The 69,875-nt window shown below is 36.1% G+C and overlaps 3 protein-coding genes and 1 long non-coding RNA gene across 4 annotated transcripts; 2 read left to right on the top strand and 2 right to left on the bottom strand.

Annotated features, from left to right (window-relative positions):
* Window positions 1-9,387: 9,387 nt before the first annotated feature.
* On the bottom strand, window positions 9,388-13,157 carry LOC123643966. Its single transcript, XR_006736967.1, has 3 exons — window positions 13,134-13,157; window positions 11,709-11,766; window positions 9,388-9,633 (listed from the first exon to the last, which is right to left on the bottom strand). It is a non-coding gene; the product is annotated as an uncharacterized LOC123643966 (long non-coding RNA).
* A 258-nt stretch (window positions 13,158-13,415) lies between these two features.
* Window positions 13,416-26,197, top strand: C8H2orf69 (chromosome 8 C2orf69 homolog). Its single transcript, XM_045559949.1, has 2 exons — window positions 13,416-13,908; window positions 23,056-26,197. Exons 1-2 carry the CDS (start codon window positions 13,576-13,578, stop codon window positions 23,878-23,880), a joined length of 1,158 nt encoding a protein of 385 aa, XP_045415905.1. The 5' UTR covers window positions 13,416-13,575; the 3' UTR covers window positions 23,881-26,197.
* Window positions 26,198-28,299: 2,102 nt separating this feature from the next.
* TYW5 (tRNA-yW synthesizing protein 5) lies at window positions 28,300-49,747 on the bottom strand. Its single transcript, XM_045559948.1, has 8 exons — window positions 49,639-49,747; window positions 42,822-42,976; window positions 38,708-38,777; window positions 36,140-36,184; window positions 35,183-35,320; window positions 33,420-33,507; window positions 32,910-33,026; window positions 28,300-30,844 (listed from the first exon to the last, which is right to left on the bottom strand). Exons 1-8 carry the CDS (start codon window positions 49,714-49,716, stop codon window positions 30,588-30,590), a joined length of 948 nt encoding a protein of 315 aa, XP_045415904.1. The 5' UTR covers window positions 49,717-49,747; the 3' UTR covers window positions 28,300-30,587.
* A 77-nt stretch (window positions 49,748-49,824) lies between these two features.
* MAIP1 (matrix AAA peptidase interacting protein 1) lies at window positions 49,825-59,083 on the top strand. Its single transcript, XM_045559947.1, has 5 exons — window positions 49,825-50,486; window positions 54,246-54,317; window positions 54,760-54,886; window positions 56,830-56,977; window positions 58,834-59,083. The coding sequence occupies exons 1-5, from the start codon at window positions 50,031-50,033 to the stop codon at window positions 58,910-58,912; spliced, it is 882 nt and encodes a 293-aa protein (XP_045415903.1). The 5' UTR covers window positions 49,825-50,030; the 3' UTR covers window positions 58,913-59,083.
* Window positions 59,084-69,875: the final 10,792 nt, after the last annotated feature.

The raw sequence follows: 69,875 nt of genomic DNA, 5'->3' as shown, positions 1-69,875 counted from the left end.
TTCAAATTTCACATTTTCCAAATTTTTACTGTAAATATTTTCAAATTTAATTATCAGACTTGGGAAACTAGGATTCTGTACTTCCCACCCAGGTTGTAGCTCATCTCTTAACAAATTATTGGAGTTAATTTAATTTTATACTCTACTACTATCTCCAATCTGATTTAGAGCACTATTTAAATTTTGCTTTTTATCTGCCTCTCCACTCACAATTATAATCATTATATTATTAATACATCTTTCATTGGGAAAGGTCAGAAATTACCAGGTTCCAGAGTGTTAGCACTGGGGATGTGGTAAGACATTAGAGGACATGCAGGGAGGCTAGACAAGAAGCACAGGAGCTACTAGCTAGCAAAACATTTCTATTCCCCAAGAAGGCAACAGAGTTACTGGATCTAAGGGACTGGTCAAGGATTGGGAGTGATGGTTATTTCACTAATAAGCAATACGAGCCAATAACTTAAATCTATATGTCTGACGGGGCTCCACAATATCTATGGCTTTTGTACAATTCTGAGAAGAGATTAGGGAATCCCAATGACTGAAAACGAATTACCCTCTAGCTTCATTAACTTGAGGCTCAGAATTGAATTTAAATTGGCTTTTTAAAAAAACATGACTTTTTTTGCAGACCTGAGTTGTGGAAAACATTCACACTGGTCTCACTTGGTGCCTTATTCGCCAATTCTCTTACTATCCTTTGGTGAATATTCCCTCTCTCACCCCACTTCCCATCCCAAGCAACTATTAAAAATTTCTGTGATTCTCAAGGTCCCTACCCTCACATTCTCGATTGATAGTCCTGTTTCCTTCTTCACAGAAAACTTAATTTCCTGTCCATCTGTTCCCCAAATTTATCTATGCCTATATGTATTCTTCCCTAACTAGTACTGTACATGCCTTCTGTTTTGAGTTTCAGATCAATACATTCAATTGAAGTTAAACTCCACAAGAAACAGAGATAAGAATATAGTAATGGGAGGACAACCTGCTTTAAACAGAAAAGTTAGGGAAGACTTCTTTAGAGAGGTACAAATAGCCGAAAAAAATAAAGAGCTAGCCAAAAAATGACCAGAAGAAAGAGTGGATTAGGAAGAGAAAGGCAAAAGCCCTTAAGTTGCAAAGAGTTGGATTTTTCTAGGAAATCAAAGACCAGTACGGGTGAAACACCATGGCCAAAAGGGAAAATGGAAAGAAGTGACATTGGAAATACAGATAACACATAGGTTATGTAATACTTTAGGCCATGGTGAGAACTGTAGATTTTAAGTACACATCACACCAAAATTTATGGGTTAAGGTAGCCAGAATTTGGGGGGGATGCTGGAGTAGTTGACTGACATGAAGAAGACTGGAGATAGTGGGGACAGGTTTAACGAAAAACAATGATACACATTTTGGACATACTGAGTGTCCATGAGATACCCAAGTGGATAATGTCAGGTAAAATAAAGTTAAATTTTACATTAGGGAGAGGGTTCAAAGTTAATACATAAATTAATGCTTGTAGGATACAACTTTACCTAAATAATGGAATATATAAGGAAAGTTCTAAGCTGGGGATATAAACTTGGGAATCATCAATCTATAAATGGGAATTAAAGTACTGGAGATTGATGAGATTACTTAGTAATAAAATGTACAAAGAGGAGTGAACCTAGAACTGAACAGTAATTAATCTTGTGAAAAAGAACTGTGAAAAGGCCCCAAACTCTCCAAACAAGATGGACTCGGTGACTAAAAGAGATGCTTTAAATCTAAAAGCAGAACCAGGACGCCATGGGAGGTGAAAGAGTGGTCACATACTCCATGTTCTCAGAAAAAAATACAACCCTTGACAAACATCCTGCTTGCACAGCCCCAGGCCAGATTAGTTCCTGTAACCAGGGACTGAAAATTCCCCAACCAACCAACCAACCAACTGAAATCTTCAATTTAAAGGGACTTGTGGTTTCAGACTTGAAAATCACCCAATCAGGACCCTGCAACCTTGGCCAATCAGAGCTTAGCTATGTCAGCCAATCAGAACTAAACAAGTTTGACTCCTTCATTTGCATAAACAGACCTGGGTGGGAACTTTCTCTACAAAAGCCAAAACCTCCCTTTGTTCCCCAGAGTGCAACTTTCAACTACAAAGGTTGTAGCTCCCCAATCTGTGGATTGTTTCTTGAAAATAAAAACTCACCTTTTGGCCTCTGCAGATCTCATGGTCTTATCTTAAAAACTTCAACATTTAGAGAAAAAGTAGAGAAGATTAAGTAAATAGACTGAGAAGAAATAGCCAGTGAGGCAGTTGAAAAGCTAAGAGACCATGATGTCATGGAAGACAACTGAGGAGAGTATCCAAGGACAAAGTGTTTAAGTATTTCAGAAGTCGTTGAGAAGCTAGGCTAAACGAAAATAGAGAAGTATCTTTTACTTCCAGCAGCATGAACATCACTGGTTACCTTAATAAGAGGAAAGCCAACAGAGTGGTAAGTATAGAAACCAGTTGGGACTGAATTGAAGAATCAAAAGGAAATGAGAAATAAAGCTAACTTTCTCAGTTTTTTCAAAATTTTTTTGTTTTTTTACTGTGAAAGGACTCAGAAAAATGGTGGTAGCTAAAGGATGACATGTAGTTGAAGGCTTTATAAAATATTCTTTTTAGATGTGGATGGGAGAGAGTGTTGATACAGGACAGGGAATGGGGTAACAGTTCCTTAAAGTAACTGTCCTTGAGGAAAGTAGAGGTAGGATCCAGAACACAAATGGTGGGAGAAGGAACATCTTCACTGGTAGGGAAGGGAAGAAAAGATAGCACACAGTTATGTTTATAAATTGGTGGTAGAAAGATGGGGGTGTTCCTGTCTGATGAACTATATTTCCTCAAAGGAGATATTGTTATCAGTTGGGGGTAGGGAGAAAGGTATGAAATAATTGACTCAAAGTGGGAAACTACCCTTACTTGGTAAATAAAATAATATTTCCTGGTAGTGTTGATTGTCTCAATTTAGGTTTATAATTATGAATTTAATGTGAAACCTTCTCTCCTACAGTGATACTCATGTGCACAAAAATATATGTATATATAGTAATTTCAATTGTGGTATTGTTTGTATTATCAAATGACAGAAAACCAAAATGTTCAGCAATAAGGAAGTGGATACATTTTGGGGGTACCATTACACAATGGAATGCTATGTAACTATTAAAAGAAATAAGTAAACTTGTATGTGATGGTAGGGAAAGAATTTTAAGATATATAATTGAATAAAATGAACAAGATGCAGAATAATGCATATGATATTGCTCACATTTATATGAATGATATTAGAAGCAAGTAAAAGGAGACACAGAACTTTGAAGTCTTTGGGAGAACCAAATAAACCAACGTCTTCTTTCCTTCTAGTATTCTGAACAATTGAGAAAGGAGACAGACAAATAAGGTAGAAGCAGCTAAATTATCACCTTTTAAAGCTGATATATTAATGAATGTACTTTATATGTCTAGGCAAATGAGTTTCCTAATACTGAACCTCAGAATCAGCATATTCACCCATCCACAGTACAGCACTGGGCCAAGGCAGGCCTCTTCCCATCTTAGAACGAGGGCAGAGCCTGCCTTTAGAGGGATACAAGGAAATGTGTGCTCTTTGCAGGCAGGCTTATTACCAAGGGAAAAACGGAAGAGTTAAGCTAAGCATGCCCAGTATATCTTCCCAAATTTTCCACACAGACAAGTTTTTCTACCTCTCCAAGCAGAATAAATAAAGAAGCAAACTAGGTATTGTAAAAGGAGTGATCATAATAATCACCCATAAAATTTAAGCCAGACAATGAGGAAGGCAGAAGGAAGCAGGGGTTGATTGATTACAATGTGTAGAGTCAAGGTCCTGGGAGTCTCCGTGAAATCAACAAATAGTGGCTGTAGGAGTTCTACAGAAAAGCTAAAAGGAAATATTAGTAAAAAAGTCGGATATTTCAGCCACGGTTTCAGAGAGAGTGCAAACTTTGATTCTGATAATGGTTATTTCCGTTTTCCATCTAGGAGTGTGCCTAGAGTGGAATGGAAGCAAAGGTGTTAGAGGTGAGAAGATCAAAGAACTGAGAAAGCAGGTGTAGAATGGGTTACTTGCATGGATAAAATTCTACGGCTGACAGAGCAGAAGGAGGTGAAGACAAAACTGTGATCCAAAAGCTAAAGTCTTCAGTGGATGACGGGAGGGAGGATATTAAATATTAGCAATTAGAGGGAAGTGGGGGAAGGAGTTTTGAGGAAAGATTTACTCTATAGGAAGAGGAGAGTGAAATGGTTTGAAAGCAACAAGGAGACACAAAGATGTCTATTCTACCTCTTAGCCCTGAGGTACTTTGTGTGTTAAGAGAAAAAACAGCTTCCACATGGGAGGGCTGCAAGAGGTGCAAGCACATCAGAGCTCAGGCAGATTTCAGTTCATACACGGAACCATTCAGAAAAGAGGCTGAAGTCATAGGGCAGTTTGTTGATTACAGAGTTAAACATTCTGGGGGGCATTTTGGAGGTCACAGTGAAAAGACTTGGAAGCTAAGGAAGAGGTTAAGCAGGGCATCATTCTTGTACCCTAGTTTCAACTCACATAAAGTACAGTGAATTCCCTGGGTTCTGCAACATGAAGGCCCTGGAGGTAATAATTGGAGTAATATGAGAATGAGCATTTGGGGGAAGCTTGACCCAAATAGAGAAAAACAGAGGTAAAAAGAGATTTGAGACATGATGGAACAATTCCTTATAGTCTCTTAAAGGAGGGTGGCACTTTGTTTCTAACATTAAGGTATCAATGTCTTAGTTTGTTAACAATGCAGCTTTGGGGCAAGCATTCACACTGGCTTTCCCAAGAGTTACTAAATCCTGATTCTTAGTTTCTAAATATTTCTCTGGTTAATCCTCTCTTCCTTCTTCCCACTGTTACTGCCGTAGTTCAAGATCTCATTTTCTTTTCCCCGGGGTTTTGCAGAAATCAGCGTCATTACTTGCCATGCCCCCACCTACTAAGCCCTTTATTTTTCCACCGTGTCGGTTTACTTGGCATTTTCTACCCATGCCATGCTTTCTCACTGCTACATGCCTTTGTACTTACTGTCTTCTCCTGTGTTCTTTCTCTCCTTGTTTGCCGAGTAACAACCCATCTTATTGCTATTTTGAGACCCATTCTGAGTACCATTCTTTAAAGACTTTTCTGACTACTCTCACTACTTTGATCCTCACAAACATTACAATTTTTCATCTGTGACTCTGCTACCAAGTGACTTATATTTGCTTCTGCAATTATGCTGTAAATTCCTTGGGCCAAGAGTTATTTCTTATACATGTTTCAATCCATAGTGCTTCATACCTAATAAGTTCTTACTAAAAGTTTGTCGAATGAATAATGTAATGCAAGTGACATATCCATCTACGTGTTATTCACCAAAGGGTATCTCTCAATATTTTTCTTCTTTCTTTTCTCATTAACATCAATGGAAGATAGTCTCTCAAGTCTCTCTCATGTTCAATCATAAACAAAGCCCTTACAGGTTTTTTTTTAACCATCCAAGGGACTTAGTTCTTCTGTTTCCTGATTTATCTCCTTACTAATTTCTTCTTTTCAATGGGCTTTTTTCCCTCTGCTGTCAAGTATATTCAGGTTTTAGTTATTCATCCACAATACCACCATCTTGACTCTGCTGCTCCTTGTAGATACCTCATTGTTTGAGCCAGATCTTCCCACCAAGGTAAGTTGCAAGAGCATCTGTTTATTCTTCTTGTCCAGCAAGTAACTATCAGATTGCACACACAAACACATGCACAAAAACAAAAAATAAAAATCTTAAAGAAGAAATCAAATATTTTCCCAATATTCCATAATTTTGTAAGGTCACCATATAAAGGCTAAGCTAAATTTTAGAAATTACTATTTGTTTGGGCCCATTTAACATTTTAGACAAAGTCCAGAGGATAGAGGGAGTTACTAAGTTTTGAATGATAGATCCTTGAGAAACTAATGAGAGGTGTATAGACCCTCATCCTAGAAAAAAGCACATTATCATTTTTTGCTTAGTTTCAGAGGCTCACAGATCCTGTGAAGCTCAAGCATGGACCCAGATTCAAAACCCCCTCATATGAAAATTTAGGAGTTACTAGAGATTGGTTTAAAGGTTTCCTTTTTGATAATATTTATTTTCTAATTTTCCTAAAATGAAAATAAATGATTTGTATTAAAATATGTAAATTTGTTATATTAAAAACAACCCCATGCTATATGGTATGCATAAAGCATCTTATAAAATAAATTCATTATTTAGTAGACTTGTCAAAGACTTACAGACTTTGGATTAGAAATGACTATAATACAAGATACTCAGTTTTCCCATCTGTGAAATGGAACAATTAATATTAATCAGTCTATGTTGTGTAGATTAATACTTGCAAAATTCTAATAATTGTGATTTTTCTATGTTCCCTCTAGGTAACCTCTGTCATTTAAGTTGTAGTTTTCTTCCCTAGTCTTGAAGCAGTTATAATGCCACAGCTGTTTCTTCAGCTATGCTGTTTTCTGTGAACAAACACCTGCTTAGAATGTACCTAAGGAGTTATTTCTTTGTTTTTTGATAATTAAAGCACTGCTATGGTGATGGCTGACATCTGGATTCACTTTTAAAGACTTTGTTGTGTTTTTCTGGCTCCTGGGAGACTCATGAAGTATAATGCATTAGATGGAAATATGGTGATGTGCTTCATTTTGCAATAGCAATTTTACTCTTGCTTTGTTATTTCCCCACTGCAAATGAGTGAGAGCTGCTACTCTGCTGCTGTTGCTGCTAAGAGATTAGGGGAGCTGAGCTGAGCTCTAGAAATTTAATATGCCATATAATGCCTGATTTATTTTGATTCTGGCTTTGACTCGAATTGATAAACTCACTTGGGACTGCTATGTAGAATCAATCACCAGGGATTAAAAATTTTTTATAAACTGGTTTTGAAATAATTTCTTTTGGGGGACATAAAAGTTTAAGGTCTCTTAACTATTTCTAATAGTAATAGAGAAAGAGAAACTTGGTAAAAATATTCCAATAATATATATAATTTCCTTAAAAGCTACATTCTTCAATCTCTAGTCAGTAATAGCTCACTAAACTTTTCTAGGGTTTGCTTTCCAGCATTATGTACTTTTGTTTCAGGTGATTATAAATTATATCAGTTCTCTACCTTGATATTCTTAACCTTCTACAGGTAACAATACTTCAAATACAAATATGTGTTATTAGTCAGGGCTCACAGTTGTAAGTAACAGAAGCTGATTCTGGCTGAGTGAGCAGAAAAGAAGTTTGTTTAAAGGAGATGGGGGAACTCAGAGAATCAATGGGAGTCTGGAGGAACAGGCAAACTAAGCTTCCAGGAACAATGCTTAAAACTACCCATAGAACTGGCCCAGGGAAGAAGTCACTGCCACAGTTACAGAAGAAGTAACTACTGCCCCACCAACACTAAATGTAACTGCTGCCACTCCCACTGCCCAGCAAGGCCACTGCTGCACTAGAAATCTAACCTTTCAAGCACTGCCACTCCTAATGTCAGATGCCTTTATCAGCAAATTGATTTCCAAGCAGAATCTTTCCTTCCTCAAGCTACTAACTTCCAAATCAAAGTCTTCTGCAGGTGTGCTGAATGTGAAACCTGGGTCACATGTCTGCACATTAGCTTTGAGAGTTTGGAAACATTTTCAGAGCTGACCTTGAGGAAGCAACACTTATATTAAGATTGAAAATTCCCTAAACATAGCAAATATGTTCAAAACATCCTGGGCTACCAGAAAATATGGAAATGTTTACTATAGGAGAAAATTAATTTTGGAAAAGATTATATGCTAAGTACCAGGTGGTTTAAAGTACATTATTTAATCCTCATAAAAATAGATATTTAACTTTATTTTATTTTTTTATTTAAAAATTTTTTTGTAGAGACAAGGTCTTGCTATGTTGCTCAGGCTGGTCTCAAACTCCTGGCCTCAAGTGATCCTCCTGCCTTGGCCTCCCAAAGTGCTGGGATTACAGGCATGAGCTACTGTACCCAGCCTAACTTCATTTTAATGAAAGGAAAACTGAGGCTCAGAGAGGATATTACTAGTTTTGGGTCATTTTGTTGGTAAAATGGACAGCACAGATTTATGTTCAAGCTTTTTTCCTCCCAAATTCCTTTAAACAACATAACTCTAATTTGCATTTCCCAACTTCTAATGCATAAGCAGTGATATACAAAGTAGTGGGGCAGAGGGGAGAGTGGAAGCATCAGCTCTGGGAGCGGGCAACAAGATATACATTATCTGCAAGAAAATTTAAAAACAATAATAAAGCAGACTACAAATAGTTCTGCCTTTTTTATGATTATTATCATGTCACATCAATTCTAAACAATGTCAGCAATAAAATATTCTTAAGGTAAACTGTTCCTCACTCCTTGGTATACCAGTATATACAGGAAGCCTTCAATTTAATTTTCAAAATATTTTTCTTAAGAGAAGACTGTTCAGAACTTGTAATAGAAGTGCCGTAACAGTCTTATGTTCCTAGAACAGAACATAAAGAAGTCATTTAACACATGATGTACCTAAGTGCCTATTTTTTAACATTGTTTCTAAGAAAAAATAAATACTAATTTTCATTTTGGAAGCACATCTGTCCCAATTCTGGTAGTGTGAGCAGGGGTTCTTTTATTTTCTAACAGTATCAGAGCCTCTGGTGATAAGGCAGAACCTCCTTGGAGAGTTCCTTTGGCATAGAGGCTCTCTTGGCAAGGTGGCTACTGCTGATGAGGAAGAAGACGGATTCTGGTAATGTATACAGTGCAACAGGAAAAGGCACCTCTTTAAGTTGGCATGGGACAGTAACTTTTTAGGTGAATCCCCAGGTGTAGAGAATTTGAGATCTTGAAGAATTAACTTTAAACCATCACCAAATTATATGTTGAATTCATTCATAAATCAGGGGTTAAAAAATAGAGAACCAGCTGGATACTTTTTTTTTGAGACTGGAAAACTGCAGATGTTAAATTTAACCTTCAGAGTTTCCATGTTTCCCTGTAGGTTATATACAGAATGTTATTGTCATTCTTAAATATATATATTTTTCTAAATGTAAATCTGTGATTTGGCAAGATTAACTGACTTGTATTATACATATAGCAGAGTCTAGTGTGAAAAATTCTATTTCATATACACAAAAAGCTATTAAAAGGAAGGCGGAAATGTAAAAGTAGTATATTGTACAAAAAAAATGGCTGATTACTAGTTAATACATTAATAAAAACCAATAACCATTTGTATTAGGGTTTTCCAGAGAACCAATAGTGTACATATATATACACAGAGAGAGAGAGAGAGAGAGAGAGCGCGCGAGCGCACATGCGTGCGCGATATGAAGATGAAGATGAAGAGATATTTATTACAAGGAATTGGCTCACACAATTACAAAGGCTGAGAAGTCTGAAGATCTGCTGTTGGCAAACTGAAGACCCAGGAGAGCTGATGGTACAGTTCCAGTCTAAGTCTGAAGATCTGAAAACCGTTAAAGCCAACATTTAAATTCCAGTCCAAGTCCAAGTCCAAGTCCAAGTCCAAAGGCAGGATGTCCCAGCTGAAAGACAAGGGCAGAGAGAGTGAATTCTCCTTTACTCAGTTTTTTGTTCTATTCAGGCCTTCAATGGACTGGATGAGGTCCATCCACATAAGGAAGAGCAATATGGGCCGGGTGCGGTGGCTCACGCCTGTAATCCAATCCAGGAGGCCGAGGCGGGCGGATTGTTTGAGCTCAGGAATTCGAGAGCAGCCTGAGCAAGAGCAAGACCCTGTCTCTACTAAAAATAGAAACAAATTATATGGACAGCTAAAATATATATAGAAAAATTAGCCGGGCATGGTGGCACATGCCTGTGGTCCCAGCTACTTGGGAGGCTGAGGCAGAAGGATTGCTTGAGCCCAGGAGTCTGAGGTTGCTGTGAGCTAGGCTGATGCCATGGCACTCTAGCCCAGGCAACAGAGTGAGACTCTGTCTCAAAAAATATATATATTAAAAAAAATATATATATATATGTATATATTAAAGAAGAGCAATATATTTTACTTAGTCTACCTAAGTGTTTATTTCATCCAGAAACACCCTCACAGACACACCCAGAGTAATGTTTAACCAAATACATGGGCATCCTGTGGCCCAGTAAATTTGACACATAAAATTAACCATCATGCCTTTAAAAAGGCCTATATTTCAACATGTCATATGAATATAATGGAATAAATCTAAAATTTACAGGAAATATGGAAGAGTATGGAAAAAGTTAAATGATACTGTAGAGAAGAATAGATACATCCAGAATGTGGGACATTTAACAAAACAACTGACCTTGAAGAATATAATGTAAGATGTGATGTCTAGGATTGCTTTAAAATTCTAAAGAAAGAAAAAAGAAAAAATAAGAATAAAAAGAGAAAGGAATAGATGAAGCAAGTGAGACAGATGTGGCAAAAGCTTGAAAAGTGTTGAACCTAGCTGATGGAGAGAAGAAAAGAAGATATACTATTCTCTCTACCTTTGTTTTTGAAATTCTTCATAATGAAAAATTTAAAAAATAAACAGGACTTGTGTACCAAATATGCTCTTCCTATTGTTTCCCCTTACTAATAGTAATGACTTTAATAATCACACAAATCACAAATTTGCATACCATTTTTTATTCCTCTTTGTTATACCCAATAAGTCACCAAGTCTTATAGATTCTATCTCCTAAATATCTCTAAAATACGTCCTCTCTTCTTGGACTATTCAAACGCTAATACTATTTAACCTAAACAACTATAACATCTTGCTAGGCAGTCTTACTTCCTGTAGCCAAAAACTACCACCTTTCAAATCTTCCAAATGGCTTTATTCTCTAATTTTGTTTTATCAGCAATTTTTGGGGCAAAATTATATGCTAGAATTGGATACCTCATATAAAGCAAATTTAATTAGTTGTCAATATTTATAAATTGGTAGATTACACATAAAAATCTATGTATCTGACTTCTGAAAATTTTGAAGGTTTGGCAAAATGTTGCCTTCATTTTACAACTGGCTGGTAGTGAACAGTGGCTGCCTTCTTCAAATATGACATGGCCTTCTAGTTTGCCACATTCTTTACCGCTCCCTATATTATTTATGGCCAATTTTACTATTTACTATATAGATCTGGCCTCTGTAGATATTGCAGTTTGTGCCTTTTAATGCTGTCTTTTCCAATGTAAATTTACCTATATCAGATTCCTTCCAATTTTGCAACGTTTTCTATCTAATATATTGAGTAAGCATAACAAAAGCCCAGGATCCCCTGAGAACTGTCAAGAGTCCAGAGATGAGCTGTAGCCTTTTGGACACTATAAACATAATAATAAAATCCCTGTAGGGATCCCCATCAGTTAGAAAGGAGGGGAGAACTAACACAACTGGTTATAGTAACTTTGTATATATAAGACCTCCTTCTGAGATGGTAAACCCAACTCTGAGAGAGAATAAAAGAGAGAAAATGCTGAGCCATCTATGGTCATGGTTGTTAGAAAAGCAGGGATTTACAAAATTGTCTCCTGGAAGAAGATAGAGGGGATGGAAATAGAAAATAAATATTACAGTAATATCAAAGGGACCTGTGAGAAGGAATGGGAGTGTCAATAACTTACCATAAATGACTGTTACTTTCTCTGGAAGTGTCTTCTGTAGGATTGTACAGATCCTTGACTGTAGGAAAAAACTTGTGCTTACTTTAGTCTGTTTTTTACTCTGACTTTTATTAGCACCACGCTCTAACCAAGTGAGCTAACCGGCCACGTTACTCCACCTTTTAAATCTGTACTTACTTATATTTCTCAAAGACCTCCATTATTCTAAAAATACCGAGATGATTTTGTAGTGTTTAATATTTGCTACAATTAATTTTCTTTCTAAAACACAAGAACCCCCCATCCCCTTCAATAGAGATAGATATCATTAAAAGGTTAACTTAAAAACAAGACCACAAAAATAAAAGGCTGCATTTGCAATACATGTACTTGTTTGAACTTTTAGATTACATTTCTGCAATCCTCTACCTAGCAAGGGAAAGTAACATGTGTGCAATTTGCAAAATAGAGTGAAAGCTGGTTGCCTAAATGTGGTTATATACTCATTGTTGTATAATTAACCTCTACTTCTTTTTAACCAGTTATTTTTAGAAAGCAGATCTACTTAGTAATTATTATTGAATACTTTTTTATTGGTTACAGCATTGTGATGTCAGATGGAATCTAGTAATTTAGATCAGAGTAGTTAAGGATAAGGTTAAGCATATTATACCTCTATGAAATCACTATGTATACATAAGAAAATCATATTTTATCATTTGCATTTTTGTGTTCCTACTGCAAGCTATTTGTTAATATTTGTGTATATGGAGCAAAGAAAACAGTATACGTGCTTAAGTACACATATATATAGACTCAGAACAATCATATATAAAATACTTAGAATCCTGGCCTATAGTAAGCCCTCAATTAATGTTAGCTGTAATTTTTATAATTCTCATTAATATTCCCTCCCAAAAGGTTCTTTATAGTGTCTCGACTCAGAAGCACTTGAATTCAGACTATACTGAATTCCCCGTCCCCCACCCCATCTTTAGTATACATTTCACCAAATCTTATTCTTACACAACTGGCCACAACATAGTTGTTGGACACCCATGACTCTCCTACACAGTTCAAATTGGTTTTCGAAAACCCCCAAATAGCAAATCTCATTGGTTGCAAAACACTAACAAATGCTTAATGCCTCACCCTCATTTTTCCTGTCTTTGTCCATGTGCCCTGCTCCTCGCTACTAGCAGAGATGATTAGCCTTCCGCGCTCATCACAGATTTCCCATGAACCTAGAAATCTTCGTTCACCTAATAATAATTCTACTCAGGAAACTCAAGGTCTGAGAAGAGAGCGATTTTCTTCATCCAGGGTATACATAAGACTTCCCACGGGTTCCCCTACAGGACAGAATTACTCTACTTATGTCTTTGGAGCTGTCTCCCTTTTAAGCCTCGAAAGATTAGGTACACCTCACCTGAAAGGTGAACGTACCGAAACCGGGAGCATGGTACACCCAAAACTATATCTACAGGATGATTGGACAGCGCCGTTTGGGCCGTCCCTGCTGCTGCGCATGCGCCACAACTGCCGCCCACGTCTGCCTGGAATACCCGGTTCTCTACCTTCGTCTTCGCTCTTCTCCGCCTCTTCTCCGGACTTCCGTTCGAACTTCCCGGTTGCGGCAGATCCCACCAATGAGAAACGTTCTCCTCCAAGCCACGCCCCCACACGCCCTTCGGGAATCCGAGCCTGACTTCGCTCACACCCTTCTCGTCCTTTCCTTACGCACGCTGCGCGCGGACGTCAGCCTCTGACGTCGTCGCCCCCGCGCCGGCTCCCTACCGGGTAGCTCCCGCCGACCGTTGGGCGGCCTACTGGAGCCCCTCGCTCAGGACTCCCTCCAACCCCGGAACCGCTCTCGCGGCGGCGACCCATGTGGGGGTTCAGGCTCCTGCGGTCGCCGCCGCTGCTGCTCCTGCTGCCGCAGCTCGGAATCGGAGACCCCTCTTTCTGCTCTCAGGCCAGAACCATGAACCCGGGCGGCAGCGGCGGTGCGCGGTGCTCCCCCTCGGCCGACGGGCGCCGTCAGCAGTGCCTGCAGCTGTCCGCTGTGCCGGGAGCCGATCCGCAGCGCAGCAACGAGTTGCTCCTGTTGGCGGCGGCGGAGGAGGGACTGGAGCGGCGGGACCTCCCTGAGGACCAGGCGAAGGAGGAGCCGCAACCGCCGCCCCAGCATCACGTCCTTTATTTCCCTGGGGATGTGCAGGTAACTCAGGGCCTGCCTGGGCATCTTTTCCCTCCTCTTGCTTGTGTATATACGCGCACACCAGATTTTTTCCTCATGGCTGCTGCCGGGTTCCTTGCCTCACCTGAACACACCCCCACTTGCACTCATGGGGGTGGCTCTTCGTTACTCCACGAAATCTAAAACCATAAGTCCACACCCCTAGCCCCTTCCCTCCTGGAGCCTCAGGGGGAAGGTGTCCTAGGAGGGCTGGGATCTCGAAAGAGTCGGCTGTCAGTCCAGCTTCGAGGAGGTGGAATTTGAGACATAGGGAATGAGACACATTATGCGTTTTCATTCTATAACTTGATTTCTCAGAGGACCGTGTGTGTGTGTGTGTGTGTGTTGGTCAGGGATTAAATTAGCTTAGCACGTAGTGTTTAGAAAACAAGCAAACAAAAAATTACAAAGGTATGACTCAGTAACTCTTAAAAAGGGGGCTGATGGAAGAAAAGGGACAGTAATTGCTAAGCATGTTGGTATTTTGATGCTCACCTAAATGTTGTTCTTTTGCTTTTGTGTGATCTTTATTATTAACTTTATAGCTGTGGGCAAATATCCGGTTATGTTGTACAGGAACCTGGGTCTAATCTAAAACTGCATTGTCTAATACGGTAGCCATTAGCTATATGTAGCTATCTAAATTAATTAAATAAAATTAAAAATCTAGTTTCTCAGTCATATTAGCTGCATTTCAAGTGCTCAGTAGCTACAAATGGCTTGTGTGTACTGTATTAGCGCAGAGATAGAGCGTTATCATAGAGAACATATCCATCATCATAGAAAGTTCTTTTAGATAGCACTAGTGTAGACAGAAAAAGCTAGAACATATCTAGATGTGTTTCTTATACCAACAATATTAGTTTATTGTTTTTGAAATTGATGCTTTAAAATGATATACATAGAAACTTTGTGTTCTGTCAAATAATGATAAAATTCACTGTCAAATCGCAACTTGGTAAGAGGAAAAAAAATTGACTGTTTAGTTGATTGCTAATAAAAGCTATGAAAAAAAACTAGTAATTTAAGAGGAAAAAATTTACTCAGTTGGTGCCCTTGTGCTCAGATTGGGAAAATAGCATGTGGCATTTCTGAAAATGACCTCCAGAGATCTGTGGACAACTACATGCATTCCTATAATTATGATGGTGATAGTAATGACAATTAACACTTACTGAGCACCTACTAAGTATTTTTAAAGTATGTCAATACAAGTCTTTAGATGAGGTCTAAAAAGTCCTATATATTGTTTGAATATTATTAATACCTCCTTTTGTTTCTATATCATCCATTTCTCTGTTAGCCTTTTGGACAGTGGTATACTGTTGATTTACGTAGAAATGCTCTAAAAACCTTAAGTCTTTTAGAGAAGAAAATGCATCAAAAGGCTTTTGAGGCCAGATTACCTGGGTTTGAACTCTAATTCTGAACTTCTTAGTTTTAAAATCTCTGGACAATTGTTAAGTCTTTCTGTATTGCAGCTCCCTCAACTATAAAATGGGAATAACGGTTTATAGGGTGTCAATGGAGATTTCGTATGTGAATACTCAATGAGTTTTGGTCTCTTCTAATCTTTCTGATAATTTTTTAAATTATTGGAGGACCATACCTCTGCTCTTGGACTTTTCCTCTGCCTACCGTCAGTCCCTTAGTAATGATCTCCTTCAAGTTCTCATGACTTTACATACTACGTAAACCTTGATAACTCTTGGCAATTGTTTGTCTAGCCTAGACATAGTCCCTGAACATTAGACTTGCCAATTGCATGCATGATTATTTCTTTTTGGATATTTAGTAGATATCTTAAACCTAAAATATTTGGATCTTTATTCCTGTGCAAACTTCCTCATCTCAGTTGATGGAAACTACGTTTTCAGTTGTTTAAGCGAGAAGTCTTGAAGTCATCCATTAGACTTCTCTTTCATACCTCATATCTAATTCATCATCAAATCCAGTGGCTTCACCTTCTCATTGTATCTAAAGTGATAATAATTGTTTAAAAGTGTAATTCAAATCATGCTACACCTCTGCGCAAAACTCTTCAGTGACTTCCCATGTCACTCAAAGTAAGAGCCAGAGTCCTCTTAATATCCTGCAAGGCTTTTCACTTATCTCTACCTTTACACACCCTGTTACCTATCTGACTTTGCCTCCTTTTTCTCTTTTACTCTGCTCCAGCCTCATTGACCTTGGTATTTCTCAAGGTGCACTTCACCTCAAAAGCTTTGCACACACTGCTTGGAACAGCCTTCCTGTACATATGTATAGGTTCATTACCTCACCTCTTCCAGGTCTGCTCAAGAGTCAGGTTCTCACTGAGGCCTTTTCTGACCATTTTATTTAATAATCATAGTATACACAGGCTCCCTGTCAACTTTTTTTCTTTATTTCTATTTTATTTACTGTATTAGTTATTTTTCATTTGGGGTTTTGTCTGCCTTCTACCACTAAAATGTAAGCTCATGTCTGTTTGTTCACTGATATATCATGATGCTTGGTGACTGGCATGTAATAGGTGTTCAGTAAATAATTTGTTGCATGAAGGAACATATGTAAGTTGCTTTGAACAATGCATCAAGTGCCTGATACGTGTTGGCTATTGTGTAAACTGCTGTTAGGCTGATTTCCTCATCTATAATTTTGCTCTTGATTCTTTTGAGCCTAATATTTATCCTTAATGAAATTTTCCTGGTTAGACACAGCCCATCTTTTTAGTGTGTTTCTCCTTTAGAATGCTTATTTAGGTTTGTATCATATATAGACAAATAAACATTCTTTTTATAGGTTTATTTTTAATTTGAATAAATATTGAACAGAATAGAGCTAAACAGAATTTTGTAAGATACCTTTAGAGGCTCTGCCTCATCTTGACATTGATTCATTATTTGGTGTTCATTGGATCTGGCTGTCCATATAATTTTAAATTCTCCTAATTACTGTTACCTTCTTTTTTTTTGAGGCAGTCTCTCACTCTGTCGCCCTGGGTAGAGTGCAGTGGCAACTCAACCCAGTGGCAGAGTTATCATAGCTCACTGCAACCTCAAACTCCTGGGCTCAAGTGATCCTCTTGCCTCAGCCTCCCAAGCACTTGGGAGCCATGATGCCTGGCTAATTTTTCTATTTTAAGTAGAGACAGGGTCTTGCTCTTGCTCAGGCTGGACTCCTGAGCTCAAGTGACACTCCTGCCTCCACCTCCCAGAGTGCTGGGATTACAGGCATGAGCCACCCTGCCCGGCCCCCACCATTACCTTCTTGATCTTCCTTTTGCAGTCATCTTTTGCTGAATGTTCCTTTTTATTCTGTACTTGTCCTTTATCATTTGAATTACAGGAAAGCTGAGGCCACAGTAATTTATATTTCTTTAGATATTTCTTTATGTTTTTCTTGTCCATCAGTAATGATTTTGAAGGGAGATCAGAATTTTCTTAAAAGTAGGTGCTTTCCAATTTTGAGTTATCTTTGTAAAGTCTCAGGATATAGAATTATATTTATCTCTTTCAGTGTAATAGCACAATTTGATGAATTTTGACAAGTGTTGCAATTATGTAACCACCACTATAATCATGTTATAGGAGCATCTATGTCATCCTAAAAAGTACCCCCTGTCTCCCCTTGTGATCAATTCTCTTTTCCCAGCCCCAGGGAACCCCTTAAGTGTTTTCTTTCATTATAGTTTTACATTTTCTAGAATTTCATTAATTTGAAGTCCTGTATTATGTAGGCTTTTGTGTCTAATTTCACGTAACATAATGCTTTTGAAATTCATCTTTATTGTTGCCTGTGTCAGTAGTTTGTGCCTTTTATTTGCTGAGTAGTATTCTATGTATGGATATATAATTTGTTTATCCATTCAACAGTTCATACACATTTGAGTCATTTTTAATTTTAACTTTTAAAGATTTTGCTTTCCTAAAGGGTAGGATACATAGATGACCTGCCCTAAGTGGTATATCCTGATCAGGTACCTTGGGGCTTCCTGTGCTCTCATCAGGCAGCCCTCTTAGGTTGGATTTTTTTCTGATCATTTTAGCTTGCTTACTTGAGATGTGTACTTTATGCTCAGCAAAGATGTCCCCATGCATCATTTTTGATAGAAATGTTTTAATCCATTTTGTGCTGCGATAACAGAATGCCTGAGAGTGGGTAATTTTTAATGAACAGAGATTTATTTAGCCCATGATTCTTCTAAAGGCTGGGATGTTTACATCAAGGAGCCCACATGAGGGCCTTCTTGCTGTGTCATCCCATGGCAGAAGGTGAAAGGGAGAGAAAGGAAGGGAGGAAGGGGCCAAACTCATCATTTTATTAGGAGCCCACTCTCAAGATAACAGCATTAATCCATTCATGAGGGCAGAACCCTCATGACCTAATAATCACCTCTTAAAGGCCCCCTACTTCTCAACATTGTTGCATGGGGATTACGATTCCAACACATGAACTTCGAGGGACACATTCAAACCATAGCAGAAGTATAGCTTGTACCCAATATAGCTCTCCTTTCTCTCTCTAAGGGTGGATCACCTGGCTTAAATATATCATGAATATCTCCAAATTCTTGGAGTCATGGGTCAAGTTTTCCTAAAATTGCTTTGTATGTTACTTCAATAGTGTGGGGTGGGCCTATAAATTTTTACAGGTCACTAAGCATCTAACCGGAATAGTAAGCATCCCTTAATCTCTCCAAGAGATTTTCTTGCTGCCTGGCTCACTGGGGATGAGAAGCATTACCTTTACCCTTACCTCCTACAGGGATGGTAAGTACATTCCCAACTAGGATGAAAACTCTCTCCAAAGAAAGCCCTCTTGTCCCTTAATGTTTTTAACTGTTGATTGTAGTCGTTTTCTTGGCCATCGGTAATAGCCTGGGTTGTAGAAACAGTTTTAGCTGCCTCTTAGCAAGTCCTGTGGGAATGTCTGGTGCCTCTTTTTGGAATATGGAAGTATTTCTATTGTTCTTAGATCAGGGCTTTGACACAACAGTAATGATCCTATTTTTACATTTTAGCACACATAGTTCCTTAGTATTAGCGTTTTCCCCCCTCTGATCATGTAACCTGGGGCTCATCGAGGAAAATACCAAGTTTCTGGATTTAGAGCACCTTCTATATGGTAGAGACTAAATTGAGAATCATAAAATCAGGGTTCATTTTGGCTTATTAGCTAAATCACTATATAATGTAAATAACTATAGTTTCTAGGACCTCAGGTTCCTTAAGTATAAAAAGGATTTAAATGAGTCCTTCCTGAGCTAAGCTCCTATGATTTTATAATAATTGTATATATCATAAATCTAGATGTGCAAATGGCAATAGCAGAATCCAAAAAATGCCAAATTGTAGCTTTCTGGAAGTTAATATTTTTAATTAATTAATTTAATATATAGCAAACTCCTAATCTTAATGAAATAAAACTGTTAAGGAGTTGAGCAGCATAATGGGAAAATTATCAAAGGACATGAACAGATAATTAACAAAAGAAAAAAATGAAAATTGTTAGTAAACAGAAAAAATGTTTAACCTGATTAGGAATCAAAACGTGCAAATTAAATCACAAGTAAAACATCATTTTACCCCAGTAGCAAAGATTTTTGAAAAATAATGCTAATATCCATTAGTATTAAGGGTAGGTAAGGATGTAGGAAAATAAGCACTCTTGTATACGTCCAATGGAAGTGTAGATTGGCATTAACCTTACTGATGTCTAAAAATTATGATGCAAATCTGTACTGATAAGGAATCGTGCCTGTAATATATTTTTAAGTGAAAACTCTGTATAAGCTTGCTATTGCTTATTGGAGGAAAAATGCTCTCGTATACGTACTTGTATATGTATACGTGTACTTAAGAAAACTAGACTGCTAGATACCAAAGTTTTAATAATGAGTATTTCTAATTGGTGGCTTTATAGATAATTTTTCTATCTTCCTTATGCCCTTGTACATAGAATGCATCTTTGGTAGTATTTTTTATTAGTTTTAATTTTTTAAATAGAAAAAAGTACATATTGTTAAAAATTCAGGTTATTTAAGGTTTTACGTTGAAAAGTTAGGTCTCTTTTTCATCCCATTCCCTCCAAATTGCCCATTTCCCTTCCCCAAGGTTTCTACTGTTAGTAATATTTATTCATTTTTATATTTTTTTAGAGACACGATCTTGCTCTGTCGCCCAGGCTGGAGCACAGTGGCGTGATCATAGCTCACTGCAGCCTCCAACTGCTGGGCTCAGTCAATTCTCCTGCCTCAGCCTACCGAGTAGCTGGGACTACAGGCATGTGCCATGTTACCTGGCTAATTTTTAAAATTTTTTTGTAGAGATGTCTTGCTATGTTGCCCAGGCTGGTCTCACACTCCTGGCCTCAAGTGATCATCCTGCCTTGGCCTCCCAAAGTGCTGGTATTACAGGTGTGAGCCACCACACCTGGCCTGTTACCAATATTTATATCCTTCCAGAGACATTCCATATTTATGCCAAAAATTTCTTCTAACACAAATGTAGCATAGCATACTGGATTTTTTAGCCCTTATTTACAACCCATATGAGTACTTATAGAGCTGCCTCATTTCTTTTGAAGCAGAAATAAATATTCTTATACATATTTATTTGTGCATATATGCAGTTATATCAATGAGTTAAAATTCCTAGAAGTGGAATTACTAGGTCAAAAGAGAGGTGCATTTAAAACCAATATAGATTGTTACTGTTGGAAATAAGGAAAACCCACAACACTATTTCTCTCTCACATTGTATATCCAGTCCTTTAGCAAATTCTGTTGTCTCTACCTCCAAAATATGTTAGAATCTGACCACTTCTTAGCACCGCCACTTCTGCTACTACTCTGGTTCTAGCCACCTTCTCTCATCGTGATTATATTTTAGCAGCCTCCTACTGGTCTTCCTGTTTCAGCTGTTTCCCCTTCACACATAGGAGCCAGAGTAATCCTTTCAAAACAGATTGTATCAGCACCTCTCTTCCCCAACAATCTCTCTCTCCTTTGTAATCATTTTTGCTCCATTCACTTCACTAGAGCCATTGCTGTATCTTGGTTATGTCCAATGGGCTCTGAGCTCCTTCTGCCTGAAATGTCCACATTTTTCACTCCCTTAGTTCCTTCAGGTCATTCTTAACTATCAGTTTATTGGAGAAGCCTTTCTTGACCGTTCTGTGTTAAATAATAATTTTCTACCCTCTCCAAAACCTTACACTTCTTTTCCTCTGTTTTATTTATTGTATTCAGCACCATCTAATATGTTTTGAGCTGTCCAATATGGTAGCCACTTACCACTTGTGGCTATTGACCACTTAAAATGTTGTTAGTCTTATCAAGGAACTAAATTTTTAATTGTATTTAATTTCAGTTAATTTAAATTTAAATTTAAAAACTGATAACTCAGTTCAGTTCCTGGAAAACTTTTAAGTATATTTGGAACAACTTGTGTATGTAAATTTATATTTTCAACTGTAAATTTTATGAAATCTAAATTCAGATCAAGTATTTCCAATGAAAATTTAGCATTGAAATTGAGATGTACTGTAAGTATAAAATGCACACTGGATTTCAAAGAATTAGTAAGAAAAAAAGAATGTAATAATCGCCCAGTAATTTTTAATATTTGTTACATGTTGAAATAATATTTTGGACATATGTGGCTCAATAAAAGATATTAAAATTAATTTTACCTGTTAACTTTTTACTTTTTTTAATGTGGCTACTACAGAATATTATGTGTGGTTCAATTATATTTTAGTCAAACATTGCTACTGTATTTACTTGTGGAATTGTTTATTTTGTCTTTGCACTAGACCCTCCTTTTTTTTTTTTTTTGAGACGGTGTCTGGCTCTGTCACCCAGGCTGGAGTTGCATGATCATAGCTCACTGTAGCCTCGAACTCCTGGGGTCAAGAAATCCTCCTACCTTAGCCTCCTGAATAGCTGGGGCAATAGGTGGATACCACCCTGTCTGGCCATTTTTACTGATTGGTTAGGTTGGTTGGCTGGTTGTAGAGCCGGGGTCTTTGTTGCACAAGCTAGTCTTGAACTCCCAGCCTCAAGTGATCCTTCTGCCTCATCCTCAGGCATGAGCCACCATGCCACTAGACCCTTAAAAATGAATGCACTCCATGTGGGCATGGATTTAGTCTGCTTTATTCCCTGCCTGATCAGTTGGTATCCAGTAAATTTTATAGAATAAATTTGAATGAATTGCCCCCCCTTTTTAAAAATAGCCACTATGAATAAATATTAAGAGGAAAACAAAATTTACATGTATGTCCTAGTAACTGAATAAACAAAAAGTTATTGTTAATATATAGACTGCTTATAAATAAACAAGATCTAAATACAAAAGGTCAAAGGATATGAATAGGCAAGAATAGAAATCCAGTTGGCTAATAAGTATATTAACAGTTTCAGCTTCATCCTAGTTTTCAATAAATCCAAATGTGAATGAGTTATCCTGTGCCTATGAAATTTAACAAAGAAAAATGAAAAATTATACATACCTCTCTGGAAGGCAGTTTTGTAGTTTATATCACCAACCTTACGTTATGAATATTCTTTGACCTATTAATAGTTTTTCCATGTCTAGGAATTTACATTTAAGGATATAATCACAGATATGTACAAAGACTTTTCTGTAATGTTCATTGCAGCTTTGTTGTAATACCAAAATTGAAATCAGACATACTGTTCGGGTTGCTAGAGGAATCCAAAGAGGGATGGTTGTAGGATGGCAGCTTTGGGAAATATTTTAAAATTCTGTTACTCAAAAAGTCTAATGACCCAAATTTATATTTTTAGTTGATGTATTAGGAAGTGATCATGTATATATTCGATAAAATTTATTAAACATACTGATAATCCTTCTAAATTGCTTTATTTTTAAAATTCTTACTGTTCTATGTAGGAATATTTTATTTTCTTGTCTCTTGATACATTTGAATCTTAAACTGAAGAAGTGATTTGTTCAAAATCTTCTAAAAGGAAAGTAATGACATTTAGTTTTCGTTTCTAGTACATTAACCATAGGTCATTGTAAAATCCTAACTTCAATAAAAATGGGAAACTATTTTGTAGAAATAGTTTTATGTAAATATGTATTTAATGCTTATTTCATCTTTCTTACCTTTCAGAATTACCATGAAATTATGACTCGTCATCCTGAGAATTATCAGTGGGAAAACTGGAGTCTAGAAAATGTTGCCACCATTTTAGCCCACCGGTTCCCCAATAGTTATATTTGGGTGATAAAGTGTTCTCGAATGCATTTGCACAAATTCAGCTGCTATGACAATTTTGTGAAAAGCAACATGTTTGGTGCTCCAGAACACAGTGCTGACTTTGGGGCTTTTAAACACCTTTATATGTTATTAGTTAATGCTTTTAACTTAAGTCAGAATAGTTTATCAAAGAAAAATATGAATGTTTGGAGTAAGGACTCCACAGCATCTAACTGTAGATCCAGTTCTTCTCATACTACAAATGGTTGCCAGGGAGAAAAAGAGAGGACCTGTGAAAAATTTGATGAATCTGCCATAAGATTTTATCCACCATCACTAAATGGTGCATCTTTCACTTTGATTGGATTCAGTAAAGGTTGTGTTGTTTTGAATCAGTTGCTTTTTGAATTGAAAGAAGCCAAGAAAGACAAGAACATAGATGGTTTTATCAAAAGCATAAGAACAATGTACTGGCTGGATGGTGGTCATTCTGGAGGAAGCAATACTTGGGTTACTTATCCAGAAGTCTTGAAAGAATTTGCCCAAACAGGGATTATTGTTCATACTCATGTAACACCTTATCAAGTACGTGATCCAATGAGATCTTGGATTGGAAAGGAGCACAAGAAATTTGTTCAGATACTTGGGGATTTTGGTATGCAGGTGACTAGCCAAATTCATTTTACAAAGGAAGCTCCTTCCATAGAGAATCACTTCAGGGTTCATGAAGTGTTTTGAAACTATAAGAATATTAATGTATTAATTGTTCAGTGGAAGAACATAAGCACTTTGAATGTTACAAATTCAAGTAATGAGATGTAATTCATAGATGCATTGTCAGTTTTTGGGGTATGGGAAAGGCACACATTCCTAAATTATGAGTGTAATGTGCAGTGGTACTCCTTGCTTGTGAATGTGAACAGTTTTTATTTGGATTGGGTTAGAATTAGTTAATTTGAAATCTAACAAGGTGGTTTGTGATAATCCAATGAGGAGAGATAAAATCCTTAAAAATGAGAGTTATAATACAGTTCTTATAAAAAAGTAACCAAAATTGTTATTGTTGGAAGCAGTTGGTTTTCTGAGTAATGTTTTAAACTAATTTTGATGCCGTTTTAACAATAGCTGTTTGGGCATTCAAAACTTGAATGGAAACACTTCATTTTTCTTCAGACAAAGCAAAAACACAATGTTTGCCATTGTTCTGGAATAACTGTACCCTGCCTCTTGTGTTGCATAAACTTAGGACTCATTCTTTAACGTGCCACTGAGTATTTTTTTCTTGAGAGTCAAAATATATTTGTTTACAAATGTTCAAAAATGTGCAATAATGTAAAGCTGGTTTTTAAAAACATTATAGCTGGTGCGGTAACATGCACCTTTAGTCCCAGCTACTTGGGAACCTGAAGCAAGAGGATTGCTTGAGCTAAAGCTGTAGTGCACCATGATTGTGCCTGTGAATAGTCATTACACTCTAGCCTGGACAACATAGTGAGACCCCCATCTCTTAAAAAAATTACACGTAAGCACTGTGGCATAATTTTTAATTGACAGTTTTTAATTGATTATTTTGGATAAGACATTTTGGGGTTCTTAAATCTTGGCCAAAAACCAGTTAGTTGTATTGGAAAGTTGGTTTAAATTGAGCATAATTATGTATATTGGATAAAAATGTACTATAGAGCAAATTTCAGATTTTTCATTATGTCAAGTCAGTCTTTTGAAAGAGATCAACTTAGGTAAAATAAATATATAATGTTCTATTTGTTAGTGCTCTATTGAAAAGGAAACAGATTCATAGATCTAAATCAATGTTTCTCCAGAAGCATGATTTTGTCTGCCAAAAGAAAATAGCTCTCTTTGGCCAAAATGCAAAATTATATTGCTATAAGAAAAGTTACAAGGGAAAGTTTGAAGACACAAATGATTTAATTTTGGCTCAAAAACTGAATTTGCTTAACACTGCTACATAATTTGGGTGAAGTTTCCTTCTGCCCATTTTTCATGACCTACATAAATACATTTTGAGAAACCAAGATTTAATGAATGTCAACCTACATTGAAACATAGTTGTGTGATTACAATAAAAGGTGAGTGGTCACTTTATTAATAATTAGCTTTTGCAGGTCATGAAATAAGCAGGGAAGCAACATGCTGCTTTAGGACTGAAAAAAAATAAGACACTGAAGCTTAATATCTTAATGACCCAGTAGACCTAAATTTATAAAACCACATAGAATAAAAATGTTAATTTCTTGGTTTCTTCCCAGAATTATATTTTAATGATTCTATAAATACATTCCAAATATTCAGAGATCATGAAAAAGGATTCTTACTTAGAATAACATCCCTTTTTGGTGTTTTAACACTTAATTCTATAAACCACAAAGCAGTATCTCTAAATGGTTTTTTTTTTTTTTTTAGACAAAGTAGTTTTATATTGCTTCATTTTCTTTAAATACCTGCTGTTTCTTTTGAGACCAAAAATTCCCCTTAGGGAAACCAAGATAGCCTGATTCTAACATTTTGCATATTACCTTGCCTTTAAGCACTATGATTGGATGACTTTTTTCAATTTGTTTAATAATCCTTGGTTAAATTCACATGTATCTAATGTAAAGTAGCTGAGCTACTGAATGCTATGTGGAGCCGGGAAACAAAAGGCATTTATTTTCACAGGATTAACTGAAATGGAAAAGTAGGACTTTTAGCAGAAGAATTCATTTAAAAAAATCAGAGTTCTTTAGCTATCCAGTCATGTGAATGCTTAATTGTTATATGCAGAAAGGATATTAAGAATAACTCACTGGACATGTAGAACTGCCATCAGAGCAAAATTAGACAATGTTGAAAATTAAAAATATTTTCTGGAATGAAAATATATTCAAATTGATCCATATTCAGATGTTTTCTGTTTAATACTTCAAATTGGTCCTTTCTCCACATTTGTTTAAAACTGTTATTGTAAATGTTGTGTATCCTTTTGGAGTGTGCCTTTGTCATGAGTCAATTGAGAAACATAGTCCTAACAAATAATAAAGTTATTACCACCACAGCATGAAAGTATAATTGTATTAAAATTAATAATCCATAGAGGTTTGTTTGGATGTGCTTTATATTATTAACATTGTTAAAACTTCAGATCATTATTTGAAAAGAAGCCATTTCTCCCCATCTTGCCCATTTGGGTTTGTATACAGTACGTCTTCACTTAACGTCATTAGTAGGTTCTTAGAAACTGCAACCTTAAGCAAAATGATGTATAATGAAAACAGTGTTTTTCTTATCAATGTTATAACTGAACAACAGTGAATGAAACTGTTATTCAAGGACTTGTCTTTTTGCTTTAAGTCACAGTTTCTAGGAACATGTTGATGTTAAGTGAGGACTTAGTATATCTCTTTTCATTAACTTCCATATTTTTCAAGTGAGCAACTCAGAATTTTTCTTTAAAAATACATCTCTCTTCCCTTTTAAATTGCTCAATAAAAAGTTTGCATTATATCCATTTCTTCTGTTGGATTTCCTAGAGAACAAAATCTCTTTAACAAGTTAAGTTCTTCCTTTTCTATGCTAATCATCTCAGGTATTCCTTTAGCTCCTTAAAAGACTTGGTTAGAATATGGTGTGATCTATTTTTTGTTTCATTCATGTAATATCTAAACACCCACCAAGGGTAAGTAGGGTCTAGGCAATGAGGATATAGGACAGACAAAAAGACCCAGCATGTTAGCATGGAAATGTGTAACACACTAAAGAGGTAAAATCTGAAACAAAAGGTAGTATTCATAAAAGAGCTATTCTGTTTTATTTCACAGGGCCTTTAAGGGGAACATACACTAGAGGATAAGATCTAGACTAGATCTTATCTGTAAACTCTTTGCTCTTTACAAAGGCAGAGAGACCCAGCAGCGCTTACACCAGTTAATGGTAAAGACAGGCAAAGTCACTTAGGATGGTCATTCTAGGATCCCAATTAATGAACTTAAAGAGAATACTACTTAGGTATATTTAAGACACCCAAACACTCATGGCTTGTATGCTTGAAACAAGACTAAGGTAAATCTGGAGATTTGTGGATGACTGCCAATCTATGTTAGTTCCTCCTGACTACATCTATTTTTTAACACTGGGGAAAAAGAGTCACAGCAGCACAGTTCTAATTCCATCCAGACCTGCCTTCCAGCTTCCTGCCTTTTTTTTTTTTTTTTTTGTCAACTCCTTAGATTCAGCTTTGATGTCTGTTGGCAACTGTTTATAGGTGATAGAAAAGCCTCGTTACTAAGGTTCTTTCCAAATGTTCACATAGCTGCTGTTCAAAAGGATGAAGGATACAAATTAAGTCTTGTTGACTTTGTTCCCCTTGTTTTGATATTTCATGAAAGTGGAGAGGTTTGAAATTAATCACTGAATAAATAGAATTCCAATGTACTCATGTATCACAAGAAATGCTTTTAATGTTCATGAAAAGCTAATAATTATACTCTACACATAGTATTTTTAAAAATATTTTGGAAGGATAAGGTGAACAAAAATTCAAATACCACAGAACTGCAGAGTCCAATCTGCCCACCTAGTTGTTCAGCCTCTTTTCAAAGGCAACCACTATCACTGGTTTCTTGTGCATCCTTGCAGAGATAATTCTATGCATATGCAAATGTTTACATACAGCATACCTTGTTTTACACAGTGGCAGCACAGATTCAAACCTTTCTTCTATGAAATTACATTGGGAAAATTCCATGCCTGTACATATACTTCTGCCTCATTCTTTCCATAGTATTCCATTTTTTTGTATTACACTCTGCTGTTTATCTGTTCATCATTAGTTTTACTTTGAATCTTATCTATGTATTAATAGCAAACAGTGCAGTGAGTTTTGTTGGCAGAGGAAAAAAAGTGCTTCAGGTCAAGCCCCCAAACTTTAGCCAAAGAAAAGCTATGTAATGTATTCAGAAGTATTTGAGGTGTGCAGCACATAATGGAGAAAGGATGGAGAACTGATGATCTGGTCACCACAACTGTAACCCCAGTTTCTGTCACCCACAGCTATGTGAGCCCAGACACCGATTTAAGCAATCTGGGTTGAATAGATGGCTTCTAAAATCCCTTCTTGGGGGCGGGGGGGGGGGGGGGGGGATGGGGAGGGGGGGGGCTTGGAATTCCTGAGGAGTTGCAGCTAACATATACTGCATAATATTTTATACATTAAAAATAAACATCTCATTTGGTCTTAACCCAGTAGGCAAAAAAGATTAAAATATTTTGTATCTAAAATACATAGACCCTAACGTTAAAAATTATGACCAGGGAAATAAATTTAAAACTTCCCAAAGGGGTCATCTTTAGCTTTCTAAATATTATAATACTGTAACAAATCTCTCAGCAAAGAGGGTATATTATTAAATGGAATAACTATCACCAGCCATCAACTATGTACCTGCCCTTGAACTATCCCTATCCCCTTGCATTTTATAGCCTTGAACTATCTCCTATGAAGTACATATTCTATTTTAAAGATGGAAATAAGCTTCATAAAAGTTATTTAACTTGCATAATAAGGTCATCCAGTTTTGCTTCCCCGCTGTGCAACTTAATTACAATGAATATTCACAGTGGGCAAATTGTAATCTGTTTTACTTCCAAGTTTTCTACATGACTCTAGATTTATACTTTGTATAGATTCTCTCTTACTGGCTAAGAAAAAAAGAAAAAACTAAGGAAGATTTATTAAAAGCTGACTGTAAGTACTGTGCAAACTAAGGGGTTTTATCTTTTTCCTTCCTTCATGAAGGAAAAGGAATCATTAAAGAAATTCTTTGCTTAGCTTAAGAAGTAATCAAAGATCAAAATCTGACAATTAGATCTAGCTAATATATTAAAACAATTCTTTTTCTGATGGACTCTTTTTTCACCTTTGTTGACCTGAGTAACTTCATTATCTCTTTCCAAAGATGCTTAGGAAATTCAGAATTTTTTATATACTTTCCCTTATTTACTATAATTTGCTTTTTATACCTGAAATTAATCCAACTCCAAACATAGGACTTGAGTGGGTGGATTATCTTCAGTAGAGAAAATGATTTTCTCCATAATTAAAACGTACCAAATTCACGTACTCAGAGATTGCTTTAGATGGGCACATTTGTGTTCAGTAAATATATTTGGTCTTTCTTCAGTGACATTACAATATAATTACTAGGTGCAAAACAAAGAATAGCACAGATCCACACACAATGGCTCACTGTTTTCAATGACTATTAGGATCTCTCATTTATTCATTCTTTAAAACAAGAAATTCTTCTTTTAAAAAAGGAATAGGTGAAAAAAATATCTAGTGGGCAAAACTTGAATTAGGTTAAGGTTTAGACATAAGTATAAATTAAAACTGATTTATTTTCCCACATTCAAAAACGAAAAAAAGGGACAGACCTGACATTGGGTGACAAGACAGACCAGGATCAGACCAAACATTTGTTTTGGACAAATCACAAAACTAATAATTCAAATCACTATCATTAAATCTAATAATTCTCAGTCCTCATTATGCATTGAAATACGTTGTGAAGTCTATACCAAAACCCAACATACTGAATCAAAGTCTACAAAGTTGTGGTCTAGGCACCTGCATGTTTAAAAAAGCTCATCAAAAGATTCTAATTCTAGAAAAAAGAAAAAAAAAGATGCTAGGCAAATGTAGTAGACATTGTTGGTTGCCCACCTTTTCTCCTTTCCTATCAGAAACCTGATTTAAAACAAATTATCCATTCCCCCATATATGCCTCATACACCTCAAAGAAAGAGGATTCTATTCTTAGCTCCACTAGACCCAACTGCCTTGTATAGGTGGACAGGTGTAAGGCACTTTTAAGCAATGAGACCCAAAAATTTGAAAGCGAATTCTGGGAAAGCTTTCTCATATTAAGACAGAGCCCCTGGAATCCAGCCTGACTCTTCCACTGCATGTAAATGAAGATGCACAAGGCCCCAACTGCTACTGGCAATCATCCCATGACCACGAGGGTAGCCAGCCTTAGGATGATGCCAGTGCTGTGTTTGAAAAGAGGGAAAAAAGACTCCCAAGGTTCTTGACGACATTACTGAGTTACTGGATTGGAAACACTGAAGTCCATTCTATCAGTAAATTACATGTATCAAAATTCAATATCTTTTCTTATTGTTTAAGTCATTTTAAATTGGATTTTTAGTGATTTGCAACTGAAAGCTAATGGTCCCATATAGTATTCTTTAATCTGTAATAATCTGTATCACGTAGATACCACACATACTCCTTCATACTTACTTAATTTGTAAATTTGAAATTGATTTTTCTTCCCTATTTTGACAAAGTGTATCTTTAAAAATTTATATCTTTGTACTTTTCCAGTATTTGAGCTAAATAAATTTTATTAAAATGTTTATATTTGTTGCATTCACTTAATTATTTACTCAAAGTTCTTGCTGTAGGCTTTGTCTTGAATGTGTAAGACCATTTGCCTTGCATAGAAGTCCCTGTATTCCTCTGGTAATTCAGCTAGTGTTTTTAAGGCTCTGTCCAAAATTTGTGCAGCTCTTGATGCTGCTATAGGATCTTTGTTTCCATAGGTATCCGTTTTATCATAGCATTCAGATGGAAGGTGCTTCCAAAAGATATTCACTCCCACTCCAAACTCTTCAGAAATTACATTATGGAACCATAAAGCTGGAAAAAGTTTTTAAAAACAAGTTAAAAATAAAACCTACAGTTTAAAAAAAACCCCAAAATGTCAGTGAAATATCACGAATTGCATATAGCCAATGTAAGAAATAATTCTTGTAACCAGATCCCTTCGTTAGCACACTCTCGGCTTTTAACAGAAACATTTTAACTTTTATGAATTGCCAACAAATTTAAAGTGTCAATAGCACAACCCTTACTTTTAAAACCTTTAGAAATAGCAATTTTTCTTTTTAACTTGAAAGACATAATAAAAATATATTTGTTTTGTAGTTCTCTAATTTGGGGCTATGTTTTGTGTTGCTTGTTTACAATTCGTAAGTCATGCAACCACATCAAAAGTGTTTATTTTTTTGTACACAGAACATTTCAATTATTTGAGGAGTATCTTTGACCTTTTCTGATTCAGTACAGTACTTCTGTCCTCAAAGACTTCCTGTTCAAGCTGCAATTTGGTTTTCTAACTTGCTTAAATTTGCATCCATTGTAGCCTTCTCACAGTTTTATATTTCTAATGCAATTATAATCGTCTTATATTTCTTTCAGCTCTTTTATAATAAGTATATAGTACTACAGCAAATATTTTGGTGGTGGATTAGGACATACCTAATTAATTTTTTACTTTCACTAGAAAGTTTACTTTGTTTTCAATTGAGTCTAAACATTTTCAAAATATAGGTGCTAGAGGAACCACAATATATAATAACAAAGATGGAATATTAATCACGTCAAAAGTGTTTAATTTTGTGAAAGGGAGAAAGGAAGGTTTAAATTTTAGAAACAAACTCATTCTAAGAGTGCTCGAGGAAAAACAAAAGCTTAAAATATTTTGATTTGCAAAACTAGTTTTCAAACATAGTTTTCATCTTAACTACACTTTCTTTTCAGAATCGTTTTTTCCTTATTCAATATAATAGGAATAAAAAGATAACCATTCTGTTAAATTTAAATCCAAAGATGGGGCTTTTGTTTCAAAATATATGCAAATATTCAGTACTTCTGGTTTTTTCCTTTTTCTTTTTTTACAGTTGTATATAGAATAACTGCATAGCCTGCATAGCTTTTAAACATGCTACCAAAATACAAAAACCAAAAATCTAAATATAAATTTTAAAAAATGGCAATGTATTTAAAGACTAATATGCTGCTTTTTTTCAATGAATATAAGAATAAAAAGTAAATGCATCAAATTCTTATAGATAATCAATTATATGAAGGACATTGTATCAGGCCTTTTGGGGAATACAAAGATTAACAAGACATGGTTCCTTGTTCTCAAGGAATTTATAATTTAGTCCCAAATGAAACCATCGTATTTTTATCTTTTTGATTTTTTACTTAATTCTATCACTGAAATGGGGTGTTAATGATCATTAATATATTAATTTAGATATTGGAAATACAACTATATAAGCAGAATTTGTTAATGCATCCCTTTAATCTTAATTATGATTTTTATAATCTTCAGGTGTTCACTTTTAAGTTGATGTTAATTACAGTGCTGTGGTTACTAATAATATGGAAATTTTATGGACTAATGCCTATTTATTGAACAAAAATTAAGTGACATGAATTCAAACTGTATAAAAAAAAAGTACACAAAAGATAACCACAGGTGCTGAGATTATAACATTCTGATATTTAATAAAATCTTCAGTCTGTTTTGGCTTTGAAAAATACTTACCATTCTTTGGTAAATTGTGTGACATAGTTCTAAATATGTATATGTAAATATTTTAAAAATAAAATAATTTATAAAACCAACTAAGTATATCCCGGATATAAAGTGTCATACTTGATGTCATTTAATCAAGTAACTTAGAGTACAATATTATATTTATAGGTTACCTTTGAAAAACAAGACTGTTAACTTTATAAGCATTTGCCTATTCATACTTTAAAAACACAAAGTTATGTACAAAAATCATCTTGTATAGGACAGGATACATATAACAAATATACTTTTGTAGTAAACAAAAAATCACATAAAGGATGAGGGACATAGTATAGATTTTATAAACAGCACATTACTGAAGTCTAGAAATCTTACCGGGAATGAATAATACATCACCAGCTTCAAGGGAACATTCGTATCTTCTAGCCTTGGAAAAGAGTGGATATTTAGCCACATCTGGGTTATCTATATTCAGAACTTCTGATTTAGTACCTGAAAAGTTCCAAAAAGGGTAATATAGATTGAGAAAAGTTAGCATTTTAAAAAAGTAATCACAAATACAAATTTGAAGAGTTATTCTTTTCTGTACAATTACTTATTGTACCCATACTGTGAGAAGAATTACTATTCTACTGAAATTTGTGGTAATTTTCAACGATTCACTCTTTAATTATGACCACTGATACCCATATAATATTAATATAATTAAGATACTCTTAAAATCTGAGTCTATTATTACATATATATACATATACAATGGAGAATACAACACATCGTAATTCAGAAAAAGTCCCAAAATGTTTTTTTCCTGTAAGAATCAAGAGATTTCTTAAAAATACTAACTGAATAGACTTTAGAAATATAAACTTAAAAAAAACACTATACCTGATAAATATAAATACTGGGCATCTCGAGGACTGAAGAGTACAACACGCTTTTTTCCTGTCACTTGTATTAAGAAGTTATCCATTACCTGAAGACCAATAGGAACTTATTGGTAATCAGTATCTAAAATTCAAATAATTTCAGAACCAGTGGCATTCTGAACAGTTAACTGTAAACCCTACCCTTCAGTAAGACTTGCCTTACTCTGCCTAAAACTCTTATAGTCATAATCCAATTTAACAATAAAACCATTTGTGTTCCACATGTAATTGTGCCTTAAGGACATTTCTGTAGTACTGCCTTAAAATGGAAAGGATTGGCAAATTAGGAAATGAGAAGTCGGGAAACTATTTACCCTTTTCCCATCACTAACAGTGAACATAAACCTATGTGAGGCTCTCCTTGGTTGATACTTATTTTCCTTACCTGTCAAGGAACTTTGTAAGGCCAACATTAGATAACGGATTAAGAAGCACTTAGAAAAATTAGATGCTAGGAAAACACAAGGTAGTGCTGCAACTGCCAAATTCTTAATATATGTCCAACCATAATTTGGTTATAGGTATCTTGATTTTCAAATTATTTCTATAGGAATATAATCTGGCAAATTTTCTTAATATATGCTTATTAATGGGGCAATTAACTTTTCCTGGGTATGCAAGGGTTTACTTTCTTGGTACAGACTGTGAAAAATGTTAAAGGCAGAGCCACATAATTCTCAGCTAAGTATAACTAAGATACACACTAAGCAAGATATATTCGTGATTATTTACATATCACTTCTACCTAAGCATTGTTCTCTTTAGCACTAATCCTTATGTAAACTTTAACTATACAATTACAACTAGTGTTTCTCTGTCTTATTTTTAAGAAAAGCTTTATGTATTATTACTCTTTTATAACTCAAGGTAAAAGGGATACATACGACTTAAAATTTAAAACATAGTCATAGAATAGAGTTAAAAATATATTTGAGTTACTGTATCATTTTCTCACCATGTCATTCATGTAAAACTTTAAAAAAATATGCTAAGATTTCGTGTCTATCTCATTTAATTACAGATTCACTGACTATGCTATAATCCTCCCAAGAGGTCCTCAACTGAATTTTAAAATACATGTATAAAAGATAATAGTGTGATTTAGAAGTTAAATTTTTTTTTTATCTTTGGAAGTTCACTAGGCATTACTTTAGCTTCCTAAGCTTCTCTACCTCTCAACACCAAACTATACACAATACTAGTATTTTAAAATGTTTTAAAAATGCTTATATATGTACATATATTTAAGTAAATAGAATTATAACACCATACCTCAGAGTGGGGAATTTGATTTAAAAAAGCAAGTTATAAAAACCCTGAAAATTATTATACCATAGAATAAATAATCAAGATCAATATTCTACACATCTTGCTATCCTACCAGTACAGTAGACATAAGACATTCCCCCTTATCTGGTGGCCATTTTTCACATGTGGAAAAAAACTTCATAAAACTTAGTGTATATATGATGATGAATCAAGAACAAGACCACAGAGAAATCCAAATATGATGAATAATTAATAACTAGGCTTTACCATTACCTAAATAAATAATTCACTCTCTTATTACCTTGGAGAGCACCTATTTTCAAAACTCGTGTTTCAGCAAATTACATAGTAAAGATCTTTAGGGTAGTCTACAGAAAGTTAAAATTATGAATGTTAAATCTCTAAATGCTAAAGATCTACTATAGCATTGGATTTCTCATTTATGCAGCATACATCATAGTGAGTCCAAAGTTGTAATCCTGGTGAACTAATTCGAAAAACACTGGAAAAGAACTGCTCCTCTTTGAAGAATTTTGGAAACTTAATATCTCCTTCCAGTAAAGGAAACTGCTTTCTGATATCTGCAACATCCTGCATGACAGAAACATAAAAAATTAGATAAAAAAATGTCAGGAAAGAATTTTAATAATAAATACAACGTTGCCAAAATATTTATTTTACTTAATTAGGCTGCCAACAGATCCCATTATATTAAGGAAGAATGGAGCAAAACTTTGTTCACTGCTGGAAAAATGGACTGTGTAACAAGAGTACAGACTCAACAATATCATTACCATTAAGTATGCTTCATTAACAGAAAGATTCCTACTTTAAGCAAGAATTATACAATTGACATATACTCTAATATTGAGTATTACAAATATTGAATATTATAAATACTAGTCATCAACTACATAAAATCTTTCAGTTCTACTGATGGAGGGGAATAAAAGAGAGGGTAAAGAACTAAATGATGACATAAATGGAAAAAAATATAACCTTATTTGATGATGTTAGGGATCCCTCCTTAACACTGTAGCCATATTAATTTGACTGAATACACGTCAAAGCTTATATAATGAATTATTCAAGATTTTTATAATTATTTTGGATTCATATTTTATTAGCTGAATGGTCACCTATAAAATATATACTAGAAGGGATTTCTTATTGTGCAGAGATTAGATGATTTTAAATACTAAAATTCTATGGGCCTAACTGAACACTAAGTAATCATCTTTTAGTAATCTTACTTTTTATTTAGGGGCACAAATCATTCAGAAAAGAATGGAAAAGGACAAAACAGGTTATATGTCAAGCAGTAAGGATAAAAATTATAGTGCCAGTTAACATATATACTAATACATCCACGTAGGTTTTAAGCAATTATTTTACATTCAGAATTCTTACCTTTCTAGGGTCTTCTCCAAGTGACCGTAAGTAGTATTTCTCATCCTTAAACATCCCAAAGAAAAATGTAAGCATTCACTTAAATATATTAGGATATGTATAATATTATGTATCTCTAATAATTAAAAATAAAATATTAAGAAAAGAGAACTATAAAAAAAACAAGAAAACACCTTAACTTCAAAAATATTAGAAAGTAAAGAAGGAAAGAAACAAGTCTTAAAATCTGACCCAGTTAAGGAGTTTTCTAAAAAGTTCAATTATCTTACCTTTCCTACTAATGCTCTCTGGTGGCCATATGAAGCAATGGCTTTATGTGTTGCTCATAATAATAACTGGATCCACAAAACATTAAGTAAAATAAATTCTAAAGGCAACACACACATACCATATCTAAAGTCCCAATGGTTAATTTAGACTTTGTACTCCAAATTTAGACTCTTTCAACAGTCTTTTTTTTTTTTTGCTGTTTGCTTTGAAGAAAGTGGTTTGAAATAGTGTCTTAACACTTAATAAAAGAATTCCCATTTATATAGTATATATAATCTCAAAGTATTATTGTTGAGGGCCAAGAACTTCTCAATATAATACAAGTGTAAAATAACAGATAAACAAAATGCCTTATACTTTTAATTACAGACTTTTTAAAAATCTGGAACACTGTATTTTATCAAGCTAAGTCTACCTCTGATTATATAAATTCTCAAGCCAGATGCTTAAGAGTCAGCTCATGTATAATATATTCATAAATTAGAATTATATCACTTCATAGTAGTAAACTTAAACTGATACTTTTCAAAATTATCAATTATAAATAGGGAACTTTTTGAATTATAAAACATTCACCATTGCCTGAGTTTCCTATGAGAATTAGAGAACTCAGATATATTGAGTCAAGCACATAGGCAATCTAACTCAAGAATTCTGCCTCTTTTAAAGCAACATTGACCATTATGATAACCTTAAGACATAATAAATCTATGCTCATGAATTTAACTGAGCCCTCAGATTCACTGTTTCTGTATTTTTAGCTAGTGTCACATCAGATAGATTCTATAAATTCTATAAATCTATTTATTGGCTAAATAGGTTGCAAAGTATATGCTTCAAAATTCTAAGGGTTTTCTACCAGTTCTAATGTTACAGGATTTAAGAAATTCACGTGGCAGACAGAGATGCACTGCTCAGAATCCCCTTCAAGAAAGAATTCACTGCTTAGTTGAAAGGAGTATGATTAACTTAGACTTGTCAGCTGGTAATGTCTTTAGGTCCACCTTAGAATTTGAAGAACTACAGTCACACTTTTCTTGGGGTAGCCCCAACCAATGACTAAGTAAGATGGTAAAAGGCCTAGACATTGCCACCCATTTTGCTCAGGAGATCCCCACTGAGCTGGCAGAGATTGCATTTGATGACTTTCCTCTACCCAATCCTGCTTCCTCCCCTTTCCTTTCATAGGTATTACTTCCTAATAAACCTTCTGCACTCCTAATTCTATCTCAGCATCTGCTTCCTGGAGGACCAAACTGACAGTTCATGTTCATCTTATTTACATACTTTCCATAATTTTTAGACTTTAATCCTTTACTTTGTCTCTATTTCTTTCACTTCACATTTCATGGCTATTTAAATCTGTGCCACTCATTATGCTTAGGCAAAGTACCAAAGGGCAATTGAGTATACATGTTCAAAGCATGGCTATAAAATTAAAAAACAGCTCTCAGGTACAGCTAATGGAATCAATTTTAAAAGACATTCTGGTTATACTACAGAATCACAGACTTCCAGGGTTTGTAGGGATCTTGGTGGTAATCTAGTATAACCCTTACCTGATAAAAGGACTGTGAAAATGTAACACCTTTTAGAACCGAACTAACTAGCCCAGCTGGCTCAAATGCTGATAACAGCTTTATTCAAAGCTTAAAAAGCAGTTTATTTTTAAAATGTGCTTTTGTGATAACAGTGAATTTATAAAACTGTACTTATATATAAGCCTCAATGTCTCATCTCAAGGTATTTAAATTGAATTATTTAAAGCTGGACTATAATATAAATAACTAGAATTCTTCTGCATTTAGTCTTGAACAAATGTTACAGCAAATGCACACAATTGCAATCATATTGATAATATATTTTATATAATTATTATCAACAATAATAAAATATGCAAAGTCTAATTGAAAATAAAGTTTTCCATTAGCATTTGAACTTGCCATATCAGACCAAAGCATTTTCAAAGGAAGCAGTATTAATAGCTAACATTTAATGAGTAGTTTCTATGTGTTACACACACTGCTAAGTACTTCACAGATTTTATTTACTTAATCCTTACAAACACCTTATGAAATAGGTACTGTTATTATCTCCATTTTATAGATGAGTATACTGGGGCACAGAAAAATAATTTGGCCAAGGTTTGAGAGCTAATGAATAGCAGAGCTAGAGTCTATGGTATATCGAACCAAATCAGAGAACACTATAGCTCTCGTATGTCTAATTTTTTAAATAAGAAAATCCATTTAGTATATAGATATTAATGCTTTCTTAAAAAATATTAAAAGCAGTTACCTCAGAAATAAAGAATTCTTTATGCTTTTCTTCAGCTGCCCTCTGAACTAACTCGTCAAAAGGTAAAGTTCTGAAATAAAAAAGAATCCTTGGAATTAATAATAGATCAACTAGTAATAATGTAATCACTATACATAAAGGCTTGTTGGAGCTGGATATAATCTTGTTTTACAGTATCCATAATTTTTATTATAACCTATTATGTGGAATTCTATATTTTCAAAATTCATTTAGTGGTATATTTGAGCTAAATTGTTTGAAATTTTGGAATTAAATATTTTTAAATCTATGGAACAGATGGATCCTTTTCATAGGTCAATATCTTTCTATTCTAAGTTACTGACAGAAAAATGTTTCTATGGTATCTGATTACCTTTGGAAATATACAAACTTTCAGGTTCTGACTGCTACCTGTTTTCAAGTATCATGACAAAACAAATCTTGTGGTAAGTAGGGCAAATCACTAGTGCTATTTTGGAAGAGATAGTAGGCAAAATGGTCCAATGAAAATAAAGCTCCCACTCCACCCCACCATCTTCCTGCCTTTTGGCACTATCACAGAACACAGGCAGTAATATTGCTCTCCTCCTGTACCACCCTCTGTCACTTTAAGGCTTCTGAAGAATAGCTCAAAGAGAATTCCAGTGAAGTGACCAATTTTTATTCTTCAAAATTTCTGCCTCTTACATCCTGGTGAACAGTGCCAAACACTGTGGAAGCAAAGTTTGTTCCTTTACATCACACTCTTGAGGGTAGAAGGCTATTTTTCTCTCTGGGTCCCAACCTATCCCTTCAACTTTCTAGAATCAAGATTACTGCCCTGTACATAAAGATGACACTCTATCTGTAACAAGACAATTAAGTCCTCAAAAGCCTCTCCTCTGCTCCCCCACTGCACTCTGGCCTCCACCTGATTAAGAGTTACAATCTTTTCAGTCTTACTACCAATATCTTCCCTCTTGAAATCTGTACTAAAGAGGTGGAGAAAAAGGGTTAGCAAAACGTTCTCTCCTTCTCTACGAGAAAATGACCTTGGGCCGACTTACTTTCTCCTAGCACTGTTTTCCGAGAAACACGATAGGTAGAGATAAAGGTGGAATGTCAGTTCTGTTATCAGGCAACTATGTTTATTATAAAAGTGACTCTTGATTGGTAAACTATGTCTGCACTAGAAGGCCAGTGAGTAGACTACAGATACTTGTTAGGAAGCAGAAGATTTGACTTACCTGTGTGTAGTGTAATTCTCATAACTGAGTATGTCCCTTGGAGGAACATAGAAGCTAAGTTTATGGGGGATTTCAAGCTACTGGTTTCTGTGGACCATGTGGCTTACTACCTCCACAGTCTTGTTCCCATATAACTAAGCTGTCACTTGATGAGTCAAAAAATGGACCTGGGATTCATATAGACTCCACGGATAGTATCCTGCTAAAATGCCGTTTCCTGCCTTGTATCCTTCTGCAAAGCTAAGTGAATCTGATGCCAGTTTATGGACTAGTGGGTCCTGTGAACATGAATGTCAATCTGAACTTGAGGCCACTGCTGGAAAACATGTAGAGTGACACTGCAGGAGAGAAAAGGAGTCTACCATCTACACAGACCGATGCAGAGTACTTGTCTCCTACTATAAACAGTTTCTGACCAATTATATGAACAAGTCTACTTGGCAACCTCCTACTCAATGTCTTCCATCTCTGACTTCACCATATACCCTTCATTCCTACCAAAGCATCTTTGAAGAATTTGGGTCAGTGGGGAGGCTTATCTGCTGCTCCATAGCTACCTCTGTAATTGGTGCGGGTGCCCAGGCTTAGCTTTCTTACTAGAAGAAAACAGAAGTGTTTCAAAACTTTTATAAAAGTAGGGCAGAATAGTGACACTGAAAGCACAGAGTAGCTCAGTCTAGAGACGCAGAACTGGAGTGTCACTAGCAACCTTTCCCCTTAGGTAGTTGTACCTGTCATAGCCTCTGCTAAGTCCACAAGGGGGAAAATGAGGTCTGTTCTTGGCCTTGAGGTTTTGCATGTTTCAAAAAGAAGAGCATCTGCTATTAAAGTGCCATTTGTCTGGACTGGCATACAGACTAGAAAGGGAGGTAGTATCAAGGAGGGCTTAATCATGGGCTTGGTGGAGTCAGGCAAATTTGACTACATATCCTGGGTTCCATCATTTTAAGCTATATGATCTTGGATAAGTTACTTAATATTTTTAAACTTCTGTTTTCCCATCTGTAAAATTATTATTAAAAATATCTCACAGATTTTTCTGAAGTTTAAATGAGCAATATAACCTAGAATGCTTGGCCCAGTACCTCATATATAGTTAGTACTCAGTAAAGAACAGATGGTGGGGTTAACAAGAATGATAATGTACCCCTCAGAAGCATGCAAGTGGTCATCAATATTAAAAAATGTTCACTGTCCTGTTCCCCATTTTGGAAATGCTGCTTTATAAAATCAAGATCAGGACTGATGAAAGTATAATAAACAATAAGAGTAAGATGATGACAGGAATTACGTGATATGATAGGTAGATACAGCGAAGTTTACATAAGATTCAGAGTATCTTTTTTCTTGTTGTTGTTAAATCTATGATCAGAATACCAACAATATCCTTTCATCACACAAGGTTTTCTTGTCCAGACTATCCTGACTCTGAAAGGAACAATGAAAGCTACCAAGAAGAAAGAAGTAAAAGTTAATACTTGTTAATGTATCAATCTTCCAATGTTTGAAAAAGCAGAAAAGCAACCTAAACTGAAGTGATAATCATATATGTATGTGCAGGATTTCTTACTTTCTAGTCTCTCTTTGGCCTGGATGCCTCCCTTCTTTCCTGCTGCCTGGTAAATGCTAAAAATGACTAAACCTATTTTTTTTCTTGTACTAAAAAAAATAATCTTGCAACTTTTTAGTAGCTCTAGTGAAAGGCTTGGCGGAAGCTGGGATAGGAACTATTACATAATGTATGTGCTTCCAAAACAAGTTTTGAAAAGTTTAAAAAACAAAACATCAAGGCAATTCAAGATGAAGTTTCAATACCCATTTGTTATGGCATTGGACTCTCTGGAAAATAAACATCATTAACTGCATGCTGAAAAACACTCAATCAGTCCAGCACTTTCTTCTACTTTCTTAACTTAATAAAAAATGAAAAGTTCTTACACTTGGAAAAACTTACGGCAATTAAATTCAATTCATGGCCTATTAATAACCAAAACTATAATGGTGAGCATTCAAAGGATCAAAAACTGAGAAATGGTTTGGCAGCTGCTACATGAGCTTGGAAAACTCTAATGAGAAAGGAATGACTGCGGACATTAGAAGCTCTGTTTAACTCATCTCTAAATTGCAGTCTTTTGTGAACTACATGGTTTTTCAACAGATTGAATTTGCTGGGAACTGCACATGTTCAACATTTGAAAGTTGTTTGTTTTTTAACATTTTTAAATGAAACTAATGGGAATAAATAGCATATGATATTTGTAAGATGACAGCACTTAAAGCTTTCAACTTTGGATAATCAGCAGCTTTTGACTATCTCTTATTTACTTTTAAGAGATTCCAAAGCATAAAATAACAAACGTGAGAAAAATTAAAGGTATTAAAGACTACTTTATCAAAAGAGAAAATTAAGTATGATTTTCTAAAGTTAATCCAAGTTGATGAAGGATTTTACCAACATAGCTTGTCCTATATTTCTGGCAAGGACAGAAAAACAAAACGAGCTTTTAGAATTTCCTGCTCTAGATAACAGTTACTAATGTGGTAGGATCAATCAATTAATTAAGCACTGAGTGAATATAGCACACCCAACATTACATGTAATCTAACTCTAGTTATAGAAACATTCTCTTCCTTCCATGATTCCAGAAGGTATTGGATATATACCCTACTTAAAAAATTGTCTTTGGAAATGGCTTTGTATAATTATGTAAACTCAGAATTCTTGTCTTTTAAAAGCCACTCTTTAAAAATCAGTAAGCTATTCTGTGATTACATCAAACCAGCCAAAAGATGAGATGCCATATGGTCTTTGTATAATACTGCAAAAATATTTTAAAAGTTTTTAAAAAGTTATTTGTATCCCCAAAATAAACCTCAGAAGAAAATACCTATATACAAAGTTCTTACTAATGAAGTCCATCTGTGCAACTGCAGCAACATGAATCTTTACTTCTTTCTTTCCTCCAACTTGGCTTAGGTAATCCACTGTCCACTTGCTTGTACATGCCCCCAAATCAATCCCTTCCAACACGAGAGGTTTTCTCTGTAAGTGGGGAAAAAAATACAACAACAAAATTCATGAGAGCCAACAATATATCTGGAGCTGTATTTGGCAATAGAGGGGCAAAAACAAATAAGATTTAATTATTGATCCCAAGATGCTTGAATTCAAAGCTTTTGAGAGTTCATGCTGTCACTAAAACAAGAAGAGGACCCATTTAACATACCTAGAATAAAATTTTAACATTAGGAAAACAAAACAAAACAGCAATACCATCAATAGATAAGAAGAAGAAAAATCTGAATATTAAAGTATTTTCATGTTATTTATGAAAAATGATTAAAATTTGTACTTTATAAATATTTTTTGTCTAACTTTTTGATACCATTTCAAACTTATAAAAAAGTTTCAAGAACATTACAAAGAATTCCACATACCCTTTATTCTGATTCACCATTTGCTTTTTCATATTTTTCCCATTTGCTTTTATCTCTTGCTCTCACTCTCAAGAGAGGGACATATTATTAAATATAATTTAATTTTCTCTGAACCATTTCAGAGTTAAATTGCTGACATCATAGTCCTTCATCTCTAAAAACTTGAGTATATTTCCTGAGAACAAGGATATTCTCTTACACAACCACAGAATAATTATCAAAATTATACTTAACACTCACACAATGTTATCTAATCCACAGTCCATATTCAAGTTTCACTAACTGTTCCAATAATTTCCTTTAGAGTTATTTTTTTTCCTGGCTCAGAATGCATTCAGTTGTCATGTCTCTTTTAATCTGGAAGTTCCTCAGCCTTCCTTTGTCTTCCATAACCTTGACATTTTTTAAAAATACAGGCCAGTTATTTTGCAGAATGCCCTTCAATTTGGGTTTATCTAAAGTTTCTTCATAATTACATTCAAGTTATACATTTTGGGGAAGGAATGTGCCATAGAAGGACTGTTGTGGCCTTCTCAGAGTACCACATCAGGTGGCACGTGATATTTTGCCCTGGTATTTGTGATGTTGTTAACTTGGATCAACTGGCAATTCCTGTCTGAATCAAGTAATGCTGTGACAAATGCAAAAAATAGTGAATTTTTTAAACTCCATCATTTCTTCTCCAGTTATCAGTTGACATTCTAACCACAAAGTGAGCTCTAACTTCTCCATTTATTTTATTAATTGAGTAAAAATCTGTTGATATAATTTTGATCCTCAGATTATCCCAGATTTGACCAGCAGGGCCCCTTCAAGCTGGTTCTTGTGACTTTTTAACCTGAGCACTTCCTTACCCTATGGCAAAATAACACAATCCACCATCCTTTTGTACTTTCTCTGCTCCAGCCCTGCAATCAGTTATTTCTTCAAGTAGCTCTGGTTTCTTTTAGTGAGGAATGTTTAATGGGGTGTCATTACTTCTACCTTCTCAGTGGACAGAGCTAGGAAATACATGCGGGTGTGTGTATATCTCACAATTATACATACACACATACCCCTTATATGTATATACCTACATCTATTTATCTTTCTCTCTATATATGTACACATACATGCCACACACACACATACCACTTATGGATATATATATATAAACCATACGTACTTCAAGGTTCATCCTGGTCTTTATTGTATTTGTACCATATGTATAACTCCCTTCTCCAACAGTGATAAAGCTAGTCCCCATCAACCTCAATGTTTAATCACTTGCAAAATCACAAAATTCACAGAATTCACTTCACAATTGCTAGATCATACCACTGTAAAAACAAGTCTACAACAGGCCCTCAAATGTTTCATTACAATGCAGATAAGGAAAAAAAATCCATTCCTGGCTGGGGGCCCCTGTCTCTGTAGAGTTTGCATGTTCTCCCCATGTCTGCATGGGTTTTCTCTAGGTACTCCAGTTTCCTTCCACATCCCAAAGTTGTGCATGTTAGGTGAACTGGCATGTCTAAGTGGTCCCACTATGAGTAAGTATGGGTCTGTGAGTACGCCCTGTGATGGATGGTGTAATCTGGGGTTGGTAATCTCTTTGCACTGTGCTGCTGGGATAGGCTCTGGCCACCTGTGACCCTGAATTAGAACATGTGGGTTAGAAAATGAAGGAATGAATACAAGGTATTGTAAAATAAAAATTCATAAAGCATATGAGAATCCTATAAATCCACGATGATAAATGACGTATGAAAGCACTCAGTGAATCTACTACATCGGTTATTGTTTGTTTTTGAACTTCAAGGTGGTAGGGGATGCTCCTTACAATTTTCACTTTGCGTGGCTCACACCTGTAATCCTAGCACTCTGGGAGGCTGAGGCAGGAGGATCGCTTGAGCCCAGGAGTTTGAGGCTGCAGTGAGCTATGATGATACCACTGACTGCACTCTACCCAGGGCAATAGAATGAGACTCTGTCTCAAAAAAAAAACAAAAAAACCAAAAAAAAACCACCAACATTTTCACTTGGCAAACATTTATTCCTTGATTTACTATAACCACTGTCACTCACTGATTCACCACAATTTGGGTAATTACCTTGTTTTTATTAATCTTTCTTAAATGTATGTATAGCTCACATATATTTCAATGTTTAATATTAGAAGCATTTTGGTCTTTATTTCGAAGTTTGGTGATTTTTTATGACCAGAAATATGCCATCGGAACTTTGTTTCTATCAATTAACCTATGGTAAAATTGGTTTCATTATACATCATCGTTTCCCTTACAGTCACAGCTTCCCAGAACCTACTGACAATGTTAAATGAGGACTTATTGTAGTATTAGGTTATTAAGTATGAAATGTCCAATTTCCTTAAGTACTAAGGAAGTTTTTTTGACAGTTGATATATCGGCCATTTCATTTTGACACATCTTGTTTTATTTTTATTGTGAAGGTACATCCTCAGTCTTCCAAATGCATGTTTTGGTTTGCGATTATCTTTCAAATTTTTTTAGAGCAATTTTTGTGAAACCATGGATAAGTTAAAAATTTGTGTTATTTTCAAATATGAGTTCCCTTGTGGAACCAATGTAGCGAAGACAACTCGAAATATCAACAAAGTGTTTGGGGAAGGATGTGGCTAATGAACACATAGTACAATGATGGTTCCAGAGGTTCCGTTCTGGTGATTTTAATCTTGAAAATGAGCCACGTGGGCAACCTGAGACCAAGGTAGAGACCAGGATGAGCTGAAAGCTGTAGTGGAAGTGAATCCATCTCAACCTACACATGAATTAGCAGCAAGGTTTGATGTTACTATTCCAACAATATTGGACCATTCAAAACAAATGGGCAAGGTAAAGAAGCTGGATGGATGAGTTCCGCACTAATTAAATGAGTGTCAGCAGAGTAATCGTCTTGAAGCTTGCCTTTCTTTGCTGTCATGACATAAAGGAGAACCACTTCTACACCATATTGTGACGTGTGATGAAAAATGGATTCTTTTTGACAATCGTACCGTTCAACACAGTGGTTGGATAAAGATGAAGTATTGAAACACAGTCCAAAACCGAATATTCATCAAAAAAACCTAATGGTATCTGTTTGGTGGTCTAGCACTGGTATTATCAACTACAGCTTCATGCAAATTGGTCAATCGATTACAGTGGATGGCTACTGCAACCAATTGGACAAAATGATGAGGATGTTTGCGATTAAGCAGCCAAGATTGGTCAATAGAGACAGGCCAATCCTCTTGCAAGACAACACTTGACCACATGTCGCACAACCAATGCTGCTCAAGCTACAGCAGCTGGACTTGGAAACTCTCTGTCATCCACCGTATTCACCAGACCTTGCACCAACTGACTACCACTTCTCCCAGGCTTTGTATCACTTCTTGCAAGGAAAAACATTCAGTTCTCAACAAGGTGTGGAAAACACCTTTGAGATTTCATTGTCACTCACTCTCCCGCAGCTGGCATAAGCAAGCTACTGTTAAGATGGCAAAATTGTGTTGATAATTTCGGTGCACACTTTGATTACTTGTACTGCTTCTTGTTTAAGATATAATAAACTACACTTTTGATTAGAAATCGGACATTTCATATTTAGTGACCAAATAGAATTCAGTTTATTTTCAGTTCTTTTTGTCTTTAGACTGAGGACATATAATCAAAGTACTGAGTTCAAAAAAAGTGACTTGGGTGATTTCTCCCCCCCACTCCCCTTAGATAGGTTCATTTGTTATTTTTTATATTCTATATTAGGATTTTATTTTCAAATCATTCCTCATCTTTGATTTTATTATTATTACTTTAGAATGTAAAACATTAATGTGATCCCCAAAGTCAAAACTATACAAAAACGTCATCCCATCCATATTCTTCTACCTTGTACTCACATATCCTGTATAGATAATCAATCTCTTTAATTTAGGGCTTATCATTCCTGTATTTTCTTTTTGCAAAGTGACCAAAAATAAATATTTCCTTATTTCTCCCTTTTTTAAACATAAATAGTAGCTTACTAAATATATTCTTTTGTAATTTGCTTTTTTTTAAATTTCAAAGTATTATCCTAGAAATCAGTACTATCAGTTCAGATATCTCCTTCATTCTAAAGTTTAGTACACCACAGTATAAATGGGCAACAATTTACTCACTGTCCTCTGCATAGGCATTTAGGTTATTTCCAAGTACAATAACACTATATAGATGTCTTCATATTTTCGGAGGTATATCTTTAGAGTAAATTCCTAAATGAGGAATTGTTGGGTTATAAAGTAAACACGTATAGTTAAATATGCCAAAAGAGTTACACTAGTCAGTATAAAGTGTGAGAGTGTCAGTTTCTCCACAGCCTCACCAAAATGCATTATCAAAGCTTTTAAAATTACCAAGATAATAGGTAAGAAGTGGTATAGCTTTAATTTCTCTTATGAATAAAGCTGAATATCTTTTCATATGTTTAAAGGCCACTTTAATAGTGTTTTTTGGTTGTTTGCTCATTTTTCTGTCAGATTTTTGCCTCTCCTCCCCCTTTTTAAAAGTTCTTTACACATAAGGACTTTTACTGCCCTTTATGACATATATGTTGCAAATGTTTTTTTCCCAGTTTGTATTTGTCTTTCAACTTTGCCTACAGTATTTCTGCCATTCAAATTTTTATGTGATCAAATTCTAATTTTTTATTACACCTGAATTTTGAGTCATAGTTAGGAAGGCCTTCCATAGACCTAGATTATAGAGAAACTTGCCCATGTTTTCTTCTAGTACTTGTGTAGTTTCATTTCTTTACATTTTTCTGATCCACCTGGAGTTTATTCTTATGTATAAAATGAGACATAAATCTAACTTTATCATTTTCTAAATGACTATCCTGTTGTCCCAGCACAATTAGGGCAGTGAAACTACTCTGAATGATACCATAATGGTGGATACATTTCATTACAAATTTGCCTAAAGCCATAGAACATACAATACCAAGCATGTACCCTAATGTACACTATGGACTTTGAGGTGAAAATGATGTTTCAATGTAGGTCCATCAATTATAACAAATGTACCACTCTGGTGAGGGATGTTGATAACGGAGGAGGCTATGTGAAGGGGCAGAAAGTATATGAGAAATCGCTGTACCTTTTGCTCAATTTGCTGGGAACTTAAAACTGCTCTAAAAAACAAAAGTCTATTTTTTGTCTAAAAGATGTATCTAAAAAAAAAGTCAATTTTGCCCCAGTGATTTTTGAAATGTCATGTTTATTACATACTAAATTTCCATGAGCGGAAATTTATATATATATAAATTATATATCATATATCCACACACATATATATATATATATATATATATATATATATATATATATATATATATATATATATGGAGAGACAGATAATTTTGTAATACTCAAGAATTGTAGTTCTATGACCTCCCTTATAGATGTGAGTATAATATCAGGTAAGAAAATTGCTGGGTTTTTTTTTTTCCTACCATAAACAGACTTACTGTAATCATGTAGACTTTTTTCCTATAAATACCTGATGGGCTTCTTATTCTGTTTTTCTTAAATCTGGACTCCCTTGCAAAGCATTGCAAGTAAAATCACTTTTTGTTCCATTGATATTTCTCTGTGAGTTTTCTTTTAAAGAACTAATGATCAAATTACATATATGAAAGACTCCAATGTCTGAACTAGAACCCAGGTTAGTTAAAATCCAAGACCGGCGCAAGTTTCCCGGGGGAATCCCATTGCTTTTCCTGTTGGCTCCGTGGAGTGAAAAGTTGAGCCTCCAAATCCATTAACTTGGAGTAGACTGACAGGCGCAGTTCGCACCACCAAAGGGGGGCCGCGAATCCTGCACTAATCTTTAGGAAACCAGGCAGAAGACAGGGAGGCAGGACGAGTGGGGGCGGGGAGGAGGGGGAAGGCCTCCGATGCCATAATAACGGCAGAAGGATTAACAGAGAGCTCTCTGCAAGGCTGCTCTTCACAGCGGGTAAAGAGCGTAGGCAAAATGCCTCTCACACTAAGCTCTCCACCGTCATCTTGCTCCTCAGAAACGTGGGGCTGTTTTCTCCGGAAATTTTAATGAATGAACCAGTCGACATACCCCATACGCCCTGTCTCCTGGCCTCGCTCATCTCCTGCTGCCTGCTGCCTCTTCCCCACACCCTTGGTCTCAAGAAACTAGTCCTGAGCCGCCCAAGTGGCAGAGACGGGTCTCCCCTAGCTTCCTGCGGTTCGGCCCCGCGCTAGGGCCTCACCTGTGGGTAGAGATGCTGCATGAACTGCTCCCGCGAAACGCCCTCGAGCCGGGGTACTGGGAAGCGCTGCCCGGCCATGGCTGGTCACGCCCGCCCTCTGGCAAGCCTTGTGAAATCCGGTTCCAGCGTGTTCGTCGGCGCGCGATCCGGCCGGAAACACGACCAGAGGAGAAAAGATCCGTAAGTTCCAGACGGGCTGGTTCCGAGGGCGTGGCGGAGAGCCGAAAGGCCTCTGCACTGGCTGCGTGCTGGAGAGCCAGAATGCGGCGGACTCACCAGAGGTGGCAGCAATAGGCCAACTTTGCTCTCCAGTCTCTTCTCCCACACCGCTGAGGTGGTTTCCCACCGACTTCCTTTCAGTACAGCACAGGCAAGCGGAGGGGTGAAAGGTCATGAAGATGGCCCTGGCCGCTCGTTTGCTACCCAAGCTGCTGCTCTCTCCGTCCCTTCCCGGCGGGGCCGTCCGCCCCTGGACTCCTGGTGCGACCGAGGTGAAGCTGCCACTGGCCAGGCTTTGCTACCTTTGCCGCCGCCGCCTCGGCTCGGGAGCGGCCCCGTTTTCCCGAAGCACTTGGGCCTTGGCGGCCTCTGCGCTGCCCGCCCGGGGCCTCCGGCGGCCGGTGCTCAGCCCTCGGGGACTCCCCGAAGCCCTTGCTTCTGTCCCTGCCTGCTCGCGGCGCAGCTACAGCACGGAGGAGCAGCCCCAGCAGCGCCAGAAAACCAAGATGATCATTCTGGGATTCTCCAACCCCATCAACTGGGTTCGGACTCGAATTTACGCCTTCCTTATCTGGGCCTATTTTGACAAAGAGTTCAGCATCGCAGAGTTCTCTGAGGGGGCGAAGCAGGTGTGTGTATTTCCGTGGTTGACCTGTCCGCGTCTCAGGCATTCAGCTGTAATACGCAGAAGTGTTTAGCGGTGAGGTTTCTTCACCTAAGTGATCAAACGTGGGTAGTGGCGGCCCAGAGTCCATCCATTTCTGGACTTAATCTTCTGGGTGTGTTTTTGTACGGTCGCTGAGAAGGAAGGGTTCCATTGAGAGACCAGAATGAAGTCCTCCGATTGCTCTATTCACTCTGTGCGGGTTTTGAATCAGACAAGTGGATTCAAAGCCTGTTTCTGGCACTAGAAAGCTGTATGGCCTTATCTTTCCTGAGCATGATTGTCCAAATCTGCAAAATGGGGAAGACAGTGCCAGGCACAAAGTAGGGACTTAATAAATGTTCGTTGAGTGAATTAATGAGTGGATAGGATTGAAGAATAAATGAGATAACATTTCCAAAGTGTTATAATGTCCTGGCATCTGTTTGACAGTTCCCCTTCACCACCACCACCTCATACTCCTTAAGGAATAACGTGGAGATTTTACCTTTTCAAATAATTTGCTTTGACTACCTGGTTACTTATAAGTGCACAGCACCCTGCACACTGAGAATAGGTAGCCTTTGGTGATTCATAGCCCTGAGTCTGTCAGTTATGCCCCTCTTTCTGAATGGCTGATGATGCTTTGCCTTACCCTCACCACGTAATGGTCACTTTGGGTCCTAAGACTATTTGCAGAATTTGTGTGTACATGCTTTTTTTTTTTTTTTTAGGATAAAGAGCCATCTATACCTTTCTTTTGGCTTTCTTAGTGTTATTTACAAACATTGCAGAACTATTGATAAGCAATAGTCATGATTTGTTTTCCAGTTCATACCTCCATATACCTTAAAATTATACCATCAATGAAAGCATTTTACATTATTGGTTGTATGCTAGTATTAATATTTTTACTCCTAATTTATCTAAGATTGTTTCCATAATCATTTCTATTTATTTGTGACCTATCAATTATAAATTAAATGTTTTCAATTTTATGTAATTAGTGTAATATTAACTCCTGTTTCCTGCTTCCCTGAGTCAACTCTTGACTACTATATGTATATGTTTATAAGAAAATTAAAAATCAAAGAGCAACTTGATTAACTGAGCATCATAATTAAGGGATAAGCCTCTGCTAACATCAGTTCTCAAAGTCTTTTGTCTATGCAGAGGTAAATTGACGTTATCCTACTATTCTCTACAGTGCTCTCTGATAACGTGTAAGCTTGTCCACCTTATGACACGTAGTGACTGTATCAGTTCATTTATGTCCCTGTTTTCTCTGTACACGCTGAGGAGCATAGAACACTTTCTGGTTCACTTTCTGATCCTAATGGTCCTTCAGCTTTTAGCTATTTTAGCCTCCTCTCTCCTTATTGTTAAGCAGTATTTCCACCCCTTCATCAGCCAGTCTGTATTTACTTTTGCTTTACCTAAGTCAATTTTTGTGCAGTTAACCATTCTGACTTCCAGAAAGAATATCTGGGGTCATCTATGGCGAATATTTAGTGATTCCCTTAGACCAGTGGTTACTGAACATACCATTCAGATCAAGCAAATCTGTTCGTCAACACCTAAGATTTGTAAGGATGCAACTGTACCTTCCCTTGTGGGCATAAACCTAGGGTTTAGGAATAATTTGATGCAAAACATTATCTAGTTTATCTACTCTTTGGGCTTCACTTCCCCTTTTCTCCTTAGGCTTATCTCCCAGCAATAAGATGTTATCTTAGGTTGTGAATATCAATTAGATCATGTTCATTAAGATTTCTATTTTTTAATCATAGAACATGAAAATGTAAAGAGACCTTTTATACTCTAATCTTTCTTTACAAGTGGTGAAACCAAGCACCAGAAAGATGAAATGATTAGCTCAAGGATGCATAGCTAGTAAGCGCTGAGGTGAATTGTCTACAAGAGTTGGATCTTAGGACAGTCTTGGTCCTCCACAGTGATTAAAGATTGGAGACACTTAAATACAATCTAGGCAAGTGTTTTATTCATCACATGGGCCAGGGGAATAGGTGACCTATTGCTATATAAGCCTCATGTTAGCTCCACAGGTCCTGCTCGCTATTGGTAAGTGCATATGACATATATGTTTATTTTCTTATATCTTGCTTGTACAGTTTAGCCTATCCTGTGGGGAAAAAAGGCTGTCGCCTAGAAGCTGCTGGAGGTTGAACACTTATCATCAAGGCTTTATCAGGGCAGCCTCCTAATGGTTAATTATTACCTTTTAGGATAATTTGCTTAGGTGTGATCATTTGTGCCCATACAAACTAGAGTCTAATGGTTGAATTTCAACATGATGGTCTTCGTTTCTTTTGCCCAAATTATCATCCATCTTCTGCGCATGACGACCTACCAAAACATATAGTATCTCTGAACCCTGAATGCACCTAAAGTGTTTGCAAAGAGTCCTTGAATCCATTTGGGCATGTACCTTTTCTCAAAATTCAACTCCATTATTGTATTAGTTTGCTGGGGTTGCCATAAAAAGTACCACAGACTGGGAACAACCAAAACTTCCATATCAGGTGTCAGAAGGATTGGTTTCTCCTGAGGCCTATCTCCTTGGCTTCCAGATGGCTGACTTCTCGCAGTGTCATTGTATGGTCTTTCTTGTGCATGTGTGCCTCTGGTGTCTTTGTGGGTCCTCGTTTCCTTCTCTTATGAGGACACCAGACATACTATATTAGGGCCCAGCCTAATGGCCTCATTTTAATTTAATCATCTCTTTAAAGGCCCTATTTCCAGATACTGTTATGATCCAAGGTACTGGAGGTTAGAACTTCAACATATGAATTGAGAGAAAAGAGGGCACAATTCAGCCCATAACAATTATGCAGTATTCTCTGTCTGATGGGCCTATGCATCCCCTTTCTCCTGCCAGTTCTTCAGATTTCAGCTTAGATGTTACTTCCTTTAGGAATCCTTCTCTGGTCCTCCCAGATTAAATTAGCTGGCTCTTCTGTATGCTCCCAGGCCTGGACATAGTGCCTCACACCTGTAATCCTAGTACTTTGGGAGGCCAAGATGGGAGGATTGCTTGAGGCCAGGAGTTCAAGACCAGCCTGGGCAACATACTGAGACCTTGTCTCTACAAAAAATAAAAAAATTAGCTAGGCACACACTTGCAGTCCCAGTTACTCCCTTTATTAAAGGAGTTCTGTAAAATTTGGATTCAATCAAAAGTTCTCATTTAAAGATCCAGAAGGCCACATGTGGCCCCAAGGCCAAAGGTTCCCCACCTGTAAACTGTTATCTTTTCTCCCACTTTCCTCAAACCTGCCTTATCTCTCCTAATGAGATTCAGACTGCAACGCTGATCTCCAGACTCCCAGTACAATGTAGACTGTGCTGCTTCCCAGCTGCTATCTGTGCATGATTAAGAGGTGGTTTACTTCATTATTTTAAAAGGAAACATATAGGAGGATTTTTATTGAGGCATCTGCTGTGTATACCACACACCATCATTTCCCAGGTCCTGAGAGTAGATACATAATTACTAGTCAATTCACTTAGTATTATATATGTGGGAAGACCATATAAGAAAAGTCAACCAATATTGAAGGAGTCATGCCTAGTGCTGATGTATTAAATATTAGTATTTGATATTACTTATCACCTTTACCATAAAATAGTCTTTGTTAAACTTAGCCACTTAAGTATGAGCATTTTATGGTATTTTTCATGGTATTTTGAAATAATGCCACCATCTTCCCATTTTTTTTTAAAGGCTTTTGCTCATGTATCCAAGTTGCTGTCACAGTGTAAATTTGATCTACTGGAAGAACTTGTGGCCAAAGAGGTAAAGTATACTTTTAAGTTTCCTTTAAAATAAATGCATTACTCTCTTGCAATAGAATTATACACAATCTCCTTATTTACATTTAATACTTAAAAACAGTGTGTGTGCCAGCAGCCAAAGTAGAGTCTATGTATCTGTCTTTATGGGTACTTTGGGCCATATAAAAGCATGGAGAATAACTCATGCTACATCAGGCATAAGCAAGTAAATATGATGTCTTTCAATTGCTATTATATAGAACGTTCTGGTTAGGAATTTTCTAGGTGAAGAATTAGATGAATCTGTACCCTTGCTTTGGGAGACATACCTGTCAGCCTTGCTTTTGAGGATGAGTAAATATGGTAGTAAATTTAAAAATAGATTTAGAAAAATGTATTCCATGATAAAGATCACTTTTTGAAAGTTTTCAAAAACTGAATTGGTTTGCTTTTTCCAAACTTAGGTGCTACATGTATTGAAAGAAAAGATCACTTCACTTCCTGACAACCATAAAAATGCCCTTGCTGCTGACGTGGATGAAATTGTATATACGTCAACAGGAGACATCTCCATTTACTATGATGAGAAAGGTAATGCTGGAGCATAGTAAACTTTAAATTTACTATTAAATTTAAATGATTCATAATTGTCCAGATTAGCTAAACTGGTGGATAATCACAAAATAGTGGGGATTTGTCTGTACAAGTGGATATTTATAGAAGTTCAAAGAAAACGATATAGTTATTCTTTAAAGACCCAGCTATGAAAGAGTTAAGATATGGTAGTAGTTCCTTATGCCTTTCTATCTAGAACTTTGCCCTCCCACTATTTAATTCACAGGAGAAAACACTATCATTTATGTTGATAAAAATAGTCTATTTAGGATGAGCTGCTCCTATGTCTCAATTTGAAAATATTTATGTCTTAGATTTCCTAACTTAAAGGAAACAAATGCGCATTTTAAGTTTCCAGCTGCATGATATGTGGAAAAAGGAAGGTGTAAAAGAAAATCAAAGTAGATAGTGCCAGCTAAAGACTGATTTGAAAATGAGATTAACTACAGAACTTCCAAATTGGATTTATAATATTTGAAGATAATGAGAAAAGTTGGAGGGAAGTTTAATGGTAATATAGTTCTTCTCCTTGTTCAATACATGTATTTTTCCTATAGCATTCCTAAAAATTGATTGATTGATTTATTCCTTCCACACATACAGTTGGCTCTCTGTATCCAGGGGTTCTGCATCTGTGGATTCAGCCAACCTTGTATCGAAAAAAGGTTGCGTCTGTGCTGAATATGTACAGACTTTTTTCTTTCATTATTCCTTAAACAATACAGCATAACAACTATTTACATAGTATTTACATTGTATTAATATTAGGTATTATAAGTAATCTAAAGGTGATTTCAAGTATATTGGAAGATGTGTGTTATGTTAATACTATACCATTGTATATAAGGGACTTGAGCATCTGTGGATTTTGGTACCCGCAGTGGGTCCTGGAACTAATCCTCTATGGATATTAAAGGATGACTGTATTTGCATATGTATTATGTTGCCAGCCATACAGGAACTGTATGTAGCCTCTGCTTCTATACTTCCCAAGGCAGTTTTTTTTATTTTATTTTAAAATATTAAGGGGGGGTACAAATGTTTTGTTATATGGATACCTTATATAAGGCTTAAGTTGGGGCTTTTAGTGTGCTCATCACTAGAATAGTGTTCATTGTACCCAATAGTTAAATTTTTACCCCTTACCCCCTGCCACCTTCCTCCTTTCTTAGTTTCCAATGTCCTTTCTATAACTTTGTGCCCATATAATTCAGCTCCCAATTGTTAGAGAGTACATGTGGTATTTGTTTTTTCATTCCTGAGATACTTCACTTAGGATAATGGTTTCTAGTTCCATCGAAATTGCTGCAAAAGATTCTTAATGGTTAGAAAAGTTTTCATGGACATTTTACTTTGAAACATTTGTAGAGGTATTTTTAGTGATAAATATTTTCTCCTTTCCTAATATTTCAAATTGGATCTCAGCCCTATGGTCACTAACTGATTTTTACACAGTAAGTTGTCAGAATCACCAGGCACAGCAAAGTGAATTAGGGTGGAATAAAAGCCTTTCTTCTTTCTGGAAGTTGGGTTAAGTTAGTTATTTAGCAGCAAAAAATATTTTTTCCTCTGCATTTTGGGTTTGACAACAGATATCTCATAAAATTATTATAATTTTAGAAAATGCCACTAATTGAATATAATCCACCCAGTATACTTAGCAAAGTATCTGCTCAGTAAATAGTAGCTTTGTTACTGAGATGCAGAGAAGAGAGCAAGTATGTCATAAATGCTAAGAGATTTTCTAAAAATAAGAAAGTATCAGTACAGGTATCTTAAGTTATACCCATATAAGCACAGAATTTAATCTGTAGCAACTGTATAACTACTGCCAATTTCTGATTTCATTTTGGATATGTGGATGATGGATTATTGTGATTTGTATTTGTATGTGTATGTGTGTATGTTTTTTCTCTAAGGAAGGAAGTTTGTTAATATCCTGATGTGCTTTTGGTATCTAACCAGTGCCAACATCCCCAGTGAAACTTTAAGAGGAGCCAGTGTATTCCAGGTTAAGTTGGGAGATCAGAATGTGGAAACTAAACAACTTCTTAGTGCAAGCTATGAGTAAGTGTAATCACATTTCGTTGTTTCCTTTCTCTAGAAAATGGAAGATAGTGTGATGGTATAAAACTAAAGGGATTTTAGGAAGAAAAGAATTGAAATTTCACAAGTTATTAATAAAGAGAAAAGGTCATAAAGACAAACTGGATATGAAACAGGAGTGTTAAGAAATTAGAAAGAGGTAATGTTGCCAAATTTAATTGAATGGTGTTTCAGCTATCTATTGCTGTGTAGCAAACCACTCAAAAACTCAGTGGCTTCAAGCAGCCATTTATTTTTCCTGCTGTTTCACTGCTCAGGAATTTTGGATAGGCTCAGTTGTGGGTTTTCTCTGCTTCACCTGGCATCCACTGGAGTGGCAGAAGCTGGAGGATTTGTTTCCACTATGATTTCTTCACTTGTGTGGCCCTTTGTTGCTCCTTGCCTTCTCTTTCGTGTCTCATTCTCTAGGCCTCTCCTTTGTGGCTTGGACTTGTAGTAGTTTCAGACTAGTCACATCTTTTACATGGTGGTTGGATTCCAAGAAGCAAAAAATGGAAGCTGCTAGATCAGAAAAGGGCTATGCCCAGAATTAGAACATCTTTACTGCCATGGTCTATTGGTCAAAGCAGTCATAGGACCTGCACAGTTTAAAGGGTGTGGGGAGACGCCACCACTTTGTGGGGTAACAGACAGCAGAGCCAGCTTGTAGAAGAGCGCATGCGAGGGGAGGTACAGTTGTGGCCATCTTTGGAAAATAAAATCTGCCATAATTGGCACGTGGACCATTCATTTACTAAGAATCTGTTGATCATCTGTGTGCCAAGTACTCTGGTAGGGGTTCAGATACAAAATTAAAGGCATTCTTCCCTTAAGGAGATATTGCATAGTAGGGAGTGACCAAGTTATTTAAAAGAAACATATTGCATTTTTGTGCTAACAAAATTTGGAACAGTGGGACAACTGGAGCAAGTCAATGGAGGCATAATTTAATATTAAAAAGAGAATATTATTGTTATGTTGCTAAGGTAATATAAATTTGCTTTAAAATAACAAACACATTCCAAAGATGGCCTAAGAAAGAAAATGTATTCTGTTTTACTAAGGTAAAAGAGAATTATGAGGGCTGCCAGGAAAGTATCCAGCCATGGATACAATGGATACATGGCTACAATGGCTGGATACTTTCCAGACAGCCGTCGTATATCCTTGTCTTTTTACTTTTCTTGAAAGAAATGTGTTATTTTTTCAATTTTGCTATATTTGTAATTGCCCAAAATATTCTATATATTTAAATACTTAATTTGAATCTACTGAATTGTCTGTTTTTAAGACATCATTTATAATTAAGGATCACTGTCATCAGTACTAAATTTTGTCCCTTCTGATGTTCCTTACTAAAACCACAGGCAGCTCATAAACATTGTCATTTTCAAGATTGATCTAATGTACATAAACCAAATTCCACTGTTTATTTTTAAACTGGCAATAGTGTTATTTGAAAAATAAGTCTTACTGTATGCTAGTTTATATATTTGAAATGCTGCCTGTATCATCAGAGTCCAATTTATTTCTCCTCATATTAGGCATGTGTAATAGCATTGAAACAGAACAATATCAAAGTTTCTCTCAGGCTGGCAGATGTTAAATGTAGATTAGTCCATTAAAAATACTCACATTAGTTGAGAATGTACTTCAATTTTTGTGGGTATATTTTTTGTGATTGAATTGGTAGGTTAAACTTTTTTTTGTTTGGTTTTGATTTGCCATTAACTATTAGCTTGTTGCTAAAAACTCCTCTAATGCTTGCAAATTATATAGTTATCTAAGAGGTATTTGGGCTGATGTAACATTCACATTATTTGCAATGTTTTTCCTAGATTTCAGAGGGAGTTTACACAAGGAGTAAAGCCTGACTGGACCATTGCACGGATTGAACACTCAAAGTTATTAGAATAATCTTTCTTGGAAAAATCAGCTTATGGGCTTTTAGCAATTGCTGTGACAAACTAAGGAAGAAAAATTTTTGGATCTTTTGATCTCACTTAATCAAGTTTGTGAATTACTTTTGTATTATTTTGAAATATTCATTGCAGTATATTGGCATGATACAATAAAGTATTTTCCACAGATTGTTATCACCTTCTTTAAAAGAGGTCAAAATGAAAAAATAAAACTACAATAATAATACATTGTTGGTGTCACATTCAATATCATTTCCAATGCTACATACATGTGTGCTATATATATACTCACATACCTATATACACACAAACTATAATTTTATAGACAATACAGTATTAAAACTACACATTTCTAAATTAATAGTCCTTAAATATTTTATTCGTGGCCAATACATTTATACCATTAATCAAGTATGTGTAAAATTTATTTTTAAAAAAAAATCACTGCTGCTATTTTGTCCTCCTTGGTTACTAGCTAGATGAGAAGGAATAGATGAAATTACAGTAGATTATTCTCTGCAAAACTAAAGATCAGTGAATTTGAAGCATACTAAAGCACAAAGTGAAAAAAAAATACAATAGTTCCTCAGCCACCTGTGGGATAATATTAACTGTTCTAATATACTTGTATTTGAAGTTCAAGAAATTGGGGCTGAGGAGACAAAACAATGTGTTAAGAAATAATGGCTAAAAATTTTCCTAATTGATGAAAACTATAAACGCACAGAACCAAAAAATTAAACGAGTAAGGTAACACATTAAAAAAAAAAAAATCTCACCAAGTACATCATAATGAAATTGTTGTAAACCAGAGAAAACTGTAAAAACTGGTGTTAAAAAAAAGAGACATATTCCATACAGAGCAACCAAGATAAGAATAACTACAGACTTCTTTTCTCAAACTTCAAGTTAGAGACCTTGGCATGACATCTTTAAAATGTTAAACGAATAACCTATTGACCTAGAATCCTATATTCAGCAAAAATATCCTTCAAATATGAAAGTGAGAAAGTCTTTTTCAGATAGAGAAAAGATAAGAGAATTTGCCAATAGATAAGTTTTATAAGAAATATTAAGGACCAATGGAATAGAGTTCAGAAATGGACCTATGGATATAAGGACAATTGAATTTTGATAAAGGTGCCAAAGTAATTCAATGAGGAAAAGGTAATCTTCAACAAGTGGAATAATTATTGATTTTCCATATTCATATGGAAAATGAACTTCAATTCTCGCCTCATACCTTGTACAATTTTAGTGCAAAATTTAGATTGTAAAATGGATCATAGACCTAAACCAAAGCTAAAGCTAGAAATTCTAGAAAGAAACAAATTTTTTGCTATCTTGGGATTGACAAAGATCTCTTAGGACATAGAATGCATGAACCATGAAAGAAATACATAAGTTGGAATTTATTAAAATTAAAACTCTTTGAAACACACCATAAGACAATTAAAAGGCAGTTCACAAATTGGGAGAAAAATATTTGCAATACATATATCAAAAGACTTGTATCCAGGGCATAAATAATGCTTACAGCTCAATAATGAAAAGTTAAAGAGCCCAATAAATATTGGGCAAAAGATTTGAATAGATTATAAAAAGTATGCAAATTGCCAAGGATGTTTAACACCCTTTGCCATTAATTAGGAAAACACAAAATCACACAATACAACCCCCCTGGATGGCTCAAGTAGTAACTGCCAATACCAAGTGTTGATGAAGCTACAGAGCAACTGGAACCCTCAAACATTGTTGGTAGGACTGCAAAGTGACACAACCACTTTGGGAGATAATTTGGCAGTTTCTTATAAAGTTAAATGTGTATTCAGCTTAGGACCCAGCAATTCTATTCCTAGGTATTTACCCAAAGGAAGTGAAAACATATATCCACGTAAAAATTTGTACATGAATGTTAACATGAACCCATATAAAGACTTGTATGTGAATGTTCACAGTAGCTTTTTAAAAAAATGACTCTAAACTGGAAAGACCCCAAATGTTCAGTAGGGAATGGATATACAAGTGAAGATAAAACTAGTCTATAATGACAGAAAGTAAATCAATGGTTGCCTGCGGCTGAACTTGAAGGTAGAGGAATGGGGGTGGGTTGGCTGCAAAGGTGTACAAAGGGGGTTTGAGGGAGATAAAAATTGTATATTCTTGATTGTAGTGGTGTTTACATGGTTTTGTACAGCTGTGACTCCTCAAACTGTGAACTTAGAATGGGAGTATTTTGTTATATGTAAATTAGTGTATATATTTTATGCAAATTATGTCTAAATAAAGTTTATAGCAAGAAAATGTTTAGCAGGAAAAGTAAGTTGCAGAAAAATAAGCTGAAATCATTCTATTTTTATAAAGTATAAACTAATCTGTATTCCATCTAATCTTAGATTTATCTTAATGTAATTTCATCTAATCTTAGATAAGAAATACATCTTAGATGAAATAGACAAGATAATACATAAGCCATCTATTACTAAAAAGAAAAATACAGCCTTTTAAACTATCACCTGCCATCAACTTCAAGATCCATCTCCAGTTCAAAGATTTTAAAATGGACAGTGAATGTGTTATTTAGAACCAATGTGGAATTTTATTTGTCAATTATACCTCAATAAATCTAGGGGGCTAACAAAATGATTCTAAAAAAAATAAAGCTGGGGGAAAGACATATCTGATGTCCAAATTACAGTATTTGTATATGGTTTCCTAATAAAAGGAACTGGCTTTGGGAGCAATTTCAGGTCTGTGCAGAAAATACGCAAGATTAGCCTGAGAGGTATTCTTGGGCCGGAAAGCAAGGACACCATCAAAGATGGCTGGAACAATATTGAAGGGGCCAGTTTAAAAAGGCTTCCACTGGATAAGATGGGCCAATGTAGGCACTGACAAGAGTAATGGCTACATGGACTGAAAACACATCACATATTTTTAAAAGCCCTTAGTTTCTAATGAAACTCCAAACACAACCCAAATCATTATTGGATAACTTTGGAAGTCTCTGGGGCACTAACTCATTTTATTATTCTAAAAGTTGATAAGGATGAAAAGCCAAGCATTTATCAAGCCTTTCATGTACAAAACTGTTCCAGTTATTCATTGCTGCATAACAAACTCAAAATTTACTAGCTTAAAACAATAATCGTTTGTTTTATTCATGAATATGTTGGGAATTTGGGCAGGGCTTGGCTTGGCAATTGTTTTGCTGCATTTTGCATTGACTGGCGTCACCGGGGGTATTCAGCTGAAGGCTAAGCTGCCATGGAGGATTCAATTCATCTGGGGATGAACAAAGCAAACCTCTGATCTTACAAAGGGTTTGGGGATAAGAATTTGTTGTGTCAAAGAGGCAGGAGTGGGATTATGTCAGCCTTATTTCAGGTGTAGTTTTCATGTCTAGATGTCCTATTTGGCTGTTTCTCAAATCTTCTATTTCTCTCCTCTCTGTGTTCATATTTTGCTTTAACTTCCTGAGCATAGTTATTAATATGACAGGTGTTTTAAAGCTCTCTTTTGCTAATGCTACCATTTCATTCATTTTTTAAATCTCTTTCTAGTAAATGTTTTTTCTTTTGGTTATGGGTGAAATTTTCCTGCTTCTTCACTGGCCTGGTAATTTTTGATTGGACGCTGAACTTCATGAATTTTACAACATTGAGTATCTGGGTATTGTCCTCCTTGAAAAGAATATTGAACTTTGTCTGGTAGGTAGACAATTAAGCTATTTGTGGTTCAATTTGATCCTTTCGAGGCTTTTGTTGTGCTTCATTAGGATCTATCTAGAGGAGATTTTGCTCTGTGGAGAGTGTAGTTTTATTATTAAGGAGTAGCCTTTATGGGGTCTCTAATGGATGTCCTGAGTGATCCGACAGGACAGGACTCTCCATGCTGGCCAGAAGGAACTCACATAAATGCCCAGCACTACAGGATCTCTGGGAACTGTACAGTTCACAGCTCTTAGTTAATCTTTGCTTGACTTTATGGAGTCACACCCTATGTGTCCATAACTTAGTAGTATTCACTAAAAACTCAAGGAAATCATACCCTATGTGTCCATGACTTAGTAGTATTCACTAAAAACTCAAGGAAATCTCTACATAAATTTCTGGAGTTCTGTTCTGAATAGCTTGCTCCTCTCTGAAACTTTGCCTTACATAGTCCAGTCTCTCCAGATTCTGTGAACTCCCATCTCTGTCTCCTCAACTCAGCAAGTTTACCACCATGTACTGCTCGGTATTTCTCTCCCTGCTGGGTGATCCAGAAAGTACCCCAAGCAGAAATCTGGGAGCCTCCCTTGTTTGTTTCCCTTTTTCCATAGATTAAAAGGTTGTGCTTCCTTTTGTCCGATGTGTGAGCACCGTAGTTACAGGTAATCTGTTCAGTTTTCTAATGTTTAAGGCACCAGGATAAATACACTCCCTTTCATGGCCCAAAGCAGAACCTTTTTAAGCATGTTCGGTGTCGGTTACAGAAGAAGAAAAGAGTTTATACCATGTCCCCTGGAGTAAATTTGCTACCAGTTGTCAGACTTTTGAAGTAGGAGACTGTCACTGATTGGTTGGCTTTCAGAGCCAGGGTCTCTGAAGTGGCTGTATCATCGTTATAACCCCCCTGATCGAAAGCCTGTACACTCTCCTGGGACCAAGAACTGGTTGGATGGGCTCTACTTTGTCCCAGTGAACTTGGCTTGCCAGGTATGCGGCATGCAGTGCCACAGGAAGAAGTTGGCAAGGACTACTTTTGGGTGGCTTACCACTCTCTCCTCAGCACTTAGCAAAGTCCCCAACATAGTAAATTCTCACAATTATTTGCAAACTGGCAGGTGATGGCTATTTTTAGTTGGCTGGGCTCCTCAGACTGCTCTCCATAAGGACTAATTTTCTCTCATAGAGGTACAGCTATGAGCCCTAAAATAATGTAGCTAAAACTCCTGTTTTCTTTTATTTACCTGAATTAAATTTTTTCCCTAACTTTTTATTAGAAAACAATTCAAACATACTGGAAAGTTTAAAGAAGGATATTGTATTAGTTAGGGTTCCCCAGAGAAAGAAAATTTTCTATCTATCTATCTATCTATCATCTATCTATCTATCTCATATTTATGGAGAGACATAGATATATTTATCCATATATATATAAAATATTATACATAGAGAGAGATTTAACATTTACGTAGTGGTTTAAATGTTAATCTCATCCCAAAAACATACTTTCACAGAATTATCTAGAATATTTGACCAAATATCTGGGTGCTATGGCCTACCCAAGTTGACACATGAAATTAACTATCACAGATACGATACATCATGGTATATTCTCAACTTAGAGTCAACAAATGTTAACATTTTGCCATCTTGTTTCATCTCTCTCTTTCTCTCTCTCTCTCTTTACACACACACATACATATTTTATCTAAATAATTTGAAAATAAGTTCCAGACACCACATACTTCGATCCTTAATATTTTAACATGTGTGTGTGTGTTTCCAAAGAATAAGGATATTATCCTATATAATCATAAGAACATTAGAAATAATTCCATAATATCATCTAATATTTAGAAAATTTAAAATTCCACTAATTGTCTTTAAAATGACTTTTTAAACCAAGATCTGGTCAAGGTTTACATATTGCATTGCAAAGAGACCATGTCTCTTTGGTCCTTTTCAAAAATTTAAAATATCTCCTATCCTTTTTCATGACATTCCAATTTCAAGAAGTCTAGGGTAGTAGAAATACCCATGTTCCATATCCTGAATGTGCTTGTTTGTTTTATTACGGCATGATTCATGCAGGCTGGAAGTCAGGGTATAAAGGCTTGATTAGATTCAGGGTAAACATTTTTGGCAAGAATATTTTATAAGTGATTTGTATACCTCATATTAACATTAGGTAGCACATAATGTCTCATTGTCCCATTGTTTAAAGTGATGATTATGAGAATTCTTGGTTACAAAAGTCATTTTCCCCTTTATAATTAATAAGTCACCTGTGAGATGATACTTTGACAGCTTGTGGAGGACTCTGCTGGCAGCAACCCTTCACAAGTTGCAGTAGGGTTAAAATCCCCCCACCCCCCAACCCCCGCCCAAGATGTCCACATTCTAGTCCCTGGATCCTGTGAATATGTTGTCTTACATTGCAAATTAGAACTTTGCAGATGTGATTGAATTAAGGATCTTGTTATGGGGAGACTATCCCAGATTTGGGTGGGCCAAATGTTATCCCAGGTGTCCTTATAAGAAGGAGTTAGGAGAGTCAGAACCAGCAAGAAGAGGATGTCATGATGTAAGCAGAAAGAACTCTGAGAGACCCTGAGATCCAAAGAATGTGGACAGACAGCATCTGGACACTAGAAAAGACAAGAAACACATTTTCCCCAAGAGCCTCCAGAAGGATCGAAGCTGTGCTGACTCATTTTAGACATCTGATCTCCAGAACTGCAAAATAATAAATCTATGTTGTTTTAAGCCACTATGTTTGTGATAGTTGGTTGCATTAGCAGCAAGAAATTAATACACAAGATGACCCTTGTATGAATCAGTGTTATAGTTTGCAGAACGGTAATTCTCTACTTCTATAATACCTTCTATTGATATTCTTTGATAAAACGCTGCCCTGTCCCTTTATGTTTCTTGAATATCACTATAAACTCATGAATTTTTATTTATCCCAATGTAACATCAGTTACAGTTATTATTCTTACTGATGCTTAAATACTCCCCCATTTCGCCAGTGGGAGCCCCTGTAATCTGTCTTCATAACAGATTAAAGACTAATGTGGCCCGATTGTCAGTCTTTTCATGGTCCTGGTGCTTTCTGGTGTAATGATACATCTCAGCATCTTCTTGTCCATTTCCTGCCCCAGACCATGAATCAGCCATTTCTCCAGGGAGTCCTGGTTTCTTTTCAGGGTGATGAAGTTTAGAAATTAAGATTTGAGCATCTTAAGGTGTTTTTACATTTTATGTCTGTAGGAGAATGTCCATTTTTATATATATTTGAGATTTTGTATCATTCATCTAAATGAACTTTGGAACAGCTAAATGTGGACTGTTCGCCTTTATTTCTGTCAATCTTATTTAACATAATTCCTTCCCCATCCACTCTTTATGCCCTAACCTTGACTTATTTTGGTTTTCAGAACTTATCACCATTAAATATTGTAGTATGTATTACTTTGTTCATTTGTTCCATTTTCTGTCTTTTCAACTAAGGCAGGAATTTTGTACATCTTGTTCATTGCTGTCTGGAATAACGCATAGTACAGCTCAGCAAATATTAATTGAATGAATATATAAATGAATGAACCTCACTTTTGTTGAACTTCCTAGTTCACACAACAGGAATATTTTCTCTCTTGGTTTTTTAGAGAGGGGGGGTCTTGCTATGTTCCCAGGCTGGTCTCGAACTACTGGGCTCCAGCAATCTTCCTGCTTTGGCCCCCCGAGTAGCTGGGACTACAGGCACGCACCACCACAAACAGCTCTCTCTTGCTTTTTATTTGATACCCTAGCAAGCTGGATATGATTTTTTTTTAAATCATGTACAATTCTCCTCTCAAGGGGTCTATGGTATTATTGGCTATTTGACCTTGCTTTTATGGTCCTATAAATAGATGTCATTTTTTCTAAGTACCACACGGTGGAGCTAGTAGTATGTGGAATCTAAACACTAGACTTGGCAGGAAGTTTCATAGGGTCTAAAGCCACTGAGGAATGGGAGAATTGCTTTGTTAATTGACAGATTTTTATAGATAGATATGCTATAGTAAATTACTGGAAAAAAAAGTATTATGAACATAATTTGTTGATGTTACAAGGGTTAAGTGGTTGCGTCAAATTGCAGCAGACTTTTACTCATGTCTTTTTGATTGCTGGAACCATGGATTCTATCGCTTAATGTCTGTGTGATTACTCCCATCCTGGGAAGATTTTTTCTGGATTATGTGATGTTTCAGTCAGGATAATATAGATTAAACTTCAGTAACAAACAGACAACCTCTAAATCTCAGTGGATTGAAACAAGAAAAGGTTTATTTCTTGTTCATACTCCATGTCCAAGGTGAGACACCCAGAACTCTGCTCAGTGGTGGCTCACCTCTTTCCCCGCTGGAGAGAGGGCAGCTACCACCTGGTACGATGGCAAAGGAAAGATACAACTGGGAAGAGTCTCACACTGAACTTGAAAGTGATGCAATTCATTGGCCAGAACATGGCCCTTCCTGACCACGGGAATCCAGGAAGTGCAATTCTACCATGTTCCTGGAAGGCGGCATTTGGTGAGAGCAATAATGATTACCACATGGAGAAAGCCACCGTTTTTCTTGCTTTAACCTTAGGAATGGCCAGTCAGCACAGACACTATTACATTGGAGAGATCAGGGGGCTTAGAAAAAGAGGGACTTTCCCGATCTTTTAGCTATATATTACTAACTGAGAAATATTGACTATTCCGCTGTAGCGCCCTGAGGATGAGAGTCATTGGTTTTGCTTATCAATGATTGCAGATGTCTAAACCAGTTTTAAATGCGAAAGGCTATAGCGTACTTGAATTCCATTACCTTCATTTGATGAGATCTGCCAAGGAATATTCAAACACCCTTAGATTAATGGGGTTGCTTGGCAGGGCATGGTGGCATGTGCCTATAGTCCCAGCTACTTGGGAGGCTGGGATAGGAAGATCACTGGAGTCCAGGAGTTTGAGGCCAGTCTGGGCAACATACTGAGACCCTACTCTAAAAAAAAAGGTCACTTAAGACCATATGTAATGTCAATCTTATTGTAAATTGTTCATTGTTTCAAATAATAATTTTAAGAAACTTAGATAAAGTAAGACCTTAGAAGAGCACTTGATCTTGGCCTTGACCATTTAATCTCACAATGTGAGCAGATTATGCAAATGATTGATGTATCATTTAGGATTAGTTGACTGCATGAAACAAAAACTTGAAAATGGTGGCTTAAATTATACAGAAGCAGTTGATTTCTCTTATATTAACAGAAGTCCAGAGTTGTGGTGCTTTGGGCTGGAATGCCAAGTTCAAAAAATCCTCAGGGATCCAGGCTCTTTATAGTCACAATCACCTTCCTTCAGGTATGACCCTTGTCCTCATATTGCAAAATGGCTGACAGAGCTCTAGCCATCATATCCGTATTCCACACAGCAGAATGGAGGAGAAGGAAAGACAGACAAAGGGTAGAAACATCAGCTGTCTTTTACGATGCTTTCCCAGAAGTCACACAAAATATTTCCACTTAATTTCATTGACCAGGAATTAGTCATAAGGTCACATGTAATTTAGAGGGGTCGGGAAATATAGTCTTTTAGCTTCGTACATTTTGTTGCCCCAAATAAAACTTGAGGTCCTGAAACTAGGAGGGCAGAATGGATATTGGGTGTAGGCAACTGGCAATTTGTCCTAATTGGGTTACGAGACTCATGAAGCAGTACAGACCCTGATGACTGGCTGGCAGTCTTGCTTTCCCAGCTTCACTGAGAGTGGTGGCTTTGAACTGGGGTCTGGTAATCGTCCTAAATATTGCCCAGCTAATTTTAAAAACTTAAATGAAATAGAGCACCCAGAGAAAACTTTTTTATTCCAGAGCTATTTAAGTGTTGTTCCACATGATATGTCTAGATCTCTCATGGTTCACATCTTGCTATTTATACCACATATATGTTCTTGCCTGGAGCACCCTGGATATAGTTTATCCCATCTTCAAAAATAGAAACCTCCTCCTCCCTTTCTCTCATTTTTATAAACCAATCAGTCTGCTGGACTTTCTATCAAAATTTACTTAATTTATTTGCTTAATAAATTGCAGCTCTAGCTCACTTTTACGTGAAATGTAGGCATGATTATCCTATAACTTCTATCCTACTATCTCCCTGTTACTATCTTATGCGAGAAGGAGGCAAAGCTTCCTATGATATTTTTACTTTTGTGTAAAGAAATCCACCAGGAACAGTGGAAGAATTAGATGATCAGTTCCTTTTATGACTCATTCCTCAGCCTCTGACTTTGTGAGTACAGAGTAGCTATGGGCAAAGCTGTCTGGTTTAAGAGAACACCCTGCCTGCCCTTCCCAACCTCCCCCCACCCCTGGCTTTATTGATTTTCAAAATGTACACTGCAATATTACATCTGAGTGAGGGCAGCTGGAAAGCTTCCACAGAGCACAATGGGACTGTGTTCTAATCTCCCTTCTTTTTAACTTCCTTCGTATAAGACCACATCTGAATAACCCCCTATACTCTGGAGAACAGGAAGATGCAATGTGATTTTATCTCAAACCAGAAGTAACCAAATCCAGTGATTGACCTTGTTGACTAATTTGCTGCTAAGAATGAGACTTCCTGCGTTGCTTCTTAAAGCAAAACAAAAACAGAAAGAAAAAAGATAAAAACAAAAAATAAACAAATTTAACACCAATTTAAAATTATACCACGTAACAAATCACATGTTTTAGTGATGGTCAAGTACTTTGAGGCCATGTTTTTCTTTAGGAAGTACAGAAGAAGTAGCCTTGCCCAAAGGAAGCCATTCTGTGAGGCCTTATTGGAATTTTATTCGACTCCCTATGTCCCTCCCTCCCACTCCTCTCTCATCCCCCTTTCTTTCTGCTCCTCAATCGCATCACAGTTGTCCCTACCCTGGCACCTTTGCAGAAACTATTCCCTCTACCAGCCATGCTCTTTGCTCAGGTTTTCAGTGGCTGCTCACTTCCTGTTTTTCGGGTTTCGGTTTAAATGCCAGCTCCTCTAAGGAGACTTTCCTGACCATCAAATCTAAAGCACCCCACCCATCACTCTCTATTTTGCCACCCTGTTTTGTTTTTATTACATCATCAATTATTATCTAATAGTTTCTAGTTTACTTATTTTTCTCTTGTCTGACCCCCCCACCCCCGTAGAATTTCAATTTAGCACATCATTATATCTGGCAAAAT

This window comes from Lemur catta, chromosome 8, assembly GCF_020740605.2.
Source record: "Lemur catta isolate mLemCat1 chromosome 8, mLemCat1.pri, whole genome shotgun sequence".
NCBI classification, from domain to species: domain Eukaryota; kingdom Metazoa; phylum Chordata; class Mammalia; order Primates; family Lemuridae; genus Lemur; species Lemur catta.
Note: the sequence above shows the minus strand (reverse complement) of the source record. Positions and strands in the feature narration are given on the sequence as shown.

Bases quoted from the DNA above. Each gene is read 5' to 3' on its own strand.
- MAIP1 (XM_045559947.1), top strand. From the start codon at position 50,031: ATGAAGATGGCCCTGGCCGCTCGTTTGCTACCCAAGCTGCTGCTCTCT. The intron at 54,318-54,759 runs GTAAAGTATACT...TTCCAAACTTAG, and splicing joins AAGAACTTGTGGCCAAAGAG to GTGCTACATGTATTGAAAGA. The intron at 54,887-56,829 runs GTAATGCTGGAG...TTTTTCTCTAAG, and splicing joins CATTTACTATGATGAGAAAG to GAAGGAAGTTTGTTAATATC.
- TYW5 (XM_045559948.1), bottom strand. From the start codon at position 49,716: ATGGCCGGGCAGCGCTTCCCAGTACCCCGGCTCGAGGGCGTTTCGCGG. The intron at 36,185-38,707 runs GTAACTGCTTTT...GGGATGTTTAAG, and splicing joins AAGAATTCTTTATTTCTGAG to GATGAGAAATACTACTTACG. The intron at 33,027-33,419 runs GTATAGTGTTTT...GGAACTTTTCAG, and splicing joins CCAGTATTTATATTTATCAG to GTACTAAATCAGAAGTTCTG.
- C8H2orf69 (XM_045559949.1), top strand. From the start codon at position 13,576: ATGTGGGGGTTCAGGCTCCTGCGGTCGCCGCCGCTGCTGCTCCTGCTG. The intron at 13,909-23,055 runs GTAACTCAGGGC...CTTACCTTTCAG, and splicing joins ATTTCCCTGGGGATGTGCAG to AATTACCATGAAATTATGAC.